The sequence below is a fragment of the Phoca vitulina genome, unplaced genomic scaffold (genome assembly GCF_004348235.1).
Source record: "Phoca vitulina isolate PV1807 unplaced genomic scaffold, GSC_HSeal_1.0 scaffold123, whole genome shotgun sequence".
In the NCBI taxonomy this organism is placed as follows: domain Eukaryota; kingdom Metazoa; phylum Chordata; class Mammalia; order Carnivora; family Phocidae; genus Phoca; species Phoca vitulina.
Window position 1 is genome coordinate 778,243 of NW_022589826.1, and position 70,295 is coordinate 848,537.

At 48.1% G+C, this 70,295-nt stretch overlaps 1 protein-coding gene, 8 non-coding genes and 1 pseudogene across 10 annotated transcripts in view; 5 read left to right on the forward strand and 5 right to left on the reverse strand.

The window, feature by feature from the left end:
* Window positions 1–4,974: 4,974 nt before the first annotated feature.
* Window positions 4,975–22,492, reverse strand: TRIM27 (tripartite motif containing 27). Its single transcript, XM_032398983.1, has 8 exons — window positions 21,983–22,492; window positions 20,737–20,832; window positions 18,193–18,423; window positions 11,854–11,876; window positions 9,993–10,108; window positions 9,830–9,862; window positions 8,413–8,439; window positions 4,975–6,587 (listed from the first exon to the last, which is right to left on the reverse strand). Exons 1-8 carry the CDS (start codon window positions 22,400–22,402, stop codon window positions 5,992–5,994), a joined length of 1,542 nt encoding a protein of 513 aa, XP_032254874.1. The 5' UTR covers window positions 22,403–22,492; the 3' UTR covers window positions 4,975–5,991.
* A 19,572-nt stretch (window positions 22,493–42,064) lies between these two features.
* Window positions 42,065–42,170, forward strand: TRNAL-CAA. The gene is made up of 2 exons: window positions 42,065–42,102; window positions 42,125–42,170. It is a non-coding gene; the product is annotated as a tRNA-Leu (tRNA).
* A 316-nt stretch (window positions 42,171–42,486) lies between these two features.
* TRNAQ-CUG lies at window positions 42,487–42,558 on the reverse strand. The gene has a single exon. It is a non-coding gene; the product is annotated as a tRNA-Gln (tRNA).
* A 3,420-nt stretch (window positions 42,559–45,978) lies between these two features.
* Window positions 45,979–46,060, reverse strand: TRNAL-AAG. Its single transcript has one exon. It is a non-coding gene; the product is annotated as a tRNA-Leu (tRNA).
* Window positions 46,061–46,704: 644 nt separating this feature from the next.
* Window positions 46,705–46,777, forward strand: TRNAM-CAU. The gene has a single exon. It is a non-coding gene; the product is annotated as a tRNA-Met (tRNA).
* Window positions 46,778–48,652: 1,875 nt separating this feature from the next.
* On the forward strand, window positions 48,653–48,725 carry TRNAK-UUU. Its single transcript has one exon. It is a non-coding gene; the product is annotated as a tRNA-Lys (tRNA).
* Window positions 48,726–50,865: 2,140 nt separating this feature from the next.
* On the reverse strand, window positions 50,866–50,938 carry TRNAM-CAU. Its single transcript has one exon. It is a non-coding gene; the product is annotated as a tRNA-Met (tRNA).
* A 9,192-nt stretch (window positions 50,939–60,130) lies between these two features.
* Window positions 60,131–60,202, forward strand: TRNAE-CUC. Its single transcript has one exon. It is a non-coding gene; the product is annotated as a tRNA-Glu (tRNA).
* Window positions 60,203–63,900: 3,698 nt separating this feature from the next.
* Window positions 63,901–63,982, forward strand: TRNAL-AAG. The gene has a single exon. It is a non-coding gene; the product is annotated as a tRNA-Leu (tRNA).
* Window positions 63,983–69,955: 5,973 nt separating this feature from the next.
* Window positions 69,956–70,295, reverse strand: part of LOC116628572 — a 2,687-nt pseudogene continuing 2,347 nt past the window's right edge. The window contains exon 1 of the transcript XR_004298649.1: window positions 69,956–70,295. This exon is cut by the window's right edge and continues 2,347 nt beyond it. The product of XR_004298649.1 is annotated as a purine nucleoside phosphorylase-like (transcript).

Consider the following 70,295-nt stretch of genomic DNA (forward strand, 5'->3'; position numbering starts at 1 on the left):
TGCATGTTCAAAATCTCCATCATGATCTTGTAATCTTAATATATTTTAGATATTTTAATTTTTTCCCTCTTCAGGAATACATTCAGTATAGTGTAGAAAGGACTTAATGACATTTTCCTACATAAACATGAAATTTATTGTAGAAAATTCTTTAAACCAAACATTTTAATCTAGGACTTCAGTTTAATCTGTTCCTTGAATCTATTTTTATGTAGCCCTTAAAAACATATCCAAAAGCCCATTGCTAATATAGCGATAAAAATACTTTGGGTATTGGAGTGTTTATATATAAAACTACAAACTTGAATTGATATTCTTTACTGTGATATGTTGTACTAAAATCAAAATGCTTTTGCACCATTTTTTAAAACGGTATTTTCTTTTGATGTTGGTACCAGATTTACTGTAAATGACGCTGCTTTGGAAGTTAAACATTTTGTTAGTGAAGATACAACCAGAACACTAAATTATGGGTAAAAAATTCAGACTAGGTGGCATAGGCAAATATTTTTAGGCTTCATTCAGAATTTGTTAATTATCAAACGATGCCATTTTTTTCTGGAAAGGAAAAAACATGGTGTGTTTTTCATCGTTAGGTTATATTTTTCTGTAGGAAAGAGGAAATTTTTTGGTCCATGTTGTAAGCCTCATTCATACTTCAATTTTAAAGTTGTCTTATGTGTATTTATAGCAAATAGATGACTTTGAGATTCAAGGCTCCTAAGAGTTTGATTTGCTCATTTTTCCCTAGAATAAATACTGTCTTTCAAAAAGAAGAGAAGGAAGGAAGGAAGGAAGAAAAAAGAAAGAAAATGGTAGTGAGGAAGACAGGAAACAATGGTTTGCTAATGTCCCTCCCTCAAAGATGTGAGATTTGCTGTACTTTCTTCCATAAGCTATAGTTCTGTGGGAAGGAAGTTACCCCGAAGTGATTCCAGAGGTGGCCGTGGTAATCTCTTAAAAGTGTGTAATTACTATGCTTTTCCAGTTGCAAGCTGCTGCAGAGACCCCGCATCAAACCCGCACAGCTGAACACCGCATTATTTCTAATTTCTCTCTTGTCAGCAACACTCTAAAGAACATTCTTATGTAGATAATTATTTTCAAATACCTATAATTATTTCCTTAAAAAATTCTAGAAGTAGAATCCCTAAAGTTTATCCAGTTTTAAAAGCTTTTGATACTTCGTGTCCAACTGCCTACCAGAAAATCTGAAGCAATCTAGATATCGCAAACCTGACCAACAAAGGATACTACGACTAAACAACAAAACATTTTAATGGGTGAAAGTTGGCAAGGCATTGTCCCATAGCTTTATTAGTGAGGTTCAACACTCGTGTTTGCGGTTAATTGCTTATTAAATTTTTATTGAGGTGTTCATCTTTCCTTATTCATTTGTGAAACTCATTATATGAAAGATAAACCCTTGTGATAGTTTCTATTTACCACAAACCCAGGCAGAAATTCCTTTTGCTATATCTTTTAATCTCATTGTCCCTTATTTACTCAATTTTCATCTCATAGAAACTATAAGCTATAAAATTAACAAGGTTCCCTTAACAATCTTTAAAAAGAAGATGTGGATCATATTTGTTTCTCGTTATCATGCTATACATTTACTTGTATTCCTGGTCACTTCTGTCCCATCCTTATTTCTCTTTCTTCTTTTATGGCATGTCAAACTCCTGCTCCTTTCTGGAATAAGGTGAGATATAATTAAATATGTAAATATTTGTACTATTTACTAGCATTTATTGTGCAATAGGAGTCCCCATCCTACGTTTTTATGAAAACATCTTCCACAAGAGGGACTTTGAAGGACCTGAAAATTTTAAAGGGTAGAGGGAACTAAAAAGAAAACAAGCTGACAGTGGTAGTCTATACCAATTCAAAAAAAAGAATTTAATTCCCAACCTTGAAATGAATGTTTTATGTGAAGCTCATAAACACATCTGATTCTCTGATTCTCATGTCCAAGATTGGCTTTAGAGTAACAGGGATAGGGGTGGAAATTCAGAGGAGGCTATTTTGGAAATGGAATTGGCCATAAATTGATTGTTGAAGCTAGGGGATGCTACGGGGAGTTCACGGAATATTTTCCTCATTTTTGTGTATGCTTAAAGGTTTCCATAGTGAAGAGTTCAATACAGGGGGAAAAAAATCATAATCTCATCAAAAGCATCTGTTAATACTTTGGCATATTTCTTTCCAGTTTAAAAAAAAAAACCACCATGTTGGTTGAGAAATGTGAAATCTCTACACTAAAATAAATTATTTCCTCTTTTTCTTACATTCTTGTGCATCACAAACCCCAAACTGGATTTGGCAGTTCTTTCCCACACTATTATCCAGACAAATCCTGTGTGTTCTGAATGAGGAATCGGGGGGAGGAATGTAGCTCAGTTACCTTCAAATGCCCTGGTTACATTTCAATCTTCAAATGTGAAACTAAGCCACCAAATAAGCCAAATCTGAGATATTTATGCTTTCTCTCCAATAGGGAAAAGGGAAATGTAATGGCCAATATGGTCATACTCAAGTACTGTCTGGAGTTTTAAACCCAAGCTATTGATTAACACCCTAGCAAAGCCAGTCCCCCATAATCTACCCTGGCGTGGCCGGGCTTTCTCACGATTCCTGAGACCTCACGCAGGGGGAGTTCCTGGGTTAAAGGAGGTGCACGGGTTTCGTGATTTAGTCACATAATCAAGCAAAACTTTTCTTGCCAGCCTGAGCTAGTGAGTACCAGCCTCTCAGCCTAGGAAGTGAAGCGTGGATTTCAGCTCCTCAGACCACGCCGGTCTGCAGCACACATTTCACCTGCCCACAAATCAGCTTTTGTTGCTACTTCTGTTTCATTTTATTTTTTCTCCTGACTTTTTTAACTTTTCCAAGAACAGAAGCCATGTTCTCTTGTATCCTCCTGGGGAGTCAAGTTCAGCTGGGGTCCCCAACACTGGGTGATTGTGTCATTTGAAACAAAGAATCAGTCCTTCATTTGTGAAGAGGCAACATGCCCACGGTTAGTACTTAGTACGCTAGGAAAGAACCTTCGAAGTGTTTTTGTTTTGCCGGGAGGAGATGTGTGATTTCCGTGCACACTCTTTGGTTGGGATCGCAGATAACGGAAGGCATTAACAAACGGCACGTCTACGGTGGTGACAGCGACTGGCTTTCAATCTCACTCCTGTGTTAGGCGGCTCTCCCCAGGATGGCTCATCTTCTCAAATGCACATCCTGGACGGGCAGGATCCACGTTCAGTTTCCTTGTATTCTCTGCACGGGCCTCTTCCAGACCTGTCTGCTCTTGGGGGAGAGGCTCTTCTCTGCCTGCCAGGTCAGTGTCCCCAAAACAGGAGCAGCTGAAGATGGATAGCAAAGGTCTAACGAATGAGTTGTTGAAGTCCTAATGTGTAATTAACCTCCGACGTTCTGAGGGAAGAACCAGACAGGAGCCAAAAGGATGGTACTGGCCCCCCCGTTTGCCTTGAGGGGCCCAAATCCTGATTCAGCAAATTCAGATGTTGCTTACCTTTCAGCAGATGAGTAAATTTAGAACCATTTACAAGTTTATTGAACCTCATCCAAAATGGCAGGTTTTTTTAAATTAAAAATTTAAATAATGTTTAAATACCTATGAACCCACCAGAAGAACCAGAAGATAACCAGTAACATACGAACCTGTCCCTCCAGGTCTTTGCCATCCTCCCACACACCCCACTGGTAACCAGTCCTTTTGTTCATATTATAAAAAGGGTATCATAAGGTAGGTGGTCTTCTGACACTTTTTCTAGCTGCGGCTGACGTTCCTATAAATGCTGCCCCCAGAGCAGTGGGTCCCCTGGGGAGCCCCTCTAAGCCTGGACACCACTCCAACACTGGCCATAAGGACTGGGCGTCCATGCCAGGGACACATTTTCTTGGACACCCGCAAGGCGTCCTCTTTGCGGGTCCTTATTCCTCCTCCCTGCCCCTGTGCACTAAACTAAGCGACACTGGAATGCAGGTTTGACTGGGACTCTACGCCCAACTTTCCAACTGCAGACCCTTACATCTCGAGTAGACAGTTCCTGTTTAGGCAGGTACCTGGGTCAATGGACCAGCACTTGAAGGCTTCCAGCCAACGCTCTGCCTTCCCACATGGAAAAGCACAATCCACACATCCTGAGAGGAAGGACAAGGCGTATGTGGTTGAGTGTTCCATCTTTGTCTGAATGCTGGCTCAGCTGCTTCCTAGCTGTGCACCTTGGATGAGCCACATGCCCTCTCTGTGCTTCCGTTTCTGCATCTCTAAAATAAGGGCAACCCTACAGAGTGCGGCTGTTAGGACCATTCAAAAACTACTGTGCGCCTTGGTCCGTGTCTGTGTTAGTAGTATTTTACATACACACACTGTCTCCTCATGGAAGCCCCTCTCTATAGGTCCTGGTTATGTTATTCCCTTTAACAGAATGAAGAGATGAATGAATTAGGACATGATATCACCAATTCATGATCTTCAGCCATGGGACCTCAATGCTCTGCATAGGACGGAGTATAGACCATACAATCTTGTCTTCTGAGGCCATGTCCAGACGCAGAAAAGATCCAAATCCCCGGAACGAAGCTGTTCTCTCAGCCTGGTCTTGCCTCCTCGGCACGCGGCAGCCTTTGCACCCCCAGGGGCTTAGGATGGTGGTCTGGGCCCTCTGATCTATGCCAAGCATTGCTGCACCCTCCCACCGCCAGTGATAAAAAGGACTTGAGAGAACCCTTTCCTGGTGAAATTATGGATGGCCAACACTACTTTCTCAACACCGTGAGGCAGTGACATGGTCCTGCAAAGTAGTTTTATCATCCAGTTTGAAGTACAATATTGGCCAGAACAGGACTCTGGACCCTTAAGAGAAATCAACACCATAAACCAACCCCTTCAATCCCACCCCAACCTCTACGAACGCAATCCTACCAAGACCCAGAAAACAACAATGTAAACAACATCCATACTCACTTTATTTTCAAACAGAGGGTCATGTACCCAAAGGGAAGCAGGACTAAGAACCACTGTGGGGGCTTGAAGTCATCTGCCTTAGCCTTCTGGCCCCAGAATGCCTCGTGACCCAATGGCTATGGGGATGGAACTGCCCCTTGATGGTACACATATTAGAAAGGTCAATTCCCCCATTCCCCAAAGGAAATGGAGAAAAGGAGGCAAGTCCCTGGAATACTGCCTCAGAATCATTCCAGGGACGATGTATGACTGACCGTCAGTCCACAAATGTGAGTGGGAGGGGATCTAGGAACAATGGATGGTGCTGGCAGAAAATTATCCTGGATGATGTGCACCCAACACCAGGATACACCTTTCATTAGAATGAAGGGAGCAGACAAAGCCCTCGGAAAAGATACAGAGGCAAAGAGCACATTGATTAGAACATTATCTCGTAACAGAGGTGGGGCCATTTCCCACCATTATTGTAAAATAACTGTAACTAATCAAAACACATGTAGGCCTCTTTAATGGAGTTAATAAAACTACGGCAGAATGGGAACTAGGGGTAGAGGTACTATTCCCAAAGGAAAAACCGGGATAGAGGGAGCCATGCTGACAGGCCAGGTAGGTCCACTCTAAGTTCTTAGAAAGGAGCCCTGGTCCGGAAAACAGCAAATATCCACGATCACTATGTGGGGCTGAACCAGGGGAAGCCAGGCCGAGCCACAGTGAAGTATCCTGATGGCTCTCCAAGGGTTATCCCTACTCTTTATCCCCTCCAGTAATGTGTAAAACCGCAAGTGTGGAAACACCGGAGGTGGACACCGGGTTTTTATTTCTGGGCAATCTGACAGTTTGCCTGGGAAGGGAAAGGAGAGCGGACACCCGTGTCCCCCGGCAGGTCATGGGGAGTGGCGAGGACTTCCAGCCGTGACCAGCGGAACGAGGCAAGGCAACAAGACGCCTTATGCCTGGGGTAGCATTATGGCCCACAGCCCTCGTGGCCCGAGTTCACCTCCTCAAGGGGAGGTCTCCATGGAATGAGCATGACTGCCAACATGGCCAGAAAACCCATCGATGCCGCTCATGGGGCAGATGATGAGAGGGGCTGCGCTCTTCCCTCCCGAGTAACTCAGACTGAAGTAGGGCCGGACAGGCCCACAGAAGGTAGCGTGAGAGAAAGTAAAGGTGTGACACCTCTCTGTCACGTTGTAGAAGGAGACCTCACCAGCATCATAGTCCAAGAAAATCCCCACCCGCTGGAGAGGGGTCCGCAGGGGGAGGGCAGTCATCGGGGAGGTAAGAGCCCAGTATTCTTTCCCATACCACAAGGACACTGCCCAGAATCCATTCTGGGGGGCCGAAGTGACTCCACCTTTTCTGCACACTGAGTCTTCACAGACACCTATGGTCCACTTGGCTTTATCTCCCACCTCTACCTCCCAATAATGTCTCCCAGCGATGAAGCATGGAGAGCCCAAGACACAGGGAAAGAGATTGAACCGCTCGGGGTTGTCAGGCAGGTCCTGCTGGAGGTAACTGTACCGCACTTGCCGCAGGTTATCGGAGAGGATCAGGCTGGGGTAGGCTGTGTCCGGGTCCAGAGTCACATCCACTGCGGAGACACAGAGGGGCGGGCGGGGCGTCAGCCGAGGGCCAGGAGAGCACACCAGAGGACACCCAGCTCATTCCCAACCCCCAGGAAGAGAACACGAGCGTCCCACGGGAGGCTGCATTCATCTTACGGAATTCATCCCGCAGTTTACATTCCAAAAATTATTGTTTGGAATAGCTGATTACTTTCCTAAGCCAAGATATATTGAAGGTACTGAGATCTTACCTCCATTCCCTCTCTTTTAAACACCTTAAGCCACAGTATCCATTATAAACTGAATTCCCAACTTAAACTTTGGGGTTCTGGATATGTGACTAGGGGACTGAAACCTGTTTCACTCTTCCGGGGGTGCCTGGGTGGTGCAGTCGGTTGAGCGTCCAACTCTTAGTTTCGGCTCAGGTCGTCATCTCAGGATCGTGGGATCGGGGCCCCTGACAGGCTCTGTGCTCAGAGCGGTATCTGCTTGGGTTTCTCTCTCTCCCCCTCCATCCATGCGTGTACGCACACTAACATAAATAATCTTTAAAAGAATCATTCTTTTATATCCTCCATTCCATGAGATCTTTCCTCAGCCGTGCAAACCCCATTCATCTTTTTCTAATGTCCCATGCAACACTCACGTCTTCCTCAAAAAGCCGCTGTTAACCAGCCATGCCACTCCCCCTCTCCTAAACCTGAAACTGCCATCCATGTCATGGGCTCGGGTGCTCAGCACAGCAGCTTGTGTCCGTGCTGCCCTCCTGCTTTAAAGCACTGCTACGATTCCCTCAGCTGCTGCTCAAGTCTTGCTCAGGGGGAAAGCTGCCCAGCACTGCCTCTCTGGACCACGGCTCAGGCTAAGTGACTCCCACAGAAGGGTCATGACGGGCAACCGTGGAGGTGACCAAGAGCCCCGGGTAGCAGGCTCGTGGTTCAACCATCCGTGCAGAGCAGTCACTGAGCTGTCCCCCAGGTCGTGGGTGTGCCTCATGCCCCAATCAGACACCACACCCCGAGCTCTCTGTTCCCCCTAGAGAAGCCCGCACAACGTTAGACAGTGTAGGACTCATGCACAGTCCCCAGCTAATACTTGCTGAAAGAACAAATACGGATCAGTGGGGGACAGCGTGGAGAGAACACCTGCTGTACCCCTCTCTTCAGGGACGATTCCAACTAACGGTGGGAAGTACACACCCGAGATGTGAATAGCCCTGGGACCACAGATTCACCCAGTCTCCCGACCCTTCGGGGAGCTTCAATGCCTGCCCCAGCAGAGAGGGGATGACCCGAGATTCCTACACTCCCCAGCACTCAGGGGCGCCTGGCTGGCTCCATCGTTGAGCGTCTGCCTTCAGCTCAGGTCGTGATCCCGGGGTCCTGGGATCGAGCCCTACATCGGGCTCCCTGCTCCACGGGAAGCCTGCTTCTCCCTCTCCCACTCCCCCTGCTTGTGTTCCCTCTCTCGCTGTGCCTCTCTCTGTCAAATAAATAAATAAAATCTTAAAAAAAAAAAAGAAGAAGAAGAATCGGGCCCCCTAACTCTCTGGAAGGATGACTGCTTTGTGCAGAGCACACACTGGGGACTGCAGCTTCTACTCAAGCACCTGAGCTTGATTTCCTCCTACTTCAAAGGTCATTGGCTTCAGCTCTGAGGCATTTTGGGAGGCAAAGATATTGTAAACATATAGAAACAATCAATGGTTTTTTTTGTGGTTGCTGTTTATCACTTTGATACACGTAATCTAAAGAACCCCAATTTAGGCAATTTCCAAAATCATTCACAACAGTAGTTAGGTCTTTAGGACTTTTACTCCTGTTTCCATATGGTTTTGTCTCCATCACCTACCTGAGTATAACTGAGCTTCTCTCAATTCTGAAAGAACAAGAGAGAAGAAGTTACAGATGTGTGAGTATTTCCAAGGACTACCTAACTGAAGGAGCTCCCATTAGAGTCCCCATAAGGCTACGGTCGCATTAGACAGCCCGGAACTGCTGTTGTCGTCATGTGCTGACTTCCCTACGCACCATCTGACTCCATCGCTCAACCAAGAGCCCTAAGGGAACAGGGACAGCCCTGCAGGGGGAAACATGGTTCCAAGTCCATGTCATACGCAACTCTCGGCTTTCATAAGCCACCTCTGTTCTAGAGGCTGGGTGGCTCAACTGGGAGATGCCCACTGCCACGCTGGGGCAAACAAGACCACTCACTTCAGAGGCACTTAACAGTGGACAAAGCATGTTCACAAATAAGCTCTCACGAGCCCTTTAAGTGGCAGGGGAGAAGGAGAAATCAATGAGAGCCTGATCAAGGAGTCATGCCTTCTGGTGTCACCCACGGTGTCTAGTGCAGTTTGTCCCTATTTGTTTGATGGTGGAAGACATTTGAGTGTCCCCTACATATGTATCTGAAAAGATAAAGTGCAAACAAGGTCTTAGGATACATCACACAGGAAATCACCAGAGATTCGGGGATTTGTGATGTGTAACAATTAAGAAAAGGGTTTACCCATATACAGAGGTTTCAGATCCCACTAGACTGTCCAGGAATTTTAGCACTTAGGATAGAGCCAACTCCTAACCGATGTGGCTCATGAACAGAAAATTTTACACGTTGGGCGCCTGGGTGGCTCAGTCGTTAAGCATCTGCCTTCGGCTCAGGTCATGATCCCAGGGTCCTGGGATCAAGTCCCACATTGGGCTCCCTGCTCGGAAGAAAGCCTGCTTCTCCCTCTGCCACTCCCCCTGCTTGTGTTCCTGCTCTCGCTGTGTCTCTCTCTCTGTCAAATAAATAAATAAAATCTTAAAAAAAAAAAAAAGAAAAAGAAAATTTTACACGTAGAAGGGCTTCCCTTGAATACCTAAACCACTTTACCTAATAAGCGCTGCTTGATTCCCCCCATCCCGGCCAGCACCAATGCCCACGAGCAGGAGGAGCTCGGCAAATCATAACTTTGAATACCAGCTCAAGTGAAATGCAGCTAGCATAGTTTCTGTTCATTCTTTATTCTGGATTAATTCATTTTTGGACTGCCTGTTTTTCGCCCCCCATCAAAATAGACTGAGAGCTGAGTGCATATAAAGGACTTCATATTCAAAGAAGAAGATATTAATTGAAACAATTAAAGCAAAGGGAAGATGCAGAAGATCCGAGGAGGCTGACCAGTGGGTATCACCCCCCCTCACATTTCCCCCCACTTTTAAAGCAGATGTCCATCTTCCCAGGAAACTTCAACATCAAAAGCCCAGTAAATACATGAATTTACCTTGGATTTTCTCCATATCTGACTGCATTTTTTCTAAGGAGAGAAAAGAAGACCATCAGTTTGCATCCCACATCTGGCTGGAAAATATATCCTCCTCTCAGTCAAGACACAGATATTCAGAGCATAAATGCATTTCCCCGATGGACCCCTCTCCTCATATTACCTGTGAACTGCTTCAGGCTCTCGGTCAAGAATAGACATTTTTGTGCAAAAATGTGGATTTTCTCTTGCAGATCTGGAGGTGTGATCCAGGGCTCAGGGATCCTGATTCTTTCAGCTCTAAGTTTAAAAAAAAAAAAAAAAAGAAAAATGAGTAACTCCCTCCCCCACCCCCACACCTTGAGGGGCCCAGACAAAGCCCGGGTTAGACTGACTGGCGGGTCCTTAAAAGCAGCCACCACACTTCTCTCCCTGTCCTCCTCCTAGACTGTGATCCTCTAGACAAGAGCAGGAGAAACATCTTACTCATTTTCATTCCCCCCATCGCACCTAGCTCATGGATTTTCAAATGGCTTGTCCTCAAAAAGGTTTACTGAATTAAACTGAACCTAAGGCTGACCTTGCCAGAAAGCACTAGATTCCTAGACAAAGTCCTGGAGATTCATGGTGGGCAACAACCCAGAGCCCTCAGGTTCCCAAATACGGAGAGAGGCCCTCCAGACAGGTACCCGCCCTGCTCAGGGGGTCCATGGCAAAAACCGATTGCCAGCTGCCTCCCCAGTATCCCTGTCTCCCATCTTCCAAGTTATACGGGGTTCATGGCTGCCCAGTCTAGATGGGACCTTGTGACCGAGTTCTGGCCATTAAGAGGTAAGGAGTGTCTCATGGTAATTTGAGAAGCCTGCTTAAAAAGGAGTGCGCTGTGACTTACCGCCCCCCCCCCCGGGCTGGCTGAACCATGTCGGACTGCCAGATCGAGGACCAGGACTCAGGGACGGCAGGAGAGTGAAGGGAAGGAGACCAGCAGCCCAGCCCAGGGCTACCTACCTGCACATTTCCTACATGGCAACAATGTCTTAAATTACCTGTAAGCCTTAACCCAATGAAATTTTGGGTTTCCTCTCTCATACAGCCAAACCCAAACTTTAATGTCACAAAGTGCGAGGCTCTGAAGATCTAGCTCCCTGTGCTGGACCAGAACGAGACTGGCATCGAAAAGCAAAGGTAACAAGTCAGGGCAGTAATCGCTGGGGCCATCAGGCTGGGACTGGACACGTTCTAACCCCTCTCCCTCAAAAGCCTCAATTTCACCAACATAAGCTACCCACATGGCACTCCCAGCCGACCCAACCCATCTACGAGGCCCTGCCCCAGCCCCGCAAACGTTCCCACACAGCCCGGCTGCATTCCTCTGGAGGGTTTTCACCATTCAGTATCTGCACCAGCTTCAAAGTTCAGCTCCTTCAAAGTCAGTCTCTGTCCCTGTGGGCTCTCCCGTACAAACAGCATGTTCCCAAGGCCGACCCCGCTTGCCCTCGTCTGCCCCGCAACACAAGCGAGCCTTGCCATCTGCCCACTTAGAGGTCTCCCTGCTCCCAGAGCTTCTCCTCACCCCCCACCTGATGACACAGCCGAGCAATAATGAGAACGAGAGCCAGAATCCAGGTAACCCAGCACTAATTCTGTAACTTTGAGCCAGTCACACTCTTCTGACGCCGTACTTTCCCCTTTACGGAATTAGGGGGCAGTGGCGGGAGGACTCGGAAACCCTGAAGCAGCAATGACCACAAGAAACCGTGCACTTCGCCCAGGTGTGTGTTACCCTTCACTCTCCATGGAGGTGTCGTCACAAACCACGGTAGCCCCATCCTACCCTCACCCTCCCAAATTGTCAGTAATTCCTGAGCTTTACTGAGAAGAACAGGTCCATCTAGCTCTTTGCACACAAGTGACTTGTTCAGAGACGGGCAGGGTACGTGTCACTCTGGTAAGATGTCCTTCTCAGGGCTCCTTCCAGGATTTATGAGTATGAGGGAAACATCCTCCTGCACTTGATTTAACACTGGGGAGGGAGAACACAGTACCTGCTCAATGTGTCCCCGATGTCCTACAAGAGAAAGGAAAAGGATAACCATGAGAAGTCATAGAAGTCGTAACTTCAGTCTTCTTTCAGATGTTTGCCAAAAACCCAGCTACTGGCTGGCCCTCCTGCGAGAAGCCAGGGAGACAAGGAACAGGACTCACAGTCAAGGAGCTAAAAATCTGGGATGCACTGTTTACTACCCCAGCATTTCCTCTGCCCTCCTCCTGCCCTACTGGCCAAGGATCTCACGACTTCACATTTCCTAACAAGTATCCCACCCTTGGACCACAACTGCCTACTTGTCCTGCTTGCTTTGACTTTTTATTGTGAAATAATTTCAAATACACAGAAAAGCTGCTAGCACAGAGCTCCTGTCTACTCCTTCCCAGACTTACCAGATTATTATAACCATGTTTATATTCAGAACCATTTGAGAGATCACTCTTTCCGTTACATAATGTATCTTTGCCCCCTTAGACTTCTGTATTTCCTAAGGGCAAGTACGTTTTCTTACACAACTACAGTCCAGTTATCAAACCCAGGAAAAGGAACATTGATCTAATGATCAATAAATCAATGATCTAAATGAACCTTCCTCTAACCCACAGCCATAGTCTAGTTTAACCAATAAAGTTACTTGCAGCTACCCACCTCCCCGCTCAGTAATCCATGACCATTCTCCACACTGAGCTATCACCACACGTATCTGGAATCGTTCCTTAGCATTGATTTCTTTTGTGACACTGACGTTGGTTTAATACAGGCCATTCATTCTCCAAGAGGCCTCCCTCCTTTGGAGTTTGTCAGCCATTCCCCTCATGATTAAGTCCAGGCTGTGTCATCTTTGACTAGTATATGGTATGTCCTTCTAAAGGTACATGATACTCACTTGCCCCTTACTGGCCATATGTTGATCACTGAATAGCTACTATCTTTCCTTTTGTAACTAATAAGCAATCTAAAAATGATACTTCGAAATTATGTTAATACTCTAATCCTTGTCAAACTACCTCCCTTAGATTTAGCATCCATTGATAATTACTGTCTGAAATAGCTTCTACTATGATGGTAAAAGGGTCGTTGGCTAGCTTCAAAATTCCTTCTTTGTTACTTAGTCAACATTTTACTAGAAAGAGTAATTTCCCCATGTATTATTAGTGTGGACTCATATATTCTTATTTTATTTAATAGGTTATGATCCATCACTGTTCTTATTTATTTTGGTGCTCAAAAAGTCTGAAACCGGGGCGCCTGGGTGGCTCAGTCGGTTAAGCGTCTGCTTCGGCTCAGGTCATGATCCCAGGGTCCTGGGATCGAGTCCCGCATCGGGCTCCCTGCTCAGCTCGCTAATGATCTCTGTGACTATTTCTGTCTCTCTCTAATAAATAAATAAAATCTTTAAAAAAAAAAAAAGTCCGAAACTTGGCCAGAGAGTCTCTGTCACTTTTTATCCTATCCTTTCCCACCCCATTTTCCCCATTCCCATCTGGTTTACCCCTCCACTGTTTCCTCTGCAAAAATAAGCAGATACATGATGTTCCAATTATCTTTTTTTCATACAAAAAAGTAGCACACTCCATATTTTGCACTATGATTTTCACTTAACAACACATTCCCGGAAACCACTCTTATCAGTTCATAGTATCTTCCTTACTCTTCTGTAGAGTTGCATATTATTCCATGGTATACACACACACACAGTTGATTCAACCACTCTTCTTGGTTTGGAAGGTGGGTTTTTCCCAATATTTTGCATTACAAACAATGTTACATCGAGTAACCTTGTGTGTATGTATTTTTGTACATATTTTCATATCTTCAAGGTAAATTCCTGAAAGGATTCTTGGTCAAATTCTAACTGCATGTATACTTTTGTTAAATGCTGCCAAAACAATGTCTTCCCACCAGCATGAGATTCACTCTCTCACATCCTTGCTAACGGTGTACTGAATTAAGATAACTTTGCTTTCCAACGGGGGAGAAAGGGTATTATAGTATGGTTTTTAATTTTCACATTTTCACAAGTTCACGGTCCAATTTTACTTTTCTTTTGCAAACTGCCTGTTCATATCTTTTGCTCATTTTTCTATAGAATTTGTCTTCACCCCCCCTCAATTTTTTGAATGTTCTTTCTATTACTATTTCTATTATCCCTATTTGTGATATTTGCTGCGATTTTCTTTCAATTTGACACTAGTCTTTAGAAGACTTATTTATTTATTATTTTAGCGAGAGAGGGTGTGCATGGGAGCAGAAGGAGAGGGAGGGAGAATCTCAAGCAGACTCCCCGCTGAGCACAGAGCCCGATGTGGGGCTCGATCCCAGGACCCTGAGATCATGACCTGAGCCAAAATCAAGAGTCAGACGCTCAACCGACTGAGCCCCCCAGGCAGCCCGTGACACTGGTCTTCTGAATGGTTACAGTGTCTTTGTGTTTTTCCGTTGCGCTATTACCAGCTGTCTTGGTTACACAGGCATTATAGTATGTTTTAATGTCTAATAGGGCCAGTTCCCACCCACGGCTCTTCTTTCTGTGTTTCCCAGCTATTTTTATGGGCTTATTTTTCTATCTGAACTTTACCATCAATTTGTCTAGCTCCAGATAAAGAGTGTTGTGTTTTTTGTTGGAATTGCATTAAGGCTATAAATTAACTTATGACAAACTGATGTGATGATGTCGACATGTTCTTAGCCAAAAACAAGAGATGTCTTTTTATTAGTTCAAGTCTATCTTGTGTACATCAGGAATGTTTTATAATATTTACACACAGGTTTTCACACATTGCTTATAAGTTTATTCCCAGGTATTTTACCTTTTTTTCTTTTTTTTCAATTGGAAATAGGGTATCCTTTTCTAAAACGTATTCTGGTGGTTATCTGTGCATACAAAGGCTGCTGATTTCTGTCTATCTTACATCCTGCTGCCTTGCTGAATTCTTTAATTAATTATAGCACTGATTCTTTATTTTATAATTACATAACGCATATTCTCTAAATAAGATAGTTTAATGTCTTTTCTAATTCTTTTTTTTTTTTTTAAAGATTTTATTTTTAAGTAAATTCTATACCCAACATGGGGATCAAACTCAACCCGGAGATCAAGAGTCACATGTTCCAGCGACTGAGTGAGCCAGGTGCCCCGGGCTTTTCCAATTCTAGCCCTTTTAACGGCTAGACAGTACATATTTTGGGTTTTGGGAGCCATGCATCGTCTTCAGTTGCAACTCCGCTCTGCTGTGCCGCTGGAAAGGCTTGTAATTGTTTTATCTAACTACACTGGTTAAAACCTCCAGTACAACGTTAAACAGGGGTAGACAATAGTGGGCATCTTGCTCTGTTCCTGACCTCAGTGGGGCTGCCTCTAATATTTCCTCTTTAAATAAGATTTAGCTCGCTTTTCCAATGACATCCACCATAACCCTCTCTCCCTCTCATTCCACGTCCACGACCCCTCTTTCAACAGACCCCATCTGTTCAAAAATGTCCTCACAAGTATCTTCCACCTTAAAAAAAAAAAATTAAAACCTCCAGTGCTCACTTTGGCAGCGCATATACTCAAACTGGAACGTGCCCGGCACAGATGATGCCAGAAGCTGCCGAAGCATATCACGGTGTTAATGTTCACAGAGCACCGCTCATAACCACCGAACGGTGGAAACAAAGCAAATGTCTGTCAGCTCATGAATGCAACACAGGGAAACAGCATGTGGTGTTTATCCATACAACGGAATATTAGCCAGCCATAAAAAGAAGGGAAGTACTGATCTGTGCTAAAAGACAGACGAACCTTGAAAAAAGTACAAGGAGTGAAAGAAATTGACACAAAAGGCCACATATTATACGCAAACCCCTGGAGACACATAGCAGATTGATGGCCGCCAGTCGGTGGAAAGGAATGAGTGACCATTTAATGGATACAAGGTTTCCTTTTGCAGTGAGGACAGTGTTCCGGAACCACACAGTTGTGATGACTGAACACTTACTTGCTTACTTACCAAATGCGACTGAGTTGTACACTCTGAAATAGCCGAAATGATGGAACTGATGCTATATATGTTTTATCACCATAACAGAACAAACCAAACCCTCAACTCCATCTTATAAAGCCCTAATCCGGGATGCACCTCACTACCTGCTTTCCCTATGTCTGCACGAGAGCAGTCATGGGCTCAGGAAGCAAAGCAGAAGAGAAAGTCACACAAGGCAGACTGGCCCCAGTACACACTGGCGGTCACCCACCAAGCAATCCTACTGTGTCTCACAAACCACCTGGTTTTCCCATACTCTGAAACAGTAATTTCAAAACTTCCCCGTAGTCTTCAAAGCTAACGTTTTCCCTAACTCCTGCCCAAAAGCGACAGGGGATCCTGCTTTCTCATGTCAAGAGAATAGAAGCCGCTGCATTTCTGCTACCAAACCTCAACCTGCCTGCATCCACCTCCCCGACCCTCCCTTCCTCCCCAAACTACCTCCTACACATGTGCCTTAGTCCCCTTGCCTTGTCTTCTCAGGCACAGACAAGAGTGGTAAGTCCATCACTCTTACAGCTTCAGTGATTCTCCTCACCCGGATCCTTACAACAGACTCTCCTCCTGCATATTCTTTTCCGGAATGTTTAGCTCGTTTCTTTAAGCATCCCCTCCTCATGAAGCCCCACAATCCCACCTCACCTCTGAGCATTTTCTTACCTCTCCTCATGGTCTTCCTCCTTGACAGTCACCTCCTCCTGCAGTGGCTGCTCACCCAGCCAGTCCCCACTCTCCCTAACGCGGCTCCTGCCCAAACTGCTCACCGCGGCAGTCCTGTCTGAGGGCGTCAGTGATGCCCACGGCTTTAAACCAAATGGACGTCGGCCCTCAACTGCACGAGACTCTGCTGTCCACTCCCTCTTTCCTGGTCACTCTGCTTCTCTGGCCAAGTGTTCCTGTTGCAAACTCTTCCTTTTCTCCCTGGCAGTTAAATACTGGTGTTCGTTAAGGCTCCAGGCTAGGCTTCTTATGACTCTAAAGCAGGAGTCAGTAAACTTTTTCTTAAAGGCTAGACAGTACATATTTTGGGTTTTGGGAGCCATGCATCGTCTTGCAGTTGCAACTCTGCTCTGCTGTGCTGGTGGAAAGTAACCATGCACGGCACATAACGGGATGCGGGTGGCTACGTGCCAATAAAATGGACGGACGACGGAGCTTGAGTTTTATATAATTTCACATACCTCGAAATAAAATTCTTCTGATTTTTCCAATCATTTAAAACTGTAAAAACCAGGGGCGCCTGGGTAGCTCAGTTGTTAAGCATCTGCCTTCGGCTCAGGTCATGATCCCGGGGTCCTGGGGTCAAGCCCCGCATCGGGCTCCCTGCTCAGCGGGGAGCCTGCTTCTCTCTCTACTGCTCCCCCTGCTTGTGCGCTCTTTCTCTCTCTCAAAGAAATAAAATCTAAATAAATACATAAATCTGTAAAAACCAGGGGTGCCTGGGTGGCTCAGTCGTTTAAGCGTCCAACTCTTGATTTCAGCTCAGGTCCTGATCTCAGGGAGGTGAGATCAAGCCCCCAGTCGGACTCTGCAGTGAGTGTGGAGCCTGCTTAAGATGCTCTCTTCCCCTCTCCCTCTGCTCCTTCCCCACTAAAAAACAAACAACAAAAATACCAAGAAAACCAAGAAACAAAAAAAACCCAAAAAAACTCCCCCAAAGCCGTAAAAACCAGGCTTAGCCTGCAGGACATACAAAAGCAGGTGGGGGGGCAGTTTGCTGACCCCTACCCTGTGCCATCAGCCCTTTTAACGGCATTTATCAACACCCGTTATCCCCACTGTTCACTTCTTTAACTGTCTGCCCTGGACATTAGAATATAAATTTTAGGAAAGCTTCTTCACCACTTAATCCCAGTGCCTGGAACAGTGCCCGACTCAACAGACAGTTCATATGCAGCGAACGCACGACAGCTCACTTCCCGTGGTCAGCCGTGTCACCTGCGGGACACCAAGCTGAAGTCACGGGACCGCTCGGGCCAACCGCTCCCACTCAAGTGCTCCCTGTTTCATGGCCGGGCCAACATGCACACAGACGGTGACGTCACAGGATGCTGCACTGAGGCAGTCTTTACATGGCACGGGGGCCGAACCCCTCATTCCATGGGGTCGCTGAGGCCCGGGGAGGTCAAGAGCCTTGCGTGTGACCAGACCACGCGGCGCAGGACGGGCCTGGGCCTGAGGACCTCCTTTTGCCCTTTCTGTGAGACAGTGCAACTGCCCGGTCCCAGCCGTGTCGGCCGGAGCCCCCGGGGGGCATGCTTCCCCGGCAGGCCCAGCGAGCTGAGCCGGGGCAGCGGGGCCCCCCAGCCTACCTGCAGGAGCTCTCTGGTGGGTTGCTGTTGCTTCTCTTCCAGCTGGGCGATCAGGCCGCTCAGGTGGGAGATGTTGCAAGAGAACTGGGCGACAGCGCCATTGATGCTGTTGTAGATGGCCAGATCCAGCTCCTCGAGGCGGGCCAGGAGGCGGTACTCGTGCTCCTTCAAGGAGTGATAGAGCTGCTCGAACTCCCAGACGATCTTCTCCCTCTCCATCTGGGTCAGGCTCTGTCGGAGACAGGGACGGGCACTGAAGGGGGAAAGGCTCCCTTCTAGGGCCCTCCGCGTCTCCTCCCCGACTCCCCTCTCCCCCTGGCACCTTCTCCACCCCCTCCTGCTGTCAGGCTTTACCGACTGGACACACAGCGCTGAGAGGTGAGTTACCCCGGGGATAACAAAGAACTCAGTCGCAGGTGAGTAAGCACAGACGGTGCGAGAGGACAGGTCGGCCTGCCCTGGGGGAAGCTGGTCCAGCCTTCCCAGGAGCAGCGCGGACACAGGCTTGTCGGAGGACAGGAGTGCACCATGTGCTCAGAGAGCAGACAGGCTTTCCCGGCAGGGGGAATGACGCCAGCAAGGAGACGGCGCCCCAACGAGTCTGTCCCGCAGAGCCCGTGAGCGTGGAGGGGAAGCCAGAGAAGGTAAGAGGGCAGAACAGACCTTGCCTGGCAGGCCAGGTGGGGCAACACTTTGTTGCAACTGGGAGCCATGAAAGGCGGCCGGGGAAGGGACAGGGTCGGCCATGTGCCACGCGGGGCCGGACTGGAACACTCAATCCTCGCACCGTGGCCGGGACTGCGTCCCTGAGGCCTTTCCCATGTGGCCCGTGCCTGTTTCTGGCCTCCAGGAGTGTTCCTCAACTACCCCCTCCTCACCGGCTGTGGGTGTGGATCCCCCTGGGCACAGATTCGCTGCCAAAGCTAGTCAGCCCTTCCTTCCCCACCCCTCTCCCACTGACAGGGCTCTACGGCTCCGTGCTCAACAAAGGGCCAGCAACAACCTTCGCTTACTCCTGGGGAATGTAGTTTTATTGGGGCACGGCCAGACCCATCATTCACATCTTGTATTTGGCTGCCTTTGAGCTATGACAACAGAGTTGAGTGGTTGTGACAGAGCCGATGTGGCCCACAGAGCCAAAAATCCTGTCCGGCCCTTTACGGAAGCTTGCCGACACCTGTTCTCCGCTCCCCTCCTCCTGAGAATCTTCCCCCATGAACCGTCCCCCGCTCCGCCCTTCCTAAGCACTCACTGGGCTGCACACACCTTCCTTCCAAATCCTTTTGGTAAAGTTACAGCTCTCCTTAGCTAAAGCCCTTCAAAGACGTAAGAGATACAATGTAACCTTAGAAATGAAACATTAAAGCTGAAAGAGACCTTAAAGAGCAACTGATTCCGGGCTTCTGGAAGGGGCTGCCCTAGGCGCGCTGGTGGTGGGACAATTTTGCCCAGCATAGGACGCCCTTGCACAGCAGGACATTCAGCATCTCTGCCCTCCCCTCCACAGTCACTCAGTTCCTCAAGTGACAACCAAAGAAACACGCCACGGGAGGGAAGGAGAGGGCAGCACCAGCCTTGCTGAAAAACCACAGGTCGAGCCCAACGTGCCCATTTCAGAGAGGAGGAAACAGGCCAGAGAGGGTGTATCACTCTCCCCGTCCATCCAGCTGGCTAGTGTCAGAGCTGAGAAGTACGTCCAAGTGTCCTGATTCTCAGAGAAGGGCTTTTTCTCCTCTGACAGTCCTCCCACAGAGGACACAACGGTTGTGTGCATGGGGATCCCACTCAGGCACACCAGACTGTCCATCCGTCAGCCCTGCTTTCAAGCTAGGGGAGCTGAGGTCTCAGGGGAGTGTGCGGGCAGAACAAATGGTGGTACCTGAAGACATCAGGAGAATAAGTTCCCTGCCCAAAAGTTCCTTACTACCCCCTGGCCAGGACTGACAAAATTTCACAAGACGCTGCTAGACGCTGCCAGTCTAAGAGTTTGCTTTTCAGATGCAGGCACGTCTTGGGAATTTCTCATATTTTATTTACTGTTAAAAAAAAATTGCTTGAGCACCTATGTGGTGGATATAAGGATATGTTACAAAAGTCTCCGTACTTTTTGTTTTTTGTTTTTTTGGTTGTCAAAACAAAAGCCCCAAATATCCCTATCACAAATGAGCACCTCAGTCTCTCGCCCAGCCACAGTCAGCATCCATCTGCAGAATGTCACCAAAGGAGGCTAACCGTGCCCGAGACCCTCACCCACATCAGCGTTGTCAAGGATCAACCCTGATCTATACAAGACTAGCAGGTTAAACGTTTGATAGGTCAGATCCCCAGGGGTTCCAACCTCAGCTCTTCTATCCCTTCCCCCCCGCCGTGTGGAATCCCTTGTTTCTCCAGGTGAGCTCCCCACTCCCATCGGGGGTTGTTTCACCCACACCTGGAAGTTCCGGGTGACCTGACTGGCTAAGGTTAAGGGAAGTGACACCAGCCTTACAAAACACAGAGCGGCTAACAGAAGCGGTACTACGTGTGAATTCCAAACACCCTTACCAAGAGTTCAGCCCGCGCTTGCTCTCCCTGCGCCCGGCGCCTCTTCTTCAAGTCCTTCACTCTTTTCAGGTGGTCCAGCTGGTTCTGGATTTGCTCCTGAGAAAAGCAAACACAGGTGCACAGTTCAAGATTAGGCAGACCTTAGCATCAGCATGGCTGACGTGCTTATCACACGGAACCCGCGTTCCCTGCTTAGAGCCGGTCCTGGGGCTTGCGGACATCCGCAGGCCACAGGGGGTCCGCACACTCTCCTTGGCAGTCTGTGTGTAGCTCGAACTGATGGGTCACCTGCCTATCCCCGGAAGGATACTGCGGGGCTCAGTGGAAAGGGGAGTGGCCTTCGAGGCTCAGAGCTGGGCTGTGACTCTCCACAGAAGCATACAGAGAAAATGCTGTGACCTCTCATTGTCCTCGCAGGCGGCGTGGAAACACCACCTTCCCAACCTACTCCAGGGTTATTGCCCGTGTAAAATGATACATCCGGAAGTGCCATGAATGCTAAGTGATTAACTGCACGCATGTACCCACATGTAAACGTCACGGGGCACCTTTCTGTCCTGGAGCCCTCCAACACAGAACACAACACAGCACCCGCGTTCCTCCCGTGCTGCCAGACACAACTCTTCCAGTCAGCACTTCGCTTCCATGTCACTGTCTGGCTGTGCGGTCTGCGGATTCAACCGTTCACAAAGGGCTACCCGCTCCTTTTATTTCGTTTAATCTTCACGGTAACTGTGTGGTCTGGAGTCTCACGGTGGTTAAATGACTTCAGCAGGAAAGAGCTGCTCTTTTCCGTGAGCTTCTAGAACAGGACGGCGCACAGGCAAGTGCCGGGGACACGCTGCAGACTCCGCGACGGGCACCTGCCGGGCGCGCACAGCCAGTCAGCGTCCGAGTGTGTTGTGTGTGAGATCATCTGTGATCCGACAGGCGCACGAGCGTGGCGATGTGTGCTGGTTTTACGCACATCCTTTCCACCGTCAAGGGAGGGAGGGGTCTCCGCGTGTAAGGTGCCCGGGAGCCCCTGGGGTGGACGGGTGGGGGGGGGACACCTCTGGCTTCCTCAGCAGCTACAGGTTCTCCCAAATCTGAGTGCCGAGGCTCTGGAGCGGACGGAGAGGAAGTGACGGCTGTGAAGCACACGTCCGGCTCAGCCATTTTCTAGGCGGAAAAGAGGAAGCCCCCGGGCTCTCTCCCCCCTTTGTCCGCTGGCGCTGCCGCCCCTCCCGCGCCGCGCGGCCCTCACCTTGAAGCCGTCCACCGCCTCCTCGAGCGGCAGCACGCTGTGGCCGCGGTGCTCGCGGGAGCGGTCGCACACCACGCAGATGGGCATCTGGTCCTGCTCGCAGTACAGCTTCAGCGGCTCGCGGTGCTTCTCGCACACGCCCATCTCGCCCCCGGGCCCCGACGGCCGCTCGGTGCGCAGCTGCTTCACCAGCTGGGTCACGTTGGCCAGGTGCCGGTTGGGCCGCAGGTGCCGCTGCGGGAAGGTCTCCCGGCACTGCGGGCACGACACGTTGGTCTCCGCCGCGCCCCAGCAGCGGGTGAGACACGCGCAACAGATGTTGTGGCCGCAGTCGAGCATCATGGGCTCGGCGAAGTACTGCAGGCACACGGGGCAGGTGGTCTCCTGCTGCAGGCACTCGGCCACGCTCCCGGAGGCCATGGCGCGGGCCCGCGGGGGCGCACGGGCATGGGCCCCGGCGCCCAGCTCTGCGCGGAGCCCAACTCGACCGCGCGCCCTCCCGCTCGCGGCTTCCGGGCGGCGCCTCCCGGCCCGGGGCGCGGACGCGCGCGCGGGCCCCCGCGTGGCCCGGCCCTCCCTGCGCCGCGGCGCCCCGCCGAGCAGGCGTGGGGGGTCCCCGGGCCCCGCTGAGCCCCGCGGCTGCGCGAGGGGGGGCGGCCGAGGGGCGCCACCGGCCGGACTCGCGGGGCCGGCGCTCGGGGCGCGCAGGACAACGTGGCCGCGTCCGAGCGGATCCCGGCGCGAGCGGAAGGGGCGGTCCCGGGGCGGGGCTTGGCGCGGGCCCCCCTCGCGACGCGCGTTCGCGGCCTCGGGTGCGCACGGTCCCCCTCGTAGCGCTGGGGGAGGCCCCGCCACCGCCCGGGGCGCGACGCGCGGGGGCGCGCTCCTCGGGGCCGGGTGGCCGCGGCCGGGATGCCGTAACCCCGCTTGCGCGCTGCGGGCCCCGCGCCGAGCTCCCGCCGTCTGGGCCTGGACCCCGAGGCTTTTGTTGGGTGTCCTGCCGGGCGCCCGGGCCTCGGTGCGGTGCCACGGAGTGCGGGCTTGATGTGGGTGCGGGCGGAGGAGACGCCTGGCCTCCCCAGGGGGCCGGAGGATGGGAGTAGCCGGCTGAGCTGCACCATTCAACGACCCTACTTGCAGGCACTTGCAATTTTGTTTTAAAAAGGAAGTCTTAATTATCTGATGGCAACATGTCTGCAAGACAGAATGAGCCAGACAAGCCCGGTTCGACTTCTTCCCACTGTGCCAGAGCCAACTGGTCTACCCTTCTGAGCTTCGGCTTCCTCTCTGGAGAAACGGGGATGAGCATATACCCCAACAAGGAGGAAGACTTCATCACCTCTTTTAGGTTTTCAACCCGAGGGTGTTCATCCATTAGCGAAGAAAATACCCAGTGCGTGGAGTATTGATTAGGACCTAGCTTGCGTGCTCCTTCCTGAGTGCAGGAAAGCGAGAATCCCACTCTGATTCAGGCTCTGCGCTGTACGCATGCTTCCTGCCTTGGCATTTCTTGGTCTCCTTTGCTGTTTCCTCGGTATTGTCCTCATCCTCTTGATTTCATTGAATCCAGACAGCCTTGCCTTGCTTTATTTCTCAACGTGCCTCTGTTTACTTTAATTTCCATTATTACACCTTGAGCGAAATTATTTCAACACTGTCAGTTTTGCAGATGTTTTTTAGATGAGTTGATAGCCGGGTGACTGTGAGCATTTCCACTCATTTCCCTATTGCGAGTCTTTCCCTCCAGCCTCTTTATAAGAACACCTCCAGGGTAAGAATCATCCTTAGAAAAACCCTAAAATGCTCCTTTTATTCTCTCCCTTCTCAGAAATTTTCAAAGCTTCCTTTTTTGCCACCAGATCATTGTCCAAATCCTTGAGCATGGGCTTCCAGTTAGCTCTTCTGGCCTCCAACATGAAGTAACGCCTTCACTGTCCTCTTAGGAAGCCACAATCCCAACCCAGCCTCGCAGGGCTTGGGCTGTGCCCACCACAGTCCTCTGCAAGCCTGCTCATCAGTCCTACCCCTTCCTTAGAGCATAGCCTAAACAAACTGACCACACTGACCTCTCTCCTTTCCAGTCAGCCTCCCATGGTCACACAGAACCTCAAATTCTGAGTACTTGGTTATTTTCTAGGGGAACACTTTGACTGCCTTGCATAGAACCCTTACCTCTCTCTCAAAGTTCTCAATCAGGGCATACATTTAAAGTAGGAAGTGACTTTGGTTTTCACATAGTCCAACATACTTCATAAATAAAGAAACTGATATCAGATGCTTAAGTGGAGACAGAGACTCCTCTCCAGACCCTCTATACTCTCAATTTGGGGTCTCTCTAATCACATTGAAAGTAATCATTATTATTTATTTATTTGTAAAGTGACCAGTGTGCAAACATGAATGCCTGTTAGAGGCAAGAGGGGAACTTAAATGAGCAGCCCAGACAGGGGACCAATAGGGAAAGATGGGGACAGGGACTCATTGGAGGACCGATGTCCTTCCCAAGAGGCAGCCACTTCTCTCTCGCTAAAGATTGCCGTTGAGAATCTGGGCCCAGATTCAGCTCAAGAGAAGGCAGAAATCTGGAGGTTTTTTTTTTCTTCTTCTTCTTTTAAAGATTTATTTATTTGAGAGAGAGGAAGCACGAGGTGGGGGAAGGGCAGGGGAAGAAGGACAAGCAGACTCTGCTGAGCGCAGAGCCAAATGACGGGCTTGATCCCAGGACCCTGAGATCATGACCTGAGCCGAAACCAAGAGTTGGACACTTAACCAACTGAGCCACTCCAGAAATCTGGAGGTTTGGTGTTTTTTTTTTTAAGATTTTATTTATTTATTTGACAGAGAGAGAGACACAGCGAGAGAGGGAACACAAGCGGGGGGAGTGGGAGAGGGAGAAGCAGGCTTCCCGCTGAGCAGGGAGCCAATGTGTGGCTCGATCCCAGGACCCTGGGACCATGACCTGAGCCGAAGGCAGACACTTAATGACTGAGCCACTCAGATGCCCCAAATCTGGAGTTTTGTATGAAACTTATTGACTTTTAAGTGTTGAAAACTAAAAATTGTAAAATCATCTCTGCAGATGAGGTTGAGCTCCTGGCCTCCAGTTTGGGACTTCTGGTACACACATTTATTTTAATAAGTGCTTTTCGATCTTAATACAACGTAGAAAGGACTGTTGTTTGACTGTTTTATAGCCAGTTTCCACTCCTTCCTTCAAGTTTAATTGCAGATAGCAATATAGTCAGCTCAAAGGTACTTCCCAGCCCCTTTGCTGCCAGTACTAAGGTATGCTCGTGAAGGCAACGCAACAGGATGAAGCCCTGTCCCGCTGGCGATGGATCTGTTGCCCAGTGAACTGTGGAGACCACAGGTCCTGAGGACTCAACCCAGCCTGGCCCAAAGACGTCACCAAAGTTTCCTGGTCTCATCAGGAGAAAGAATTCAAGGACAGACACACAACATAGTGAATGAGCGACACAAGCAGGAAAGTTTATCAAAGTGGAGAATACCAGGGCACCTGGGTGGCTCAGTCGGTTAAGCATCTGCCTTCCGCTGAGGTCATGATCCCAGGGTCCTGGGATCGAGTCCCGCATCGGGTTCCTTGCTCAGCGGGAAGCCTGCTTCTCCTTCTGACAGCCGTGCCCCCTACTTGTGCACATGCTCTGTCTCTTTCCCTGGCAAATGAATAAATAATGTTGTTTTTTTTTTAAAGTGAAAGTACCATCTCAAGATGTGAGAGCAAGAAACAGAGACAGAGAGAGTAGGCTAGAGGGGGTGGAGAGGGAGAGGGAAAGGGAGTGTGCAAGCCAGCGAGCTGCATATGCAGCCTGTGGGGTTCACCTTCTTTTACTGATAGTTGTTAACTAGGGCAAGGACTTCTTGGAAGCAGGGTTTCCACGCCTTTTCTTCCTCACTTGCTCAGGGTTTCCACGCCTTTTCTTCCTCACTTGCTCAGGGCTTTCCTGTCGTGGCGCCGCCATCGTGGGCCTGTCTGGTGGGACAGGCCTCTGACCTTCCCCACAGCCGGCCACGGCTGCCTCCTTGCTGGCCTGCAGGCATCCTATTAGAGCCTACCTACCTGTCAGCTCTAACACTGGGATTAACCTTTGTCCTTCTTTCTTCTTTCAGCCTGGAATGTGCACAGGATGGTAGGAGCTTGGGCAGCTGTCCTGGACCATGAAGCAATCTTGAATGCTGGAAGCCAGTTAGGATGGTGTAGTGACAGGTGAATAAGCCTGGGTCCTTATACACCGCAGAGTGCTTGCATCAAACTTCATATATGTGAGAGACTAAAGTCAGTGTCTTGTTTAAGCCATTTATTTGGTTTGTCTGCATATGCAACAAAAAACTAAACCTAACTAATAAAGGGGCGCCTGGGTGGCCCAGTCGTTAAGCGTCTGTCTTTGGCTCAGGTCGTGATCCCTGGGTCCTGGGATCGAGCCCTGCATCAGGGCTCCCTGCAGAGCAGGAAGCCTGCTTCTCCGTCTCTGTCTCCTTCTACTGCTCCCCCTGCTTGTGCTCTCTTGCTCTCTCTGTCAAATAAATAAGTAAAATCTTTAAAAAAAGAAACAAAAACTAAACCTAACTAATACAATTATTTTTAAATTTTTTCTTTTTTACCATTTTTAAAATTTGAATTCAATTAATTAACATATAGTGTATTTAGTTTCAGAGGTAGAGGTCAGTGATTCATCAGTTGCATATAACACCCAGTGCTCATCACATCACGTGCCCTCCTTAATGTCCATCACCCAGTTACCCCATCCCCCCACCCACCTCCCCTCCAGCGACCCTCAGTATGATTAAAAGTCTCTTATGGTTTGTCTCCCTCTCTGATTTCATCTTGTTTTATTTTTTCCTCTCTTACCCTATGATCCTGTTTTGTTTCTTAAATTCCACATATGAGTGAGATCATATGATAATTGTCTTTCTCTGATTGACTTATTTCGCTTAGCATAATACCCTCTAGTTCCATCCACGTTGTTGCAAATGGCAAGATTTCATTATTTTGATGGCTGCATAATATTCCATTGTATATATATATATACACCACATCTTCTTTATCCATTCATCTGTCGATGGACATCTTGGCTCTTTCCATAGTTTGGCTACTGTGGACATTGCTGCTATAAACATTGGGGTGCACATGCCCCTTCGGATCCCTCCATTTGTATCTTTGGGGTAAATACCCAGGAGTGCAATTACTGGGTCCTAGGGTAGCTCTATTTTTAACATCTTGAGGAACCTCCATACTGTTTTCCAGAGTGGCTGCACCAGCTTGCATTCCCACCAACAGTGTGGGAGGGTTCCCCTTTCTCCGCATCCTCACCAACATCTGTCGTTCCCTGACTTGTTAGTTTTAGCCATTCTGACTGGTGTGAGGCGGTATCTCATTGTGATTTTGATTTAAAATACAATTATTATTAATAAAATATTTTATTTTATTTTAAGATTTATTTTATTTGAGAGAGAGAATGCGCATGAGCAGGGGCGGGGCAGAGGGAAATGGAGAGAGAAACTCAAGCAGACTCTGTGCTGAGCGCAGAGCCTGAGGCGGGACTTGATCCCGAGGCGGGACTTGATCCCATGACCCCGAGACCATGACCTGAGCCAAAACCAAGAGTCAGACGCTCACCCAGGTGCCCCTTAAATATTTTATTTTAAAATGAATTCCTAACCTACTCCTTTTACTCAGTCTAGCTGCCCTAAGGGTACCATTAATTTCTACTAGTATTAGATAAGTCTAGAGGACACTTTGCAGTCTTTATCTTAATGGTTTGGGGGCATTTGACACTGTTGACCCCTCCCTGCTTGGACCATTCATCCTCAGGGCACTAAACTGCAGAGGACCGGGTGAGGCCTGCGGTATTCCTGCTTCCTGTAGCTTCTCTTCTCCGGCCCTGCCACGTGACACTGAAGTTAGTCTGGAGAAATGAAGACTATCAGGAGAAGCACAAGGCTAGGACAGTTAAAGTAAGAATAGGCTGCGCCATCCGCGGGACAGAGGAGAAGCTGAGGAGTAGACCCACATCTGAATAAGAATTTAGTCCAGGATGAAAGGGGAATTTCAGGTGGGTGTTTACACATTCAATAGATGATCCTGGGACAACTGGCCAGCCATTTGGGGAAAAAAAAATTCCCATCCTCTTTTGTGTGTGTGTGTGAGTAAAGCCTTGGAAGTTTGTTAAGTGAAGATAGAGAAAAAGCTCTCAAGAGTGAGAGATAAGGGGACAAATCCGGACCACCCTGCCCTAGGCGTGTGGGGTGGGTGTCTTTATGATAATCACCTGTGACCAACAAAGAATAACCAGACCCTAAAAAGGAAGTAAGCCACTGAAGATGTTATCAATAGAGATGTTAAAAGGACTTAAGTTCCCTGGTTAGCTTTCTATAAACAAGACCAACCCTAAAGGCCCTCGTTGGCAACCCTGTCAGGACCCCTCCATCTTACTTCTTATACCAAAATATATTTCAGATCAATGAAAGGTTTGAATTTTAAAAAATGAATCTCTAAAAGTTCTTTTTAAAAAACTGATTGATTTTTGGGACGCCTGGGTGGCTCAGTCGGTTAAGCGTCTGCCTTCGGCTCAGGTCATGATCCCAGGGTCCTGGGATCGAGCCCTGCATCGGGCTCCCTGCTCCGCAGGAAGCCTGCTTCTCCCTCTCCCACTCCCCCTGCTTGTGTTCCGGCTCTTGCTGTCTCTCTCTCTGTCAAATAAATAAATAAAATCTTTAAAAAAAAAACAAAACTGATTTTTTTTAAAACTGTCATCTAGAGGAAGGTCTTTCTAAACATGACCACAAACCCAGAAACCACAAATGGATACATTTGATTACATAAAATTAAAAATCAAATGACTTCTATACAGAAAAATACCTTTAAACAGTCGAACAGTAAAGGAAAATGAGGAAAAAGTATTTTTAGCAAATAATACAGTGGATGACTTTCCTTGAGAGACAAAATACTTTCACAAATGTAAGTAAACGCAGAGAGGAAATGAGAAAAGGATTTGAGCATAGGAAAAAGAACAATTGGTTCATAAACGTGAAAAGAGGTTCAAGTCACTCAGTGTTCATGAAATAAAACAATGTGATGCTTTTAATTTATGAGATTAGTAAAGATTACAAAGCTCGGCAATACTCAGTATTGGTGAGAATGGGAGGAAATCAGCACTCCAGTGCACCGTGGGAGCCTAAGTTGGGAGAACATTGTTGAGAACAGTTTGGCAATAGCCAAAAAAAATTTTAATACACATACATTTTGAACCATCCACTCCACTTCTCTCCCATGTGCACGAAGGTGATGGATGACTTAAGGATTGTAATTAGAGCATTGTTTGGATTTGTAAAATACTGGAACCAACATAAGCATGCCTCCACGGGGGACAGGTTGTTGATAATACCGTGCAGGCATGCAATACTATGTAGGTACCAAAAGGAGTGAGGTAAATCTATACATACTAATATAGACAGATGTCTGAGATCCTTCCATTCATTCATTCATTCATTCATTCAACAAGTGCTGAGTCTCCAGTATGTGCCCACCTCTCTTCTAGACTCCAGGATACTTCAGAGAACCAAACAAAGTTCTGGGCACATGGAGTTGCTTTCTAGAAGGAAAGATGGACAATAAGCAAACTAAAATAAGTGCACAGTGTGAAAGATGCCATGAAAAATGAATCCAGATGTGGAGCATGGAAAGTGATTGGGGTGTTATTTTTATACCGGGCAGTCAGGGGAGGTTTCTCTCATGAGGTAGCCAAATGGCTACTTCAGTTTTGAGTCTCAAGTGCGTATGTCATTGGGCATTTATCCCAGAGAAATGAAAACTTACATTCACGTAAAAATCTGCATGCAAATAGGAAGCATCCCATGATGGGGAGAACAAAGGCAAAAGAAATGTAGAAAAATTAACCTTCCTTACAGCTTACAGCCCACTGACAAGTCCTTGGGATACACAGACCTTCCTCTGGGAGCTCAGCTGCCTGGGTGTGAATACTTTGCTGAGGGCAAAAGGCAAATTTAGCCCAGGCCCCAGGATCCTGTAAGTCAACTTTAACATATAAAAATCCCTTAGAAGGGGCGCTTGGGTGGCTCAGTTGGTTAAGCAACTGCCTTCGGCTCAGGTCATGATCCTGGAGTCCCGGGATCGAGCCCCGCATCGGGCTCCTGGCTCGGCAGGAAGCCTGCTTCTCCCTTTCCCACTCCCCCTGCTTGTGTTCCCTCTCTCTCTGTCAAATAAAAAAATAAAAAAAAAAAAAAAAAAAAAAAAATCCCTTAGAAACTTGTTTGTCTCTACCCCCCAAGGTGTATGTTAGCAATCATCCTCCAGGCCCATGGCCCACGATATACATCTGAAGGGTCTCATGACTGATGTTTTACTAGACAGTAGTAAATGACCTTATCTTAACAGCAGCTAGCCCCTCAAGGTCCAGAAAGCCTTGCTTCCAAATTCCTTAGAAACTTGTGCTGTCCCTAACCCCCTCCCAACTTAAAAGTATATCATCAGTCACTCCTCACGACCCCAGTGCAGCTCGTCCTGCTCATGGGTCCTGTCCCCGTGATGAGGGAGCAGAAGGGGCTGAAGACACAGCACAAGCCGACACCCTGCAACCTCCACCCCCCCGCCCCCCACTCCTGGGTGGGACAAGTGTGACATTCTTCCAGGAAGCTCCCAACTGTCATCATGTTAATGCCTTGCTAGAGGGAAAAACAACCTTGACTTGACGATACAAGGCCTCCAGTATCTGGTAGGTCCTCTTTTGCATAAGAAAGTCCTTTTGAAACCTCCCTTTGCCTCACCTCCCCCAGCCGCACAGTATATAATCAGTCACGCGCACAACCCCGGGGCAGCCGCTGTTTCAGCCCACAGGTCCTGACCCTGGGCTTTACTAAACCACCATTTTGGGTGCCTGGGTGGCTCAGTCGGTTGAGTGACTGCCTTCGGCTCAGGTCATGATCCCAGGGTCTTGGGATCGAGTCCTACATCGGGCTCCCTGCTTGGCGGGAAGCCTGCTTCTCCTTCTCCCACTCCCCCTGCTTGTGTTCCTGTTCTTATTATCTCTGTCTCTGTCAAATAAATAAATAAAATCTTAAAAAAAAAAATCGGGTCTTTATTAAAATAAAATAAAATAAACCACCATTATGCACCAAAGATGTCTCAAGAATTCCTTCTCGGTTGTCGGCTCCAGACTCCACCCCACCAAACCTCCTCTATACTCCAAAACCACATCACCCACGCTTTAATAAAACCACTTGACCGTTGTTCCCAGACCCCAACATCACATCACATCATCCCAGATAAACCGAGACAAATCACACTGTCTTGAAGATCCTATTCAGAAGGTTCTTACGCACAGCAACTTTCCCTTAAATGCCTTTGGCCACTGCAAAAGGACGTCGGCAAGGGCCATCTTTCTGAGCACATATTGCTAACCAGGATAAAAACCTGGGTTTGTAAGCAAAGAAGGAGGAAGGTGAAAATGGGTATTAGCAGTTTCTGTCACAAGCCCTGAGTTAGCAATATCTGTGACCTAATTTCAGAGTTTCCATGAAACCCCTCCTTTTGACTCTTCTCTTCCCCCATCTCTCTGAAGTCACTCAAAATAGTGGGTGTAACATGACCAGGGCCAGACCTGCCCCGTTCCTCATCTTGTCCTTGTCTCCTCCATTTTCCAGCATCTTCCCTCAGCCCAAAGACAAACGTCCGCATGAAGCCAACCTGATGAGTGTGCGCACAACACAGTCATCTGTGCTGGGAGGGGCCCACGGGATAACACACCACTGTTGCGGGAGGAGTCCCACGTGTTTAGGGGTTACTTCCCGGAGAAGATGAAAGCCAGACCTCTCTTAAGGCGAGGCCAAATTCCTTACTGCACAAAAACCATGAACCGAAGATGAGAAAACCGCCATAAAAATATTAGAAATGTCTCCAGTTTAGCGTGGGTAAGAAGCCTGTTCTTCCATTATTCATCTTACCCCAGATGGATGAGCATTTCAGGGCAGTGCGCAAAGGCGACAAAGTAGGGAACCCTATAGCCCCTCTTCAGCTTCTCATTTCCTTTGCCGTCTTGCTGATCTGGAAGGACAGATAGCTGGGGGAGGGGGGTCCAAAAAGCGAGGTGGAGGGAGGGGCTTGCTAGGTCCACAATTTAAAAATCCTGGAGAAAAGTGATCAGACTCCCAGTAATCTGGAGGCATTTCTGCATTTCTGCATTGGGGTGAAAAGTTGGTGGACCTTTTGTATCTTTTGAATTTTGTACCGTGTGCATGCCTTCGTTATCCAAGGCAAATTAAAAGAAAATAAGGACACAAATGAATTCTCAAGGATATAAAGCACTCCTTTCTGCACAGAGAAACGGGTATTCTATTTTAAATTTGTAACTGTAAAAATGGTTTTGCCTCAATAAAGGAATTAGTTTTGTTTCAGAAACTTACTTTTTGATTTTGAAAAATATTGGTCCATTTACAAATAAGCTCTGAAATTTCTTTTTTTTTAAAGTTTTTATTTATTTATTTGAGAGAGAGAGCACAGAGGGAGAATGAGAGGGAGAAGCAGACTCCCCACTGAGCAGAGAGCCCGACATGGGGCTCCATCCCAGGACCCCGAGATTATGACCTAACCAACTGAGTCACCCCGGCGCCCCACTCTGAAATTTCTTCTAACAGTAAAAAAAAACATGAAGTATTTCATTTTGACATAGCAGTCTCTCCATTCCTCAGCATCTGAAAATTTCCATTATAAGACATCATTCATCTTGCACTTACTATTTAAATCTAGGTTTTTTTGGTCTAGTGAGAAAAACAAGGAGAACCAAAGTATTTTAAAAAAAAGCAACAAAGAAAGAAATCATCAAAAATATATTAGTTTAAAAATTATGGTACACACTACAATGTGATTCTGTCATTAAAAGGAATGTATGTACTGATTTGAAAAGACTTCCACATTATGTTGTTTTGTTAGGAGCAAGTTGCAGTAGATTGTGTAGAATGAATTTTTTTTTTGGTAAGAGAATAATGTACAAATGTACACACTAAAAAAATACATAGAGGACTATAACCCAAATTAGTAAGTGTGATGCATTGTGGGTTCCTGGGTGGTTCAGTTGGTTAAGTGTCCAACTCTTGGTTTCGGCTCAGGCCATGATCTCAGGGTCTTGAGATGGATCCTGCATTAAGATCTGCGCTCAGTGGGGAGTCGGCTTGGGATTCTCTCTTCTTCTCCCTTAGTCCCTCCCCGCTCTCTCTCTCTCCCTAAAATAAATAAATAAAATCTTTTAAAAAAAATGGGTGTGATGTGTCAGAAGAACTGGGAGGAGGGGATAGATTATGAGTGACGTCTACTTTCTAGGTTGTATTTTTCTGCAATACATGTTTTATTTTTACTATAAGCGTATGCTATTTTGTACAGATAATTTAAGAATTACAAAAAGGGAGGGATTTTAGAGAGCTAGGCAAGACACCAAAGGGTTACAAGCCAAGAACTTGAAGCATTCTCCCTCCTCAGACTTTTTTCCCCCCAAATTTAAAATTCTCATGTCTTATTGGATGATTAGCACCCTTTTCAAGACCCTCAAATCCTTTGCGGCTGCCTATGAAAGTGGTAATAATTAAACCATCAGGAGGATATTGTAAACTGTGGGACAATCTGACTTGCTCTAAGCTTAGGAGTGAATATGTGGAAGAAAATGTGGACAGGCTGTACTGATCCATTTGGCTAGGTACCTTCGGGTAAAGAAGCAATGGTGAGGGACAGACTCTGAGCCCTGAACCCTTGCAGGAAGCAGGACCACTGAAGTTTGTGAGCTGATCAGCCACGGCACCCGCACTACCCATTGGAGGCTCCTGCGATGATGGTACAAGAGGGTGTTGGCCAGGAAGGAGCTGATGGAATGATGGAAACGGGACCGGGCAGACAGTCCGGATAGGACTCCGAGCCCCGGTGCCCTTCTCCTCATCTATCTCTACAGAGGATGAAACTGAAACCGGCGAGGAAGAAAGAGACTTCTTAAAACAGAGGAATAAAGAAGCACACAGTAATGACGAGCTAGAAGCAGAAAAAGAGAAGGAGCGCCGACATCTGATAAAGGAGAGGGATCTACTTGCACTTTGGGAAGAGACACAGGTTCTCTTTGAACAGATATGCTTTGTCGTTTTCCGACCCGATGGCAAACTCCCAGAATGGACTGCTGTGCATCCAGAGGAGGGAAAACATTAGGAACCTTGTAGGAATCATTGATTTGTGTGAATCCTTCCTCTTCTCATTCAGGTTGATGGGGAAGGAGAGATGCGTTGTTTATTTAATAGGTATCAGAATAGGTACTTAGAAGCTATTGTATACTGGGCTCTGTTATTAGGGCACAGAGTCCTTCCAGATCCTGCGACGTAGGGGCCATGATTATGATCCCCATTTTCTGGCTGGGGAAATTGGTAAGTAAAGGTCATAGAGTCAGTGGATGACGGAGCCAGGACGGGAATCCAGGTAGACTGGAGTCTGAGTCTGAGCCCTGAGCCCTAACCACTACACTAATGGTCTCTCTCTCTCTCCATTAAACGGCCTCTCTTGATCTGACCCAGGTCTCTGCCCGACACTTTTTTTTTCCCAACCGCATACTTACATGGGTTTATTTCTCCTGACAACACTCCCGGTATGGGCATTACCTTGAGAGGCCAGTGTGAAGAGTCCTAGATTATAGAGCCATCTAAGACCAGATACAGGATATGAGAGCCCAAGGCAAACTCAGGTGATACCATCACTGAAAAATGTGATCATGTCCAGTCACTTAAATATTAGTTCTTTTTGAATTGGTCATTTGCTTCCCAACTTTTAATTGTATTCTGTTTCCTGAGGAAAGATCTTTGGAGGCAATGGAGGAAAAGCTAAGCTGACCGGTCCTTTTTTTTTTTTTTAAAGATTTTATTTATTTATTTGAAAGAGAAAGAGCATGGGGGTGGGGAAGGAGCCGAGGGGGGAGGGGCAGAGGGAGAGGGCCTAGTAGGCTCCCTGCTGAGCACCGAGCCAGCAGCAGGCTGGTCCCAGGTCCCCAAGATCATGACCTGAGCCTAACTCAGACCCTTAACCGACTGAGCCACCCAGGCACCCCTGACCTGTCCTTTTAAAAAGCAACGGTTTAGGGGATTTCGTTGAATACAGACACTTTTTTTTTTTTATTAAAAAAGAAAAGCTTTATTGTTTGTTGTTGTTGTTGTTTGTTTTTTGTTTGTTTGTTAGTTTATTAAATATTTTATTTATTTGACAGAGAGAGACACAGCGAGAGAGGGAACACAAGCAGAGGGAGTGGGAGAGGGAGAAGCAGGCTTCCCGCCGAGCAGAGAGCCCGATGCGGGGCTTGATCCCAGGACCCCGATCCCAGGACCCCGGGATCATGACCTGAGCTAAAGGCAGATGCTTAATGACTGAGCCACCCAGGCAGCCCAAAAGGCTTTATTGTTTATAAAAAGGAAAAAAAAAAAGACAAAATATAGAAATAATTAAAAGAAGCAAAGGTACATATAATGGAAGGCCCTACATTTTGCTGTGATTTCCTGACAGATGATGGGAACTCATAGGTTTATCTAGTTTACATTTTATTGCCGTTGTACAGAAATTCTTTAGTATAGACTTTTTTGGTGTGTGGCATAAAAGAAGTTAACCTTAAGTATTTTAACTTTTATAAGTAATGTTTATCCAGAAACATTTGTCAAATGAAAACAAATCTGGACTTCGGAGGGACTTTATTCAAAAGGATAATTATAAGGAAGAAAAGGGACTTTTGCAATGGGGGAGCTCTGTGTAAGCCTCCGAAAAGTTAGAGGTTTTTTGGTTTTTTTGTTTGTTTTGTTTTCTTGTTTGTTTTATTTATTTCTTTTCATCTTTAATTACACATTTCTTGAGCACGTACCATATTACAGCTCCTGGGATACAACAATAAACAAGGTAGCCATGTTCCTTGCCCTTATGGTTTTTATATTCAAGTAGAGAAGACATACAATTAAGCCAACAATTGTAATCAAAATGTATATTATAAAATTTTTCAAACACACAGAAAAGTTGAGAGACACGTATAATGAGCATCCAACTATCCATCACTCATTTGGAGAGCAGTTGTCAGCATTTTGCGAGAGTCACTCTGAATAGGAGCAGAGAGCTCCTGGTAATCAGCCTAGGTGAGATGTCTGCCCTCAGGGAGCTCACAAGCCACTGCGGGCTGGGTGGGGGCAGGACAGCTGCTGCCTCCGTCTCTCCCCGTGCGTCCTTGCCCCATCCTTATGACCTCACTTAACCTTAACTATCTCCATAAAAGCCTTGTCTCCAAATACGGTCAGACTGGGGGTTAGGGCTTCAGCACATGAATTTCCAGGAGACACAATTCAGTCCATAGCAGTGTGACTACTCTACCACGGGACCCTACAGCGGGGGAGAAGGGCTCAGCTGGGCCCATCTTTCCAGCCATTCCCTGACGAAGGCTTTAGGCGAATGAAGAGCAGCCCACCTGCCTGACGGCTACATTCTGATTGACAGTCGATGCCACGTGGAGCAGAGGGATGGGATCAGCCCAGGGAGCCCTGGTGTGGGTGTACTTTGTTACCTGGTTGAAACAGTTATAAACAGGCAATCAGCATGTGGTTACTAATTGTGACCCTGGTGGGTAGGAGTGGCATCCTGGATAGCAAGGAAGAAATCATCCAAGGACCCAGAATACACTGGGCCTGAAGAAGATTACGTCACCTCTTTGAGCTCTGGGACCATTTCTCTCCTGTTTCTGTGCTGAACTCGAATAAACGGCCGCCCCCGCTTTCCTGGCAGGCAACCCACTCCCTCCACAACCAGGCTTTCAGAAAACTTTATGCATCTTTCCAAGATACAACAATTTCTCCCTTCTTTTAATATCTTCAGAGCTTATACTGTGTAGCATCTAATTGACACTGGATAAGAAATTGTCTTATATGGTAATTTCAAACTTACAGAGGTAAAATGCACATAACATATGCAAGTTTTCAATGTATAGTGTAATGAATTGTTACATGTGTGTAGCCAACATTCAGATCATAATGAAGAACATTTTCAGCATCCCAGGGGCTCCCTCATGCTTCCCCTCCATCAATACCCATCCCCAAGAGTTACCCACAGAAAACCACTATTCCAAATTTCCAGAAATATTAATTTTATCTGTTCTTGAAATTCATATAAATAGAATCATGCACAGAACCACAATGAGATGCCACCTCGCACCTGTCAGATGGCTAAAATTAACAGCACAGGAAAAGGAAACGGCAGATGTTGGCGAGGATGCGGAGAAAGGGAAACCCTCCTACACTGTTGGTGGGAATGCAACCTGGTGCAACCACTCTGGAAAACAGTATGGAGGTTCCTCAAGATGTTAAAAATAGAACTACCCTACTACCCAACAATTGTACTGCTGGGTATTTACCCAAAGGATACAAAAATACAGATTCGATGTTTATAGCAGCAGGGCCCACAATGGCCAAACTGTGGAAAGAGCCAAGATGTCCATCAACAGATGAATGGATAAAGAAGATGTGTTGTATAGGTACAATGGAATATAATGTAGCCATCAAAAGAGTGAAGTCTTGCCGTTTGCAACAATATGGATGGAGCTAGAGGGTATTAAACTAAGTGAAATAAGTCACTTAGAGAAAGACAAATACCATATGATTTCACTCATATATAGAATTTAAGAAACAAAACATGAACATAGGGGAAGGGAAGGAAAAATAAAACAAGATAAAAACAGAGAGGGAAGCAAACCATAAGAGACTCTTAATGACAGAGAACAAACTGAGGGTTGCTGGAGGGGAGGGGAGTGGAGAGATGGGATAATTGGGTGATGGGCATTAAGGAGATCGCGTGATGTGATGAGCACTGGGTATCATATGTAAGTGATGAATCACTGAATTCTACTCCTGAAACCAATATTGCGCTGTATGTTAACTAACTAGAATTTAAAAAAAGGAAAGTCTCATCAGAAGAAAAATATTTTGTAATTGTGTGGTGAGGGCTATTAACTGGACTTACAGTGGTGATCATTTTGCAATGTATACAAATATTGAATCATTACGTTGTATACCTGAAACTAATATGTATAATGTCATATGAATTATATACCAAAAATTTTAAAAAGCCTAAAAATAAACAAATAAACAGAATCATACAATAAACACTTTTTGGTGTCTGGCTTTTTTTTTTTTTTTACTCTTTACATTTGTAAGATTTATTCTAATCTATAGCAGTAATTCAATTTTTACTTCTGCTGCTATAGTGATTCACTATGTGACTATATCATGATTTATTTTATTACTTTGCCATTGATGGGTATTGAGTTGTCTTAAGAATTTTATTCTATTGTGAATAAAACTGCCCCAAACATTCTTATATATGTCTGTAGATGGACAAATGCACTCATTTCTAGGAGTAGAATTAATGGATCAAGGATAGGTATATGTTCAACTTTCTAGACATTGCCAAACAATTTTCCAAAGTGATTGTACTAATTTACATTTCCAGCAGTAATATATGAGAATTTTAATTGATATATGTGCTCACCAACATTTGGTGTATTTGTTTTGTTTTGTTTTTTTAAAATTTTGGCCATTCAGGTAGATTTGTAATGGTAACTCATTGTGGTTTTAATTTATATTTTCCTGATAATTAATGATATTGAGCATCTTTTCATATGGTTACTGAGCATTTGAATGGCCTCCTTAGTGAAGTGTGTGATCAAGTCTTCCACCCACTAAAAAAATAAGGTATTTGTCTTTTTCTTGTTGATTCTTAGTAAGGCTTTATATATTTGGAAAGAGTCCCTTGCCAGATACATATATTGCAAATATTTTTTCCCAGTTTATGGCTTCCCTTTTAACTTTTTTAAAGATCTTTTTTGATGAGCAGTCTTTAGTTTTGATGAATTCTGCTTTACCGACTTTTTTCTTTTTGGTTACTACCACTGTTTTTCAAACCTTTGCCTACCCCAAGTTCGTTAAGATATTCTCCTTCTTCTAGAAGCTTTACTTTCCCTTTCATATTTAGGAGTATGATCCATTTTGAATTAATTTTTGTGTTTGATATGTTAAAAAGAAAACCACAATCCCAAAATGGCACCACTTAGGTTAAGGCCCCAAGTCATTAACCAAGACTTAATCCCTATCCTGACTGCAATTTCAGCCCCCAGGAATGTAAACTTCAACCAGTCAGCATGGAATTTCCTGGTCAGTGCCAATAAGGTTATCTGTCACATGGGCCCTCTTCATCCCCCAAAAGTCATCCACCTATTAAAACCCTTTTGTCCCCAAATGAAGGTGACTGAACCTGAAATAATCCTTCTTTTCTGTTGATGACTTTCTTGTCCTGCCTTTAAAAACTTTCCCCTTTCTCTAGCCCCTTGGAGCTCCCCTCTACTCGCTGGATGGGATGCTGCCCAATTCATGAGTTGATTAATAAAGCCAATTAGATCTTTAAAATTTAGTCAGTTGAATTTTTGTTATTTAACAGGCGTGAGACAGGGGTCTACATCTATTTTTTCCCAGTTGGTCCAGCACCATTTACTGAAAAGCTGGATCATAAATGTGCAAATGCATATATGTCTATTCACTTCATTTTAGCACTGTGTCCTTAAAAGCAGAAAGTAGATGTGCTGATGGAAAACCAGTTCACCAAATTTACTTGTTTCTTTTAACTAATTATGACGTTTACATCAATTCATATACATTGGGGTGGTTTTAGCAGTTTTTAGAGATTTCTGTGACGTTATAATTGACCATTAAGATCAATATTGGTCTTTTTTTTTTTTTTTTTTAAGATTTTATTTATTTGCGAGAGAGAGAATGAGAGACAGAGAGCATGAGAGGGAGGAGGGTCAGAGGGAGAAGCAGACTCCCTGCTGAGCAGGGAGCCCGATGTGGGACTTGATCCCGGGACTCCAGGATCATGACCTGAGCCGAAGGCAGTCGCTTAACCAACTGAGCCACCCAGGCGCCCAATATTGGTCTTAATAATGGCATTTTAGGGAAGATTTAATTTGTCCTTAGCCGAGCAGAGAAAGGACAGATTGAGGGACATAAAAAGAATATATTAATGCAGGTATATTTATTATAAGAATATATCCATAAGAATCCTTTATATTTAGGCATATGTTCTTCATGAATTGCTTTTTTGTGGATATATTTATTTACTCATTTCTTCATTAATACAACAAATACTTATTAAATAAATTCTCAAATATATATTTCATTTTTAGTTAAATCAGTGTTGAGTTCTCTTCATTATGACTTCACAATATTTTTCAGAGCCTGGCTACATGATCTACCATCATTACTTTTCCCTCCTTTACAAACTTTGTTCCTCCCAGACCTAATTGCGTCCTCTGTCTGTGCTTACTTTTCTAAGTGTTTATTCCTATTCCTATTCCAGCAGCTTTCTGACCGTGTTATGGCCAAGCGCCGGGTAAGGTCAGCTCCCTTGGAGCTCAGGCTGGGGCCCCCTACTCCCGGCCGCAGGGCCTTGCACCTGCTGCTCTCGCGTGCGCACGCACCGTGGAGCTGGGCCGCACCTCTGTCCTGCGGTGCGTCCCCTATCCCCGATTTCACATCTGTTCCTTCTTACTGGAATTCCATGTTTGGTGGAACAATTCCTCAGAAGCGTCCTGGGAAAGAGGACATGGGAGGCATTTTCTTTTTTGGGGGGGGGGGGGGGGGGATCTTGCAAGGCCGAAAGGCCCGCTCGCACCTCGCTGGCTGCGGGGCTGGGTGCTGAAGTCTACGGTGCACGGTTTTCTTTCACAGACGTGATCTCCGAGATCTGCTCTGTCTTCAGCGTCAGTCTGCTGTGGAGGAGTTACCATCCTGACCCTAGTCCTTTGGATGCCACGTTTTCTTTTCTCTCTGGAAACTTGTAGGATCTTCACTTTATCCCTGAGGTTCTGATATGTCATGATGGGCTTTTCTCCCACACCACGCAGGGCACTTGGTGGGCCTATTTTTATCTGGAGATTTAAGGTCTTCGGTTCTGGAAAATAACCTTGGGTTATGTTTGTATCTCCTTCCCTTCATTTTCTCCTTTACTCTTCCCGGGAACCCCTGTGGCTAGATGGCACACCTTCTACCAAATACCCTTTTATGTTCCGTTGGACTCTCTCCGGCTTTCAATCTCCACCCCACACTTTCAAGGAGATTTCTGCAGCCTTATTTTGAAATTCTTAAAAAGACATTTCTGCCATCATAATATTAATTTTCAGCCTTCCCCCTTGTCTCACGAATGTTGTGTCTTCTCTTACCTCACTGAGGACTTAATTATAATTTTTAAAAATTCAGTTTCCCGCATGCGTTTGTTTCGCCTTAGTTCTTTTCCCAGCTCCTGTTAGTTTTGGTCTTTATCCTAGAAATATTTTCACAAGCATCCGATGAGTTGTTCGTGGTTCCCGGTTGAAGTGAAGACCTGCAGACCGGCTGTAGGGCGGTGGGGGTGGAGCGAACTCGCGGCTGGAGAGTCTGCGGACGCGGGGAGACCGTGTGGTTGCGGGGCCTTCAAGGTCGGCGTCTGTCCTTTGTCGCCCGCGCACCCGGGCTCCCGCGGGAAGCACGCGGAGCCGGCGGACCTGTCCTCGGGCTCCGGGACCTGCGGGGAGGGGGGTCCGGACCCGGCGGGACTCCGCAGCTACCCGCAGCCCCCGGCCCGCTCGCCCCGCCCCCTGCGGTCTAGACCCGCGCGCCGGTGGTCTCCCAGTCTACACCCGCTCGCCCACGTCCCGGCTGAGCTCCGCGCGTTCTTCCCGAGCCGCGCTGCGGGTACACACAGGGGCTCTCCAAGGTCAGCTGGGGTCGTTCCCGCGCCCCGGGGTCCCGGCGGGGCGGGGAAGGCGGAGGCGGGAGAGGCATCCCGAATCGCAGCCTGCGCCCGGAGCCAAGCCTCGCGAGTTCACGCGCAGCTCCGGATCCGCCAGGAAAGTGGTTCAGTTCACCCCCACTTCTCGGATGCACCGTAAGCGGTAGAAAATCCTAACGGCTCAGAGTGGGCGTTCATCCATCACAAGGCAAGATTTTACTCGTTTGGGGAAGGCGGCCCCGCGTGTCAGGATGGCCGAGTGGTCTAAGGCGCCAGACTCAAGCTTCGCTTCCTCGGAAAGAGGGTTCTGGTCTCCGCATGGAGGCGTGGGTTCGAATCCCACTTCTGACACACCGTTTTCCCCCCGCCTCTCATCTCAACTGCGTTTCTTCCGTCTTCTCTGGGCTTTTCCTTTTGCGACCTAAACAACGGGCCTCGGTGAGGTCTGGCTCCTGCCTTCCCCCGTTTGGGTTGCAGTCCACCGGCCCTCCTTGTCCCCTGCGCCCTCTTAGTGCATCGCACGCCGTTCCCCGAGCGCGCGTGGACCCAGGGCCTGAGACCTGGGCGCCCCACGGCAGGTCCTGCGCGCGGGTCCTGCCCCAGCCCATCAAAAACCCACCTGCCCAAAGTGAAACGGGGAAGTCAGGCAAAAAGACGGGAAACAGGAAGGTTCCACCGAGATTTGAACTCGGATCGCTGGATTCAGAGTCCAGAGTGCTAACCATTACACCATGGAACCCCGCTTGGTGGCGGTTGTCTACACGGTCCATCTGAGATCTCTTCCTTTTTTTTTTTTTTTTCTTTTAAATGAGCGCTGTATAGAATACAATCGAAAATGAAGGGCCACTTTAAGCGAAAGCTCTCTTTTTCCTACTTGATTTTTTTTTTTTTTTTTAATCTACGAGGGCATTTTTTGGGGGAGGTGGGGGGGATGGAAAATCCCTGCTCTTTCCAGCCTTAAGGCGATGGAAAAGCCAAACACCGGAGTGGCAGATGGGTGGCAGGTGGTGGGAAGGAGGCGCTCACGGACCGTTTCCACCGCCCCTAATTCCCGGGTTTCTTCCCCTCGATGTCAGGGCAGCGCATGGTCCGGAGGATGTTCTTCTGGTGGTTTTGCCTTCATTTCTGACTCACGCAAAAGGCAAATTGGATTTTCATCTCACTGTTCAAAAGGGAGAAAAGAAAAATGTAACATCTCCTTTCTATAGCTTCACTTATTCAAAGCACCTGCAGACGCCTCTAGAGCAAGCTCGCAGGGTCTCGCTGCTTCCCTGCTCAGATGTCCTCACGGGCTCGGAATCTGAAGATCTGTCGTCCACCCCAGAATGTCTCCAGTGCCGGACCCCGTCTCTTTCCTCTTTGACACCACAAGTCTGGTACTAATAGAAGCTTCATGGAGCGTGTTTCCTGAGGGCATAGATAAAAGGATGAGTGCCTGAATATTCGGCGGAAGAGCCCAGCCTTAGACTTTTGGGAGGGTTTCCTTTTCTTTCTCCCCGTAGGCTAAATCTGACAAGGCTAAGCGGGATGACTGTTGCATCTTTTGTTTTGCTTTGTTTTTGTCCTTTCCGGGTCACAGTTCCCAGGTGGACATTCCAATGTTCATAGGGAACCATAAATAGGGGTCCTCAGGTGTGGATGGCCAAGAGAAGACATCCTAGTGCTAGGCATACTCATTTAGGTTTCCAAAATGTTAACTTCATTAAGATAACATGATTATTTACTAGTAACTGTAAGAACAACACATAACAAAGAGATTGTATAGAGAGCATGACTGGAAGAAATACTTAGGTATAAATGAACCTTCACTCAATCTGAATATTAAGTATTGACCATCTGTTCTCGATGTGCCTCTGGTAGTCTCCCGAGGCTGAATTGCTAAGGAATCCCTGAATCATTTTCTTTAACTCATCCATTTGCTGGATCTCCATCCAAGCAAGGCGCCGGTCACAAAATAGAATCTCAATAAACATGGTGGTGGTGGTGGTGGGGAAGCAGTGAAACTCAAAGACTTTTGGCCAGGTGACTAAAGTTCTTGTGTTTACACAGACGCAAGTCTGCATTCCATGTTCACAAGCCTCCTGGCCTTAAAAGATGGTCTAATTTATCTTAGATCTATCTGAGTAATGAACCAAGTCTTTTCCCCCCAGTACGGGTGGCATCCTTTGTATTCCCATGAGCCACAACCTTATTCCTTAAAGAATAAGAAAAATGTCCACTGGTTTTAAAAGGATACCAGCACATCAAAAGTCCATTATTTAACTATAGGCTTTCAACTCCTCTCTGAGGATAGGCAAGAAGGAAGGGGTATGAATGACTGCTTTTTCAACCTTAGCACATTTATCCCCTTGGAAAGGATAGTGGGTAAAGACCTGGAAAATGAGGCAGATGGCCAGGGGTTGGTTTATTTTTGAGGGCAGAATTCAAAAGACTGCACCTTTTCCTTGGATTGCCCATGGGTGGTTCACAAATACTGCAGGGTAAATGCAAACAAATGAAGACCACCAAAGGGAACGACTTGGGGAGGGTGGAGAGATGCCTGGGTCCCACAATCCAGAAACAATCTGTTGTCTGGTAATCTAAGCAAGAATGACTTGCAGTCACCTGGTAGCAGAGCCGAATTCAGAAAGAGCAAGTCATTGTGGCATAATCAGCAGTCTACAACCAACCTTGGCTGGAGTGTCCTGGAGAAAGGGGGCTTCAGAACACATGACCCTACATGAAACTGAAGATCTCAGGGTCTTCCTGGGGGCTCAGCTCTGTATACCCTGCTTACTTCACAAATTAGACAGCTATTCTTTCGTATATTTATTCATTGAAATTTACCCAAATTATCTATTCAGTTTTCCTGATATGGGGAAGCCAGAGAAATGTGGTTCTGTATCTGACAAAGCTTATGATGCATGAAGAAAAGCAGGCAATTACACAAAAGTTTCCAAAAGTTATGGTAAATGCCACGTGATGGATAGAGCGATAATGGAACATGGCAACACACAGCGACAGGAATACCCAGTGAAGGGCAGACAGCAAATGAGGAAAGTGTGCGAAGGGACAGTGCTTGTGCTGAGGCCTGGGGCACTCTACTCTCCCCAGCACGCAGCATTTCTCCTTTGCTGTCTTTATCAGGTTGGGATTTTTAAAAATTCACTTATAAATTCATGAATCCAGTTATTTGATTTATAAAGCAAATATCCACTCATTCTAACAACTCAGGCTGAAGTGCAGAAGTGTCTCAGGTAAAATTTATAATCTCCCCCTTATCTCTCCTCGGACACTGTTACCACCGGGACTAATCTGAAGTGTGTCCTTCTATACCTTGTGCTGTTGTACTATTCGCCTACATTCTTTGTTCTGGTAACATTGTATCTAAGCTCTCATTCAGAGTCCAAGCTCACTCTCAACGGTAGAAGTTGTGTCATCTTGGGGCCATCATGCGTCTAATGCTTGTCTTCCCTACGAGGCACCAGGGCAGGGAACCTTCCTGTTGTTCCTCTCCACGTCTTCAGTGACTAATTGTAATTCTGGAGGGGGAGATCAAGGCAGGCTTCCAGGAGAAAGCGCTTCCAGGAGAAAGCGCTTCCAAGCTGAGAGCTGGAGCATGAGAAGAAGCCTGGAGGGCGGAGAGAAGTGCTTGGAGCAGGGACCGGGGGAGCCCAAGCGCGCGCGCAGCCGCGGGGGTTCCGATCAGCACCGGGAAGGGTCAGAACCGGAAACCAAAGGCAGCGGGCATGCCCAGAACAGCGGATTCAGGGAGACTGACCGCTCTTCCTTCGTCCATCGTTTATTGAATGATGAGTAAGTGCTGCTGTATCTGCAGGGCCTAGGAAAGCCCCTGGCACACAGAAGAGGATGAATAAATATTTTCTAAAATAAATGAGTGTATTAAATGAAGGTCTGTTACATGTTGGATACTTCTGGGTGGTGAAAATACAAGGATGGAGGGAGTCACTATCACACACAGTAGGTGCTCATCGGCTTTTTGTTGACTGAAGACCCACCATGTGTTGGGGGCGGTGTGAATGGGCGCTCTCCGTGGCCCCTGGGAAGACAGAGGGTGTAGGGGAGGGGCCCCTGCCTGGACTTGGAGCCTGTGGGTATCTGCCCACGCTGTGAGTGAGAAAGGGACGTGTACGCAGCCAGAGAGCCGTAAAAAACGTTCTGGCAGCGGTGGGATTCGAACCCACGCCCCCGAAGAGACTGGAGCCTTAATCCAGCGCCTTAGACCGCTCGGCCACGCTACCGCCTGAGCGCTGCCGGCCGCCTGCGCTTCTCCGACTGAAGGTCGCGCGTCTCCCGCCCCTGCTCGCGTCCCCGCGCCGCTCCCAGCCCCCAGTTCGCGCGGGGACCCCGGCCCGCTCGACCCCCACGCGGCTTCCTCGAGGCTCCAGGCTGGCCCTGAACCGGCCGCCGCGGGCGGAGGCCCCCCGCCCGGCTGGTCACCAGCGCTGCAGCGAAGGTGCGGCTGCAGATGGGCTGGGACGGCGGGAAGTGAGCCCCCCGACTCCAGGAGCGAGCAAGTCCGGCCGTTCGGGGCGAGCCCGGGAGCTGCTAAGGGGGAGCAGAAGCCAAGGAGGAATCCCGCGGACCGCGGGCGGAGGCAAGAGCGCGCCCGCCGCCCCTGCGTCCCGCGCTCGCGGAGGTCCAGGCGCCTGCGGGTGGGGCGGCGGCGGGGCTCCGGCTCAGCCCGGCTCGGGCGCGCGCGCGGCCGCGTCTCCGCGGGAAGGGTCGCGAGGGGCCGGGCCGGCCGCCCTGTCCCGCGCAGCGCTCGCCCGCAAGCCGTGCGTAGCGTGGTGCGAACGGTTCTGGAACCCGGGTTCGCGGAGCTGGAGACGACTAGGTCGTAGGGAGATGTGGTAGGTGTTTTGTGCGGGCGGGCACGACAGGTGCCTCCTTAGCGCAGTAGGCAGCGCGTCAGTCTCATAATCTGAAGGTCCTGAGTTCGAACCTCAGAGGGGGCAGAGCCTTCGTTTTTCGCTTTCAATCTTGACAAATCTTCCTTCTTTCTCTTTTTCTACGCCAAAAAGTGTACAATGTATCTTTTTTAAAATCTAGGAAATCGCTTGATAAGACTGACGGGCAATTCGCTGTTGTTCAACAGAACCATATAATGTTCAGTTACAAAATAGTGATTTTCCGCTAAGCATTCAATACTCCCAAGTCTTCTGGTTCTTTCTTATACCAGTTGCAGACACAGCTAGATCTTCAAAGCGCCTTTCAGATAGGCTTGACAATCGTTTTTGTTACAAAAACACCAGGGTCAGAACCTTACTGGCTCAGGGGCGCTGAGAGGAGGGGCCGACAGAAGGCTGTTTGGGGGTGGGGAGGGGGCAGGATGGTGTGCAATACATTTTTATTATTACTGCTTGGGCATCTCTTACCATTCTTCTGGAGTTGCTTACCACCAGATCACCAATGACATCCTATGTGAAAAAAAATGATCCCCTCTCAGTCTCACTGCATTGTCCCTCTTTTCCTGCGCCTAGCACTGTTTACTGGACTCCAAGTCACCAGAGAGAAACAGGAAGTGATATTTAGAGTCAAGATAAAGACCATCTCAAACAAAAGTGAACATGATGGATAGTTAATATCTTGCTCTTAACATCTCAGCCTATGGAGTAGGAATTTACTCAGTAAGGTATTTACTGAGAACTGAGTATACGCAGGGCACTAATCAAAGCTGTGTCCTTCCCTCTGAATCTATTCCCTTTCAGCTTTAAATCCATCCTTGCATACTCTATGCTGTGGTGTGTGGGCTGGGCATCCACAAATTACACTTCCCAAAGCTTTGCCCTGGGGCTTGAATGCAATCAGTTGAACCACATTTTGGAATCCTGGGCCTGGGATGTGCTCTGCACCATTGTCCTCCCACCACATGGTCCCTAGGCCAAATCTCTGTGGCCTTCTACCTCACAGTGGCCTACTCTGTGTTCCTATCATGTCTTGCCCCATTCTGGCCCATTCTGTATGTGAGACCAGCATAGTCTCTCCAAGATCATCTCTGATCATGTTGTTTCTCTCTGCTTAAAGTCCCCAGTGACTTTGCATTGCCTCAAGGGTGAGGTCTCCACTCCACACACCTGGCCACAATAACCTCAGAACCTGTCGGTCTCTGCTAGGCCCCTGCCTTCCTGTCCCCCTCCCTGCCATCAACTCTGTCCCTAGCCTTCTGCCTGCCAGCACCTGGGGCCTGCCTTCAGCACTCTGAAGGTGCTGTGCTCTCTGCTTTCCTGGGAATGCTGGAGCCACATTTTTCTCCAACTTATTATACCAAGCCTTCAAATCTCAGTTTAAAACAACACTTCCTGGGAGAAGTCTCCTCACCCCCTTGAAGAGATCACCTCCCTTTACAATCCACGCTATTGGAGGGGTGTGTGTGTGTGTGTGTGTGTGGGGGGGGGGGTTGGGGCACTATTTATAGTGTGCATATTTTTTTTTCTTAATTTTCTACCTCTGTTCTCCCTTTATCCTGATTTAAATCTATTAACTTTTCCCATTTTATCTTACTATAGTATAGTTGTGAAGACCACCTCAAATCTGCCTTTAATGGTGGCATGAATAAATGCATAATTAGAAATGAACCACATGACAATCATTGTGTTAAAACAAGGATGTAAGTTACTTTTCCCCAGTGACCTGGGGGCAGAAGTTGTCTGGAGCCGTATTCAAAAGGGCAAGGGATGGAGTTGGGAATAAGGAAAAGGAACACAAACAGAATTTAAAAAGAGAGACATTAAAAATATTAATAATGATAGAATAAAAAGAAATATATTTGCATTCTGGACATACACTTTTTTTTCACACTAGGACACAGAGGAAACCCACCACAGCAAGGTGCCCAGGTAGCTCAGTCGGTAGAGCATCAGACTTTTAATCTGAGGGTCCAGGGTTCAAGTCCCTGTTTGGGCATATTTCTTGGTTTTCAGCATCTAACTCTGACTACACCTTTGGAAAGTTGTCTGTTTTATGCAGAAATGGGACAGGGACAAATTACCTAGGTTGCAACACCAACAGAAAACCTTTAGGGTTAAGTATGTGTAGCCCACAAAATGGGTAAGTAAGTGAAGAAAGATAGTAGTGAATAGGTGGGAGCTTTAGAGTAAGATGGCCCAAATCTCTGTGAAGAGAACTAAATGTGCATAGTCCCAGAGTCATAATTTTTGCCTTTGATCTCATTTAACTAAAACAAATTAGGCCAGAGTGAAGTTACTACCCCCCCCCCCCCTTTGTAAAGGACGTGGTTGGCCATTTCTAGAATTCCCTGAGTGAAGCACAAGAACTCTACTCAAGAGCTGGTTGGTAAATGACCGGCTGTGGGGGCTTTTTTGGACATTCAAGTTCAATAAGGGTGACAATGATAAAAATTAAATAGAACTAAAAACTCTCATCTAACCTTGCATTATACAATACCTTATAAAGGTATCGTAACCTTCTTTAGGAAAGTAGCATGCTATGCTCAGAACTCCGCGTTTCCGGAGTCCACCCAGGGCCAACCACATGGACCAACACAACTTTAAATCAGCTTGGCTTCATTTTTGGTGGTGAATGTACCAGACCATTGTTGCTTGATAGCATAGTCACTGATATTTTATTACTTCTGGTACTCCTATCACAGATGCATAGATTTGATTTCCACTGTAGAGTTTATTTTACATAGGTGAGAATATGCTAATCAACCACGAATATGGCTATAATATATTCACATTCTGGCTTGGAATGTCTCTGACATTTGGTTACTGTGTGTCAGTCCTGCAAGCCTGAAAAACTCTGGGATAAATTAAAAAATAGTTTCTGTTTCTACAAAGGAGAGGGACAGATTCTGACTAGTGATGGCTCCGACCAGGATCAAGCATTCTCTAAACAACTTCCTGACTAGCCCATCCAGTTCTTTGGCCTCTCCCGAATCTTTTAGTGCATCTCTTAAACGGTGGCAGATGCAGGCTTCTGGAACCAGAGGCCGAGGGTCCAGAAGACACTAAGATGAGCTGTGTTATATGCCTTCTTGAGTCTGCATCAGAATGAACTGTTGACAGAGCTCTCCTGAAATACAAATTCTCAGGTCCAGACATTTTGCAGGAGCAGTCCAAGTATTGCCCTCTCTTTGTCCAGCACTGACTGAATCAGAGAGGTATGGCCTGCAGGGTGAATTTCAGTAGGTGTGTCTCCTGTGGGGACTATTGCAAAAATCCAGATTTGAGATGTTTATTGCCTTGAGTAAGAGTGATAAGGAATAGGGAAGAAAAGGATTTAATATGCTAATGAATTCATTGATTTAGTTGACAAGTGTTCATTGTCAGATGCTGAGTTAGGCACTGGGAATACAGGAGCTGATAAAACAGACCAGTGATGACTTTCACATAATATACAGTCTAAGCAGGTGGACAGGTAATAGACAATAAGGTGTTAAATAAAAGGACAAGGCAACTCATATAGTAATAAGTGCTATGAAGACAATAAAACAGGTGCAGCGATGTAGTGGGAGTTTGGTGGCTGAGTATTAATTTCCTAACGCTGCCTTAACAAATTGCCACAAGCTAGAAGTCCAAAATCGGGGTATTGACAGGGCTGTGCTCCCTCCGAAGGTTCCAGGGAAGAATCCTTCCTCACCTCTTCCAGCTTCTGGTGGGAATCCTTGCACATGTGTTTTCGAAGATCACTGACCAGTGCAGTGGGATGGAAACTAGTTAGAACCAGATTATACAGGGAGGCCCGGCAAGCAGATAGCATGCATGTAAGAAGAGGAAGCTACAAGACTTGCTGAGAAAATTCAATATCAGGTTTTCACTTATCTGTCCATTGGTTTTTTCAGTAAATTAAGTTGCATCAATCGAGGGATAGCCTCCCAAGAAGGAATCAAAATGAGAGGAACTTGGGCAAAAGAGCTTGTTCATTGGAAAGAGACGAAGTCATTGCACGTGTAGAACTAAAGAAGAATCTCCGTATGTACGTATCTACCCATCAGGAGGAAGAAAGTTGAGACTCAGCCTCCGTGGCAGCATAACGTCAAGGACGGGCGTTATTTCCTGACCGAGTCCGCGCAAAACGGAACTGCCCCCTCTGAGGTTCGAACTCAGGACCTTCAGATTATGAGACTGACGCGCTGCCTACTGCGCTAAGGAGGCAGGTGACGAGAGGGCCTCAGCACATGATTTTAACAGTGACAGTGGGTTTTACTTCGCTTCGACTTCGTTCTGCCCCAGGTTACTCTCCCCCTATCCTTCGGAAATGCTCTCCGACAACAACAGCTTCTCAAACCCGAGTCAGGTGGACAAAGTAGCCGTTGATGCTCCTGCCTTCGCTCCGCTTCCTCCGAGCTACGACCCCACCCCGGCACCAGAAGGAGACTTCCTAGATGCCCGCCCCCAGGCCCGCCCTGCACGGGCCCCCGCGTCCAACTGCTTGCGCATCAGCAGTCCACGCGCTCGCGTGCGACCGTCTCGCACAACACGCACAGGTTCCTCCTGAGGCCTGCTGCCGTCCGCGCCAGGAGACAGCCCCAAGTCCAGGGGCCGCAGGCGTCCGGCCCGGGCACCCGCGGGACGGCACACGGTCCGGAGGGGGAGGCGTCCGGAGCGCACGTCGAGGGGTGCCAGCGCCCGGGCGGGGGTGCGGGACGGGAGGAGGGCCGCCGGGCTGTCCACCTGCCCGGAGACCGCTTCGGGTCGGGGCTCAGCGCGCAGGTTGCCACACCCTGGACAGCCTCATCCCTCCAGCCGCCCCGGGGCAGGAGGCTCGGCGGCGTCGAAGTCAAGTGCACCTGCGCGCGTCCTCCCGCTTCGGCACCTGCCGTCCTGACCCCCGCGCGTCCCGCCAGCCGCGCTCTGTGGCTCGGGGGCGCGCGCTCAGGGCCGAGGCCCTCGGTGACTTCGCTGTGCCGACGAAGCGTGTCGGTAACAACGTGCTTCTGCCTGGAGATGAACTGTTGGCTTGAGTTCACACAGTGCTAGTTTAAGGACTTGGAATGGCGCGTAGCTGACGCACGATGGGACATTAGTCTTGGGTGCTGGACAAGTCGGTGCTCAGGCCATGCTCCCATCGCGCCGTGCGGCGCCGTTACGGGACCCCCGGGCCTGGTCCCTGCGCGGCGAACCTTTCAGCCCCTGGCTTGTTCATTCCAGTGCTGGTCCATTGTTAACCTCGTGAGCAGCGTGACCACCTCGTCTAAGGCTTTAGATAGTGAAAATGAGAATGGTTGCCCCAGGAACGCCAGCCAAATGACACCAACACTCCGCTGAAAATAGCATTGGGTCTAATACTAGAAAAAAACAACAACCACGCATTATCTTATTGATTGCTCTATTTCCTGATTCAGAGGTTGGGTGGACAAACAAAACGGGGCATTTCCATACCGTGTATGGCCCCTTGCAGCGAGGAGCTGATTCCAGCAGATGACCTTGCTTTCTACACTATGGTGTCAACTTAAGTCGTGTGTAAAAACACGGCAGCAACAACAAAAAATCCCCCCTAGCTCCTACCTACTTTTACTTGAAGCATAGCATCCAGAACCTTCTTCCTGATCAGTATGCAGCTTTAATGAGACTACCAGATACATAAAACAAATGATTGCTGGTATCTTGTTCAAATACAAACTGGACCTTGCTTGCCTATCTGCATATTTGGCAGAAAGTGCAAATGTAAATTTTGGCAAATTCCATTTAGCCTATAAACTTTTTACCAAAGAAAATGAAAAGACACTATCTGGTGAATGTTCCATGCATCTTGTAGGCAACACTGCTAAAAAAAAAAAAAATGTGGTTTGTTTACTCATGATTTTGAGGCCATCATGGTTTATTGAGCTTTACGGTCACTGTTTACTTTCTTCAAAATGCACAGAAGCACTTAATGAGATTTCTGACTTTATAAAAATGGAAGGAGATAGCCTTCTTAGGCGTGCATCTCCATGACGGCTGTTGTCGTTGTGAGCTGTAGGAAAAATGTTAAAACATTGGCCTTCTGTAAAACCTTTACTTCCGAAGTGTGGGATAAAAAGAATGTCTTCTCTAATTTGGAAACAGTTTAAGGATGAGAATGGCAAAAAGGACCACAGCCAAACAGAAATTTGTATGCTTTTTCTCCAACGTTGTTTGGTGGTATGTGATGTAGATTGTGACAAAGGCTTACACACACACACACACACACACACACAAGACTCATTTTTTGGTGGAAACAAGACTGCTTCAGAAAAAAAAAAAGAATGGTCACAGGGAAGGACAGCCAAGCATCCAGTGAAACAGGACTTCCTTAATTTCTTTACTAAAAGTATAACTTACTTAAAATCCATGTTTTATTTCACAAGTTCAAATTCCTGCTGTGCTTTTATCAACATGAGGAGAACTGGAGAAGGAGCAGGTCTGTGGGCTGGAGAGGAGATCAAGGCATCTGTGAACATGTTCATGCTTTTTGATATTCAGTGGAGACGTCAGTCACATCACTGGCTGTGCTCACTGGGAAATGGGGTTGGAGGCGTAAGTTGAGGGAATCATCAGGGTGTGGAGGGTACTTACAATCACGTGATCGGTGAGCTCGGGCAGGCAGAGCGTGCACATACAGAATATATGAGGACTCAGGTCAGAGCCCTGGAGAACTCCAAAATTTAGAGGTTGGGAAGAGGAGGAGATAAAGAAGGGACTACATTGAGGTAGAAAGAAAACTGAGAGGGTGTGGTGTTCCAGAAGCCAAGTGAAGAATGTGCTTCCATGAAGAGGAAATATCAACTGGGCCAAATGCTCCTGAGAAGTAGAGCAAACTGAAGACTGAGAATTGACCACCGATTTCTCAAGATGGAGTCTGCTGGGACTTGACCAGTTTTCCGTGGAGGGGAGGCTGAAGTTTGGTTTAGAGTGGGTTAAAGAGAGGAGCACAGTTAGGGGGATTCTCTTCCTCTGTAGACACTCAGGTTTTAGAGAAAGTGGTGGTGTGTTTGATTTGACCAGGGGTTGGGAGTGGGACAAAGGACATGAAGGCTATCCAAGTTAGTAATGCTGGTGATTACCCATGAAATCTAGGTTGCGTAAGGAAGGAGGTAAAGAGGTGAGGAGGAAAGAGATGCATTAAAAAATTTGCCAGGAGGCAAGAGAAATTGAGCTAAAAAGAAGTGGTCAGTATAAGATATGCTTGAAATGCGCATCTTGGGTGGGTACTGGAAATTTAAATTAAGTGTAAGGTCAAAGGTAGTGTGTTTTTCAAATTGCAGGTTGTGATGCCTTTGTGCGTCATGAAATCAATGGATAGGAACTAGAATTTCAATTTAGGTGAAAAAGAATTGAGTGCAAAATGTCAGCATGCATTACAAATGAATAAGGGTTGTGATGTGAATGGTATTTCTAATTATGGATCCCACTAGAAAAAGTTTGAGAAACATCAGGGTAGGAAGGGAAAGGAAATAATCTTTTTTTTGGAAATAATCTTTAGAAATGAAAAGCCTAGGGGGAGGTGGGGTGGGATGGGCAGCAAGGGCTGAGAGAACCCACATCCCACTTGCACACCTGAACCCCATTTGCTCAACAAGGTTTGGAAGGCTCTGTGGTGTCCCCTCTGCTGGCGAGGGAAAGGAAGACAGTGTGGTAGGATTTTTTCTCACAAGTTTCATATATACCTAGAGAAGGTGAGAAGTCAAGCTCCTGACAGAGTAATGCGGGCAAATTTACTGAAACTGATTTTTAAGCAGGAAGAAACCACAGTTCTCAGATTAAGGGAAGTGTTAAGATTTCTTTCCTTTTGACCAGAAGACTAGCCTAGATTTTATCCTGAAGTATTTTCCTGTTAGCATCTTCTTATCCTTTTTTTCTCCTCCTTTTTCTTCTCAATCTCCGACCCTGTCCTCTTCACCTGCTGAGACCCCTCAATTCTGAGCCAATTCTCAAGTGTGTTTAGGAGGTGATTCCCAGCAACATGTCCTCATCAGCTCTGTTGGCTTCTTTTTATTCACCTCTGGAACCCATCTTGCTGACCCTGGGGTCTCCACGTGCCTGCGTGCAATGGCCTTTCTTCGTCTGCACGGACTCAGGCCTGTTGTTTTCACTGTTTTCTCCCTGGTTTTCAAATCTCGCTTCTTCACAAGAAAAGCATCCCCTCAGAGAAGACCGGCTCCTCTCCTGAATGGCATCATCCCGTTCCTGCTCTCCTCAGCCCCCTGCTCTGTCTTACTTGCCACATTCTACCAGTGACAGAGTCCCGGGAGGTCTCCCTCTTCTGTATCCCTGGGTCTGTCTTCTTTCTCCCACTGCCAGGTTTGTGTCTTCTTGCTCCTCCTCCCGGCGTCTTTCCTCCAGGCCGCCAACAGCCTCCAGTCTGGCTTCTTGGCTTCTATTCTTGCGTGTCCTGTGCTATTTCCCATGTGAGGTGCCCTGCAACACACTGGAGGAGCAGGTGAAGAGGGGCTGAGGTCGGGCCTGAGCCCTGAGAGCCGAGCCGCGAGTCCTTGAAGACAGGTGGCCTTTTCCCTTTCTGGTACTTCATCAGGCCTGAGGGCTGCCCTTCTGGAATTCATCCACCAAAGTGGGTCATTATTACATGATTTGCACAAAGGCACGCCATGTGCTGGCCGTGGGCGCCCTTGCACAGTCCTGGCACGACAAGCTTGCCGCAGTACCAGGCACGCTGACCCGCTGGTTCAGAGGGACCCGTCTCTGGCTCCCCGGAGGCTCTGAGGTCGAGTTAAGTCTTGAGCATTGTCAGGATACAGCTCACAATGTGTTCTTCCGACGTACTACAATGTAACACACGGTTCCAAAGCAGAGTGGCTTGCGGTGGGCAGAGTAATGCCCCCCCACAGACACCCACTAATTCCTGGAACCTGTGAATGGTACATGGTAGAAGGGGCTTTGCCGACGGGATTAAGGTTAAGGACCGTGAGACGGGGAGGTGATCCTAATCACAAGTGGCAGGGGAAGCACAGAGTAGGTCAGAGAGGTGTGACTTAGGAAGGCCCACCACTGATGGGCCCCCAGCAGCCTGTTCGAGCTGGGACTGGCCATCAGCTTACAGCCAGCAGAAGACTAAGACCTGGGTTTTGAAAGCTTCCCAGAAAGGAATGCAGCCTGCCAACGCCTTGATTTCAGCGTGGTAAGACCACACCAGACTTCAGACCTACAGAACTCGAAGCTAATCAGTTTGTGTCACTTAAAACCAGTAAGTTTGTGGTAATGAGACTATGATTGTTTAAAAGCCATTTTAGTGTCTTTCTTAATTCTGTGGGCTCACGTGGGCAATTCTGTTTCCCGGGGTGACAGCAAGAACTCCAGGCCTTCAGGGCTTGACAGGGCTGGGACGCCTCAGGTAACGGCTGATGCTTGTGATCTCCCCGAGCTGCTGCCCGGGGTGCGCTGGCCTCCCCACGGGGCTTGGTTTTCTCACAGTCTGGTCACGGTTCTCAGACGGAGCTGCCCAGGATCGAGCATTCCAAGAAACTGAGTTAGAAGCTGCAAAGGTTCTTATGACTCAGGCCTGGAACCGTTGCCCGGTGCACTGGGAGACCCTCGGCCCTGGCGCCTCAACCCAGCCTGTCCCAAAGAAGTCGCCAAGACTCTCGGTCTCCTCAGAAAGAATTCAAGGACAGACACAGCCCAGCGGACGGCGGGTTCAAGCAGGAACGTTTATTAAAGCAAAGTACCGTCTGGAGACGTGAGAGCCGGCAGCTCAAGGGAGACGCCCTGGGGTTGGGCTTCTATCTTTCATTGACAGGTGTTCACAAGGGGGTGGGATATTCATCACTGGAGACAGATTTCTTGGAAACAAGGTTACGTGCTTTTTTTCTAGTTACTGGTCCCGCCCCCCCCCCCCCCCCTCCGGTTAGGGGTTTCTTGTCTGGCACGCTTAGGGAGGAGATGTTAGTATGTTAATGTAGCACAATGACGGGATAACGTGAACTGTGGCCCACCTGTCAGCCATCTTGGGCCTGTCTGGGCTAATCCAGTTTCTCGTGGCTTTCCTGTGGATGCTGCCAGGACAGGCCTCTGACCTTCCCCACAGCCGGCCATGGCCGCCTCCTTGCCGGCCTCCGGGCATCCCGTTAGAGCCTCACTAACTGCCCACCCTGACAGAACTGTCACAGGGTCCCTTCAATGACATTCCATTAGGTCAGCCCAGATCCACTGGGACTGGGCCACGGGGCGATCACTGACAGACATGCGACATTCGGGTCAGTCTTCGGAGACCGGCTGTTACACGGGTAAGTCTTCTTTCTCTCAGCCTGTGCACTGTTGACTCTGCTCAGCTCTAGTTAAACTAATCACTAGTGGTTTTCAAGGTTGGTTTCCCTGGCAACTGTCTCCCTCCTCAGGGGACCTAGAGCTTTCCCAAAGTCGCCTCATTAACATAACAAAAGGCACCTCCGCCGGTCTCCTCACTTAGGAAATTCCAAGGGCTGTTGGAGCTCTGCCAGCTACGGTGCAAAGACTGAATATGTATTTATTATTGTTAAAAATAAAACCACAGGTCCCAAATGACATCACTTAGGCCGAGTCACCAAACCCGACTGCAGTTTCAACCTCCCCCAGGAATGAAAGTCTTAATGGGTCAGTGGGGAGTTTTCTGATCCGCACCAAACAGATAATCTGTCACGTGGGCCTTCTCCCTCGCACGAAGGAAGGCGAGGTGTTCCACCTGTTAGGACCCTCCCGCCCCTCCTCCTATGGGAAGGCCAACTTCTTCTGTGGGGGGATGGGCGGGTGTCCATCAGGCAGGTTACCTCACCAGTGCTGATCAGGCGATTCCCAATTGATTGGTTTAGGATTCCATTTCTGGGAGAGCCAAGACCGTCCTTAAGTCTTGGTTTGGTGACTTGGGGCTTAGGGTAAGTGACTCCATTTTGGGCCTGTTGTCTTTGTTTTTTTAAACACTATCCTACGCTTGACCTTTAGGTTTTGCCCGCAGGGAAGGGTGGTGTAGTTAGCTGGGGCTGGAAGAAACTCCTCTTACTAGCCTATTACCCTGGGGATTTCTCCACTCTGCCCTGGGCCTTTCCCAACGCAGGGAGACTGTGTCACATTTTGTAAGTGGTGCTGCGTAACAATCGCATTGTGTGACAACTACACAATCCAAGACAGATTTGCAACACGTCTGAACTTCAAGTTTTTTCAGGGACTTCTCACACAAAAACCTGTGCTCGAATGTTCTTTTTGGATTGGACAAAAGACCTACAGAGATATTTCACCAAAGAAGATACACAGATGGCAAATAGGCAGATGAGGAAGGTCTCAACACCATTAGCCACCAGGGAAAGGCAAATTACCAGCACAAGATGTCATTATATACCTGTCAGAACGGCTAAAATAGATCCTGACACCCCAGATACTTACGAGGCTGTGTACATGGCTGGGGGGAGCATTAACCCGTGCGGCTACTCTGGAAAGCTGTTTGGCAGTTTCTTTAAAAACTAAACATGAAAGGACTGTGCCACCCAGCAGTTGCACTCCTGCCTATTTATTCCAGAGAAATGAAGGCTGGTATTTATACAAAAACTTGTACACAATGGTCTACAACAGTTTTATTCACCATAGTAAAAATCTGGAAACAACCCAGATGTCTTTCAGTGGGAGGATGTTCAGAGTGTGGTAAATTCACACCACAGAATACCACTCAGCAATAAAAAGGAACCAACTATCGATGCCCCCGACAACCTGGATGGATCTCCAGAGGATCAGGGTGAGTGCGAGAGCCGATGGCAACATCTCTACAGGTTACACGCTGTGTGAGTCCATTCACATCCCATCTTGAAGTCGCCAAGCTATAGGAACGGAAAGCAGATCAGCGGCTGCCGCCTGTGGGGGAGAGGAGGAAGGTGGACGTGGCCAGGAAAGGTCAGATTAGGGATCGCAGCGGTGATGGACATGTTTTGTGTCTTGACTTTACCAACATCAGTATCCTGCTGGAGATGCTGCACTCCAGTTTTGCAGGATGTTACCACTGGGGGCACCTCGGTAAAGGTGCCTAGTTGGGATCTCTGTGTATTATTTATAACTGCACGTCTAGCAATTAAAAATTAATTCAGAGAAGATGGAGGTCGGGGGCTGAAAAGGAGCCATTTCTAAGGAGTCCCTACAAGAGGGGAAGAGGACACTCAGAGCACGCAGAGCGCAGAGAGGAGTGGGGGGAGCGGGCCCCAAGCGCCGGAGGGACCGTCCAGGAGGGAAGCGTTGCCAGAGTCGGCGGCCTGCACACAGTTAACTTTAGGGCCACAACGGACCCAGGCTCTGAGGCTGGAGGGTAATAGTGTCGGGACTGGAAGGCCGACCTCAGCGGGAGAGGCGCGGAAGCGGCGACAATGCTGCCCCTGCAGCGCGCCCGGCGGCGGGTGGGGGGAGCGCCCGGGCGAGTCCGCAGGGCTCGGGTCCGTCTCCGCCGCAGGGAGACGGAGGCACCGCGGAGTCTGAGGAGAGGCCGACGCGGGAGGGGGCTCGCGGGGGAGAAGGCGGGGCCCGCGCGTGAGGGGGCGGGGCGGGGCGGCTGCGGCGGAGTCCGCTCCCTCCCGCCGCAGCCCTGCCGCCCGCTCCCGTCCCGGCGCCTGCCCTGCTGCCCCGTCGCTCTTCAGAGCCGCGTGGGTTTGCCGGCGGACCGTGGGGCGCAGAAGACCCCACGTTAACCCTTCCTCAAGTCCCCGGAGGCCCGTCCGGGCGGGGACGGGCCTGGGGAGAACCGGCCGAGGAGGGGCCCCGGTGCGGGAGGAGCTCCACGCGCGTGACGGCGGGGACGCGGCGCCGGCGGAGCCCGGGCCGGAGCAGCGCTCAGCGGGCGGGAGGTGCTCTCGCGCGGCTGCCGGCGGCCGCCCTGTGCGCGGCCTTCCTGGGTTTCCGTGTCTTTGGGAAAAGGGCCGCGCTGCTTTCCCGGCTCTGTCTGACGCCGGCAGGGCCCGTGTTTCCAGGACCGCGGGATCTAAAAGGGCGCCCCCTGCCGCCGAGGCCCGGGGTCGAACCCGGGACCTTCAGAGCTCCGGTCCGACGCCCTCCCAACCAAGCCGTCTCGGCCCCGCCCCCGCCGCGCTGAAGTGTCTCGGATGACTTCGTCGCCCCGGCTTCCTACCCAGTGCACATTGTTTACGGAATGAACACGCGACGGGCTCTCGGAGGGAACCAGAGACAATCAGAAAACGGTTTTCCTCTTCGAGCGGCTCACCGGTCGCTGAGAAACACGGGAAGAGCGGCGCAGATCGCCGTCGTGAGACCCGCCCTGAGGAGCCTGTCACACCTGCCGATTCTCGGCGGGTCCAGGTGCCCCGCCGGTCGCTGCGGCCGCGGTCCCAGGCGGCGGTCGGTCTGCAGCCCGGAGCGGCCGCGCGTGCAGCCTGTAGGGCTCTTCAGAGCGCGCTCCTGACACCGTCCCTGGTGGTCTAGTGGTTAGGATTCGGCGCTCTCACCGCCGCGGCCCGGGTTCGATTCCCGGTCAGGGAATGTGCATTTTTGCTCCGCGGGCACCAGGAATCCTGTAAAGACTCGGCATTAAATCGTGTAAGACTTAACTCTTAATTTTCACACGAGGCGTCTTGTGCTTAGAAATTCTCCGACAGTGTTCATACTCCAAGTGCAAAATGACAAGCAACGAAATTGCTCTAAAAATGCAATTACAGAGCCCTTGCCCCGGCTCGAGCGCGAGGCCGCAGCATTGAGTGTCGGACCCTCTGGAGTCCGTTGGGTGGCCCCGTGAGCGGGGAATTCCGGAGAGACGCGGTCACCCGCAGGGTTGTTCGCGAGGAGCACAGCGCCTGGAGGACGGTAGGAGGAGAGGCGGGCCGGGAAGTCAGCTGGCGGGCGCGGCGGCAGGTGCCCGCGGGGTCGCCCGGAAGCGCCCAGGCCCCCAGCCCCGCCGGGCCGCCGCCCTGCCCCGCACGCTGGTGGCGGCAGCAGCCCGAGGCGGGGTCCGGGGACGGGGCACTGCTGTGCGACACCCGGACGCTGGCACGCGCGGCCTCAGCATCCTGAACGCGCGCCCGCGAGAGCACCTTGCTACCGCCCGGACTCTGTCAGGGTTCCGGGTCTCTCTGGGCTGCCAGGCTCCCGTCTGCGCGCCGTGGCGCGAATCTTCGCCCTTTGGTTTGTTTAAATAGCAGCCACATTGTATTGCTTATTTCCTTCTCATTTCTCATAAAAGTTCCGAGCACGTTTGACCTCTCTGCAAGCTGCCAAAGATCCTGGGGCCTCTGATCTCGCTTCACCAACAGATGGGGACATGGTCTTTACATGATCATGTTAAATGAAGCAGTCGTCTTTTTCTGGTTAATTGCACATTCCCTGCCTCCCCCTCCCCTCCCCCACATATAAAGTCATGATTTCCTAAACCTCTGTGAGCTGGGACACTCCCTTGTCATCTTGCCAATACTCTCCTTCAGTTAATAAACTTGGGCACGTGTGTAAGATTCAGTTGTCTAAGAAATTTGCCTACAATGGACCTGGGTGCTAGGCTTGGCACTGAGTATATGTACAAACCCCAAATCCACAGGTTGCAGTCCGGTGGGTGAACAAAACGACATCTACTGTGCTAAGATAGAGATCAGGGAAGTATTTTTTTTCTCCGTGGAGAAAGAGTAACAGCCTATAACAGAAGGAGAAAAATCAAATAGCTTTCAAAGAAGAGTCCCTTGTCTCTAATCTAATTAGCTTTATGTGGAGAAGTTAAAAAACAAAACAACATTAAGCACATTCAGGGGTCCCACCCAGACTGCTCCCTACAAAGAGATGTAAAAAGAAATGAAGCAAAGGGTTGTTCCTACATACAGAGAAGACAAAGTATGACAACACGAGAAGATGATGGTGCTCAGGAAGCAGTTGCTATCAGGCCTGGAGGGCTGATTTCTCGGGAAAGGTTAGGCAGAAAGACACAGAGCGGCTTCGGTGTATACCGCGAGCTGACGGACACGGAGCGGCTTCAGTGTACACGGCGAGCTGACGGACACGGAGCGGCTTCAGTGTACACGGCGAGCTGACGGACACGGAGCGGCTTCGTGTACACGGCGAGCTGACGGACACGGAGCGGCTGCGGCGTACACGGCGAGCTGACACACTGTACCGTCCGTAGCTGGCACTTGGTCCGTCCTGCTGAATGAGGAGTGGACGGCTGATACAGTTCCTTTCTGTCAACTTGCTTCCTCACCATACGTTTCCCCCTCTGAGTTCATCATGCAGGAGTGCAAACATGAGAGAGAAAACTCCTTCCTGGACTGATGTCTCGACGGACCACGATGAAGCTTGGGAAGCACGGACTCAACACCTCGCAGGAGGGCACTCTTGCTCTGTGTCTCTGAGGGTTAAAATGGTCACCAAGGGGTTGGTCTGTACCAAGCTCGGCCATCTTGCTCCCAAAGATCCAGAACCCGCGGGAATCCACAGTCCTGACAGTGGAGAGGGGTCTGCTGCTGTGGTGAGGGATTGAGGAGAACGAGGCAGGGAGCCCAGGTGAGGACAGCAGACACCGCACGGAAGGAAGGAGGCTCCCAGCTTGGAATACAGGGAGGAACAGGGGACAGTGAGGCTTTGGAGAGGAGGAAGAGAAGGGGGTGGCTGTGTCGCTTTGCTCTCTTGATAAAAGATTATCCCCAGGAAAGAACGTTTGGTAATTGCTAAAGTATTGCAACTAAGGATGATGAGATACCAGTGGATCAATTTGTGACCTTTTAAATTATTATTTATTGATTTATTTTTTGTAGCCACACTAACACTTTATTGATTATTCATCCATCTGTCCTCCTCCTCCCACCTGCTTCCCAAGGAAATCCTGTCTCATTCCACATAGTCACTGGCTGTTTCACGAGCCATCTTCTCTCCATTGAAAGGAGGGAGGAAGATGGACAAACATGAACCAGCCCCACAGATGGCACCTCCTCAGGGAGGGGTGGGCGGGGCTCTCTTCGGGCAAATTGTGACTCTGAGTTGTGGTCCTGGGGTTCTTTAAAAAATGGAATGGAGAGCGATAACGCCATGACCAGGATGTGAATATACCCAATGCCACTGAACTCAGCACTTGTAAATGGTTAAAATGCTAAATTGTAGGTGATGTCTATTTTTAACCACACTTAACACAACAAACGCCCTGTCCTGGGCTGGGAGTCAGGGAGTTCCTGGCTCTGGTGGGAGAGGGTCGTGTCAGCCACAGGGTGAAAAGCCAGGCTTCGGCCATCTGCAAAAGTCCTCCCCTGCAGGTGGACGAACATTGTCAGTGACGGAGGTGCAGGTGCTCTCCTACGTGGTGAGGCTGCTGAGAACTCTGCAAGCGAGGTATCAGGCCAACATTTCCAAGGGGCTTCCCTGGCTCCCTAAGCCAAGCTGCCTGGTCATAGCTGAGTCTATGCGGGTCTCCCAAAGATGGCATTCCGGTCAAAGCCCTGGTGACATAACCGATGCTGCCCTGGGGCTCCTGGGGCGGGGGGGGGGGGGGTGAAGTGGGCGGAGCTCCTGGGCCCCTTCATGCTTATGTGGGAGGCGCTCCAGTTTGAACCTCAGAAGGAGCAGATCTGGGACGTTTTATAGGAGGCGGCGGCCTGCGAAGACCGAGCAGAGAGAGCTTTGCAGGCGCTGGCCGTGAAGAACGGAGACGTGGCAGAAGCGGGGCGTGCCAGCCGGGAGGGCCGGGCCGGGCGGGGAGGGCGCGGCCCCGAGGACACCCCGGCTCTGGCGTCCGGAACCGCGAGCGCGCGGTCCGGGGTTGCGGTAATTCGTTACGGCGCAGGGCAATCCAGAGCAGTTCAGGTGGGGATTTGTAAGGAAGGCCAGTCTTCGCTGTAACGTCCGCTAAATACATGCCTTGAATTACTGAGGATGAAGGGCCGATCGCAGAAACGGCAGCTGCTAACTTTACTGCGACCGTATTTCTGACATAAAACGCGTACCGCGTGTTCTCACGTGTCAACATCCCCGACCGGGTGCCAGCGTCTGGTCGTGGCAGCCCCGCGCCTGCGCAGAGGAGACGCGGCGCACACAGCTGACGTCCTGCGCTGTGACGACATAAGGATGCGACGCAGCCGTCCGGCCGCTCGGTTGGGCGGGGCTCCCGGCGCCGCGCGCAGTGAAGGAAGCCGCCTGCGTCCGCGAGGGCGGAGGCGCTGGCGGGGCGGTGTTCATGTCTCTAGGGGGCGTGAGGGAGCGCTTGCGCCGGAAGTGGTAGCGTGGCCGAGCGGTCTAAGGCGCTGGATTAAGGCTCCAGTCTCTTCGGGGGCGTGGGTTCGAATCCCACCGCTGCCAAGGTTTTTTTTCCTTCTTCGCGTCCAGTGTGGCCGCATCCTCCGGTCAGACCGCCTGTTCTGCTGGGACCGCTGTTTGCGCAGGGTCGGGAGAGGGCCGCCCCGGAACGTTCGCCCACACGGTCTGCTCGTCCACGAGGACAGGCCGGTGCAGGCCCCCGGCCGACAGGTGCTCTTGTGCACGCAGTCCTGGGCGTCACATCGCCGCAATCCTCTCGGAACTCGGGACCGAGCCTCCCGCGCCTGCGGAGTTGCTGATCTTCCTGCAGCCTCTGCCGCGGCCTGACCGCTGTTCGGGACCCTGTCATGCAGATCCGAGAAGACACACCGCGGAAAGCGCGGGTGCTGGTCCCACGACTGCGGACCCCCGGGATCGCCAGGTGCCCCCCAGTTCCGGGTGCCCCCAGCGCCGGGTGCCCCCCAGCTCTGGGTGCCCCCAGCGTCGGGTGTCCCCCCCCAGCTCTGGGTGCCCTCTAGCGCCGGGTGCCCCCCAGCTGCGGGTGTCGTCCAGCCTCGAGTCCCCCCAGCCTCGGGTGCCATCTAGCGCCGGGTGCCCTCTAGCGCTGCGTGCCCGGCCCCCAGCTCCGGGTGCCCCCAGCGTCTGGTGCCCCCCAGCGTCTGGTGCCCCCTAGCGCCGGGTGCCCGCCCCCCCAGCCTCGGGTCCCCCCAGCCTCGGGGGGGGACATCCCCTGGTGGGATGGCAGGCAAGTTTTCACCGATTCTCAGTTTCTGCATGCATCGTGAGGATCTTTATCATTTTCACTCACCGAAAAACAATTCTCTGCAGACACCGAAAAGTCGCACAAGACTGTACTCTACTTTTTTTTTTTTTTTTAAGATTTTATTTATTTGACAGAGACACAACGAGAGAGGGAACACAAGCAGGGGAAGTGGGAGAGGGAGAAACATCGAGCCCGATGCGGGGTTTGGTCCCAGGACCCCGGGATCATGATCTGAGCCAAAGGCAGACGCTTAACGACTGAGCCACCCAGGCGCCCCTAAGATTTTTATTTTTTAAGTAATCTCTACACTCAATATGGGGCTCAAACTTATAACCCCAAGATCAAGAATCACAGGCTGTAGGGACTGAACCAGCCAGGCAGCCCGACTGTAACCCACTTTAGATGGCATTTATAAGTCCCAGGCTTCCCTTACTTCTGACTGACCAGCTATAAATCAGGGGTTCCAAAGACCCCCTCCTCAGGTTGGATAATTTGCTAGAATGGCTCGTAGAACTCAGGCACACATTTGACTTTCATTTACTGGTTTATTATAAACGATGTAAGCCAGAAACAGCCAAATGGAAGAGATGCCCAGGACAAGCTCGGCAGGGGTGGGGGGATATGGAACTTCCATGCCCTCTCCAGCTGGGCCACCTTCCCAGCACCTCCATGCCCTCATCAGCTCTGAGGTCTCCTAATTCTGTCATTTAGGGTTCTTTTTTTTTTTAATGACAGTTTCATCATGTAGGCATGACAGGTTATAATCCCCAGCCCCTCTCCCCTCCTGGGAAGGTTGGGGATGGAGGTGGAGGCTGAAAGTTCTAGGCTTCTAACTACGGCTTGATCTTTCCAGCTACTAGTCCCATTCTGAAACTATCTAGGAACTGGGGACAAAGACCAAATATATGTTTCCTTTTATCCCACAGAGTCAATAACTGTCCTTTGTCCTGGACTGTCTTTCGAGGATATGCATATAAAGAACAGCCTTGGAAGACAGAGATAGTGTCTCCATCTGGTGCAAAGGACAGGCGTTCTTACTGAGTTCCCGGTGCTCAGGGTTCCTCTCCTGCAACGCTGCCCACTCTGTGTGCAGGCATCCATCTGGGCCCATCTGAGCCACCCTTGTGGGAATTGGTGCTTTTGAGGAATCTGCAGGGAGGCTGATAATCTGGCTCCTGCTATTACTGTGAGAAATAAAATGTCCTTTATCTCTGACGGGTGGCAGAATATGTCACTTTGGCATAAGAATTATTTTGAGCTAAAGGCACTTAACAATAGAGGTGCAAGAAAGGGGCTCTGACCCTCCCCTTTTTCTTCTGGAAAGCAGGAGATAAAACCCTTATGTGGAAGATGTCCTCCCTATATACTAAAATGAAAGTAATTTTCTTAACATCAAGGGCAGGAAGTTGAAGCTGAGAGGATTCTGTACAGACCTTGTTACAATAATTCTTCCTTTAGCCTCCTCATCTATTTTAGTTACTTTCCCACCATTGCCTCTCTTTGTTCAACCTCATATAAAAGCAGTTCAGTTTTGCCACTTCTTTGGATATTCATTCCTTATGAGGGTTCGCATGTCATGTAAAACTTTTATGAAATAAGTTTGTATGGTTTTTGCTTGTCAGATCCTATGTCAGGCCCAGATGAAAATCCTGAGAGGGTAAGGTAAATTTTTGCCTTACATCTCTGACCCAGGAGTCTCTTGTGTTCCACAAGCAAACTTGGAACTGGCAGGTTAATTAGTTACCTTATAAACACAGTAAAATATCAGAATGTTCACAGTTCTTGAAAGATACATGTTGTCAACAGGCAGAGAAAAGGAGACACTTTGGTGTTTAAATTGTTACCACTTAAGTGTAAGTTACAATTCACATTTAGGAATTACAGTGCTGTGAAGGGAAGGGACGCAGGATATGAGATTGCATAAAGCCAAAAAATCATACTCCTATTGTTATTTCCTTATTTGCCCTTTTAGACACTTGTCTTTTCTTTCCACTTTGGAATTTGAGAGTTGCCCTCTGGTGCTCATTATCCCACAATGGATTCCCATCTTCCTCCTCTCGGTACAACACATTTTTTCATGCTGAGACATGTATGAAATGATGATATTGATGAGCTATCTGATGATATTTTCCATTTTGTAAAATTTGAGCATATCGGATTTACTAATTGCCTTATCTTGTCACTTGATTAATTTCCTGTCACTATTGCATATTATTCCCTAATTCTTCAAAATGACAGTGAAACTCCAAATACTCTTTTCTAACTACTCAGTGCATCAGGTATTATCTTTCCTCGGAGACCTTGCTCCCAGACTGCTTCTCTGTCATGCCCGTTTGGATTGATTGCAAAGAAATGGGGGTTTGCCTTTGCCGCCTCCTTCCTTTTGCTGTAAAGTCGCTTCTTGGATCCCATCTCTTTTTTTTAATTCTTGATTTCACTAATTTGCTTGGGTGGAGTTTATAAGATAAACATGTGAGGTAAAATTTTTGAGACCTTTCATGTCTTTAAAATCTTTATTTTACCTAATAGTTTTAATAATTTGATTATAGAAATCTAAGTTAAAATTGTTTCCATTAGGATTTTGAAGGCATTACTCTACTGTCTGTCATCTGCAAGTGCTATTCTTGATTATTCCAATGCTAATTCATTTTCGTGTCATTTATATTTGACTTTTCTTTTTCCTGCCTGAAAACTTTGGCAATCTTTCTTTATCCACAGTATTTTGTGCAGATGTTTTGCCATTCTTTGAACCATGTGCATGGCAGGCCTTTCCCTCTAGGAACTGATTTTCTTACATGATTAGATAATTCCTGTCTCTTTTGATCATTTCATTCTTTTGGAACTTCTACTAATTGGGATTCCTGGATTGCTTCTCTAGACTTTTTTTTTTTTTGGTTTCCCTTTTATACATTTGAAAAGATATGCAAGTATAAAAATTTTGAAGCACAATATCAAAATGAGCACTTTTGAACATATCACTCAAAATCTAGAATTGCACTGTCCAATACAGTAGCCATCAGCTCCATGTGGTGATTTAGTGCTTCAAACGTGGCTCTCGCATGACTGAGGAAGTTAATTTTTAATTCTAATTATTTAAAATTTAAATTTAAAAGAGGGTTCTGCATTCTGTTATTGAAAACTTCTAAGTATGTTTGGGACAACTTGGCCTTATGAATTTATTTTTTCAACTGTAAGTTTTATGAAATCCAAGTACAGACTTAAGTATAGTATTTCTAATGAAAATTTAGCATACAAACTGAGGGGTGCTGTAAATGTAGAATACAGCACAAAATAAAATAAAATACTTCATTAATATGTTTTTGATTGTGTATCGAAATGATAGTTTGAACATACTGGGCCACGTAGAAATACACTACTAAAATTTATTTCTTTTTCTTTTAATGAGGACATTTTAAATTATGTATGTGGCTGGCATTAAGTTTCTTTTTTTTTTTTTAAAAAGATTTTATTTATTTATTTGACAGAGAGAGATAGCGAGAGCAGGAATACAGCAGGGGGAGTGGGAGAGGGAGAAGCAGGCTTCCCACCTAGCAGGGAGCCCAATGCGGGACTCTTCCCAGGACCCCGGGATCATGACCTGAGCCGAAGGCAGACGCTTAACGACTGAGCCACCCGGGCCCCCTGGCATTAAGTTTCCACTGGACAGGTCTGGGCTGGAATATTACTAAGACATTTGCATCAGCTTATGTGCCTCTCTCCTATCCCATCACTGTGACTCCTTTTCAGAGGTAACCACTATGCTAAATTCTGTGTTTATCATTCCTTTACTTACACAAATAATACATTTATGAATAGATCACCAATCAATGTATTATTTTGTCTTCCTTGTTTCTGAACTTTATACAAATGGCATCAAACTGTATGCTGGTTTCTGGGCCTTGCTCTTCCCCTTCAACCGGGATTGTCCACTGTTGACCCATGTTACTGTGTAGATAACCCAGTCAGGTCATTCATGTTCACTTCTACAAGAAAAACATTTTTTAAAAATGCAAAATGTGTTCTTCTCCTTACTGTTGGTGAACACTTGGGTTGTTGCTAGGTTTGGCTATCATGAGCAAATACGCTGTGAAAATCCTTGTACGTGGCTGTCAGTGCTGGTGGGGCTTTTGTCAGGGTGCGTCCCTAGGGATGGACCTGTAAGGTTGTAGGGCACAGGCCAGCTTTACAGGATGGCATCTATTCACTTTCCAAAGAGGCTGCATCCGTTTACAGCACCACCAGTGAATGCTGCAACTCCACGGCCTGGCCAAAACTTGGTGAGGCCCGTTTTTACCTTTCTCTGTCTAGCAGAGTCTCACACGGTGTCACTGTGCTGAGTTCCTTGTTATGGAGACTGGACTCCTTTCTGTGTTAAGTCATCATTCTTTTTCAGTTTTCTGTGAAGTATTTCTTTATGCTTTCTGCCTTTTTTGGGGGTTGTCTTTTGCTTATTGATTTAAAGGAATTTTTATATAAGGTCAAACCATATTAAACTGCCTCTATTCAACCTTTAGATATGGCAATTCATATGACTCAACCTAAAAAAAAAAATATATATATATATATTTATTTTTTTAACCATTGATTTTAAAAAAATTTTTTATTGTTATGTTAATCAGTATACATTACATCATTAGTTTTTGATGTAGTGTTCCATGATTCATTATTTTCGTATAAGACCCAGTGCTCCATGCAGAACGTGCCCTCCTTAATACCCATCACTGGGCTAACCCATCTTCCCACCTCCCTCCCCTCTAGAATCCTCAGTTTGTTTTTCAGAGTCTATCGTCGCTCATGGTTCGTCTCCCCCTCCGATTTCCCCCCCTTCATTCTTCCCCTCCTGCTATCTTCTTCTTCTTCTTCTTTTTTTTTTTCTTAACATATAATGTATTATTTGTTTCAGAGGTACAGATCTGAGATTCAGCAGTCTTGCACAATTCACAGCGCTCACCATAGCACATATATATATATATTTTTTAGAGAGAGCATGAATGGGGGAGGGAGGGGCAGAGGCAGAGGGACAGAGAGAATCTTAAGCGGACTCCACAATCAGTGCAGAGCCTGATGCAGGAGTGGATCTCCCAACTCTGAGATCATGACCTGAGCCGAAATCCAGGGTTGGACGCTTAACCAACTGAGCCAGCCAGGCGCCCCCAACCTAAAATATTTTAGCTGACAATTATTTGCCAAGTGTATGTGTTCAAAATATCTTTTTTCAAGTCATGAGAAAATTGTATTTTCCCTTTTTTATGGTGAATTTGATTAAAGAAATTCATTTTAATCTAGTTGAATTTATCAGAAAAAATTTTAAAAATTAACCTTTTTTGTTGTCTTGAGAAATCCTTTCTTAACCTTAGGGTACAAATATTGTCCAAAATTTACTCATAAAAGGATAAAAGTTTGCCTTTCACAAGTCTTGGTTATTCTTGGCTAAGAATTACACTGCAAAATAAATTTCAGAATCAGTTTGTCATTTTCCACAAAAATGCACTCTTGGGATTTTTATTTAGGTTGCAATGAATCTTTTGCTCAATTTTGGGAAGAACTGATGTCTTTTTTTTTTTTTTTTCATCTTCCTTTTTATTCTCAAGA

Coding starts and splice junctions, on each gene's coding strand:
- TRIM27 (XM_032398983.1), bottom strand. CDS start 22,402: ATGGCCTCCGGGAGCGTGGCCGAGTGCCTGCAGCAGGAGACCACCTGC. Junction 20,833..21,982: donor AGGCGGTGGACGGCTTCAAG/GTGAGGGCCGCG, acceptor TGCTTTTCTCAG/GAGCAAATCCAGAACCAGCT. Junction 11,877..18,192: donor CCACCAGAGAGCTCCTGCAG/GTAGGCTGGGGG, acceptor TTTCTCTTGTAG/GACATCGGGGACACATTGAG.